This window comes from Gymnoscopelus braueri (genome assembly GCF_963280865.1).
Source record: "Gymnoscopelus braueri genome assembly, chromosome: 5".
Taxonomy (NCBI): domain Eukaryota; kingdom Metazoa; phylum Chordata; class Actinopteri; order Myctophiformes; family Myctophidae; genus Gymnoscopelus; species Gymnoscopelus braueri.
The window spans coordinates 40,232,299-40,291,813 of record NC_137606.1 but is presented as its reverse complement, the minus strand read 5'-3'; the positions used below and the strand labels follow the sequence as shown (position 1 = coordinate 40,291,813).

Below are 59,515 nucleotides of genomic sequence, written 5' to 3'. Positions count from 1 at the left end.
TCTATTCCGTTTCCATGTCTCTCTCTCTCTCTCTCTCTCTCTCTCTCTCTCTCTTTTGAGGGGCGGCCATAGCTGAGTTGTTAGTGAGCCAGCCTAGGGAGCCAGAGGCCCTAGTTGCCCCAGGTACGATTCCAGGCCAGGTCAGCAAATGAAATTGGTCCCTGAGCAAGACTCTTAACCCCTAATTGCTCACAGGCCCTCATTGGAAACAAGACCGCAAGGACTTTCATGAACGGACCTGTTAAAGGAATTATCCTTATCTATTCCGTTTCCATGTCTCTCTCTCTCTCTCTCCGATCTACAATCTCACAACTTTTCAGATAGCAACGTGTTTCTGAGCTTGTAGGTCGGCTGCTTTCACTGGTTCACTTTTATCTTCAACAGACAACCTCAATCTGTACAAAGCTATAGCACTATAGGTAGTGTTGCAGCCTGTTAATCCAAAGGTTGAGGGTTCGATTCCTGTTAATGGCAATAGGTTGAGATGTCCATTCAATCCGTTCTGCTTCCATCTCTCTCTCTCTTCAGTCTATTATGTTTCCATGTCTCTCTCTCTCTCTTCAATCTATTCCGTTTCCATCTCTCTCTCTCTCTCTCTCTCTTCAATCTATTCCGTTTCCATGTCTCTCTCTCTCTCTCTCTCTCTTCAATCTATTCCTTTTCCAAGTCTCTCTCTCTCTCTTTCTCTTCAATCTATTCAGTTTCTCTCTCTCTCTCTTTCTCTTCAATCTATTCCGTTTCTCTCTCTCTCTCTCTCTCTCTCTCTCTCTCTCTCTCTCTCTCTCTTCAATCTATTCCGATTCTCTCTCTCTCTCTCTCTCTCTCTTTCTCTTCAATCTATTCCGTTTCTCTCGCTCTCTTTCTCTTCAATCTATTCCGTTTCTCTCTCTCTCTCTTTCTCTTCAATCTATTCCGTCTCTCTCTATCTCTCTCTCTCTCTCTTCAATCTATTCCGATTCTCTCTCTCTCTCTCTCTCTCTTTCTCTTCAATCTATTCCGTTTCTCTCTCTCTCTCTTTCTCTTCAATCTATTCCGTCTCTCTCTCTCTCTCTCTCTCTCTCTCTCTCTCTCTCTCTCTCTCTCTCTCTCTCTCTCTCTCTCTCTCTCTCTCTCTCTCTCTCTCTCTCTCTCTCTCTCTCTCTCTCTCTCTCTATATATATATATATCTCTTCCCCCCATAAATGTATACTTCTAATCAGTGTTTCCAGATTGGAAAAAAATACATTTCGTGCTGCCATTATCGAAACACATATCTTCACTATAAATCAGCCAATATTGCACCTATAACTGAATATATAAGGTGTCTAGAATTATGTTTTGAGGGTCAAGGATCACAATGAAATTATACTTATAGTGATCACATGTACCTGTGGCATGCTGGTGTGGAAGTGAGTGCTGCCATTACAGTATAATCACATTTTTACCAATTATTATTATGCCAACTCTTTTAGCCATCTGCAAAATAATTGCTCACCAATAGCTTTCTTCACTAATGTGTTCATAAAGGTGTCTTCTAACACCTCTCAATTACTTCCGAAAAATTTGGGTTGGAAGTCATTCTGAACTTTGATTGGCTCCAACAAAGTTTCCCAGAGGAGTTCGGTTGGAAGTAATTGAGAGGTGTTAGAAAACACCTTTATGAAAACATTGGTGGAGAAAACTATTATTTTGGCAGATCGATAAAAAAGTTGGCATAATAATGATTGGTAAAAATGTGATTGTATTGTAAAGGTGTCACTCATTTGCACACTAGCATGCCACAGGTACAAGTGATCACTTTAAGAATAGTTTCATTGTGATCCTTGACTCTCAAAACATAGTTCTTATTTGTGCAAAATAAGTGTAATATTGGCTGATTTATAGTGAAAATTCCAATTTCCTGCCTCTCCAAATCCCTCTGCATGCACGTCCCTGCTCAGACATAACCAAAATGCCAAAACTTTCATTCATATGAACATGTACCCCTGCCCGACCACTTCGGTCTGCCGCCTCGAGGCGACTGGTTGCCCCGTCGCTCAGAGGTCCTTCTAGACCGGTGGGATTTCTGAAATATGTGATTGTTAGAGGCATTTGGGGGTAAAAGTTGGGAACAAGGCCATTTTACATATTTCAAGGGTGCTGAATCAGAAAAACACTGTTCCCAAGCAAAATTCGTAGTGCTTAACCTCCTAATTTGCATATCAAAATGGCTGCCGATTTTGAAGTATTTCTTAAACAACTCTATAACAAAGCAAGCAAATCTGACAAATAAAGTGTATATATTTATGTTCTGAGGGTCATACAATGTGTGGAAGGTATTTGTAATGTAATAAATGTAAATAAATGTAAATAATATAAATAAATATGCAAATTAGAGGCCACCATTACATAAAATAATTTACCGTAGTACTCAAACATGTCCATGTGCATCCCATGTGCATCCCCCTTATTTTGTTTCTACTTATCTGTATTTTTGCCATCCTTAGGACATCTAAAATACATACTTTTTCCCCATGCTAAATGTTTAGTTTTTGACCTTCTAATCTGCATATCTGAATGGCTGCCAAATTGGCAAATTCGCACCTTTATCTTCAATAACTCTGTGGCCAGGCAAGCAAAATTGACAAATGAAGTGTCTATATACATTTTCTACAATGTGAGTAAAGAATTTGTAAGTAATATAATATGATAATATAATATAATATAATAATCAGCCTACTCCGAAATATGCAAAATAGCGGCCCCCATAACAGATAACGGTTTAGTACTCTAAAGATACTGTATAGAGCGTCGCAGTTCCCGCCCACTTCCTGTTTTTTTTGGTGCCGGAAGAAAAAACTCAATGCATTTTTCCATTGACATTTCCAAAAATATTTATATCTATTAATTTAAGCCTCGAATCAAGCCATCACGAGATGACATGAATCATGACCATAAAACGTTTTTTTCTGTGATTTTTTTTTTTTTATATTTAATTATATGATATACTATATTTAATAAATACCCTTTGTTTTGCCGTTTTCAACAAAAAAAAAATCACAGAATCAAACGTTTATGGTCATGATTCATGTCATGTCATGATGGCTTGATTCGAGGCTTAAATTAATAGATATAAATATTTTTGGAAATGTCAATGGAAAAATGCATTGAGTTTTTTCTTCCGGCACCAAAAAAAAACAGGAAGTGGGCGGGAACTGCGACGCTCTATTGGCCATTGTTGAACGAAAGTCTAGACACTAGACCACATTCATACAAGGAGGTTGATCATCACTCCGTTGCTGACATGCACACATGGCTGTGCATCGTAACCCAGATTTCCGGCATTTGCAACGACGTGTTGTGCATTGCTTAAGGCATGCACATGAAATCATTTCCAGGCAACTTTCTGGGATTGGACTCAATGACATCAGAATGGGCTGTAGTCCTGAATCACCACGTTTCCATCCCATGTCCACAGGTGCAGGAAGCTCAGGTATGGCACAGTGAGCATTTCTCCAAACCATTGCTTGATAGTGTACTCGCATCAAATGGAAGCGGAGAGCATCACTTGTCGGCGACATTGCTTCCGGTTTACCAGTCTTGGAGAACAATATACTGTATGCCTTGCTGCATCAACAGAGTCTGTTCTGTGCACACCATATTCTGCAGACAAATGATTCAGATGATTGAATAGTCTGCTCTGTGAGTTCACCAACTCCTAAGTTCAAGAGTAATTTATGGTGCTCTTTGAATACTTTCCATGATGACCTTTTGGTGTGATTTGCGATATAGGATGTGGTGTCACATCCGGTTAATGCATGAACAGGTATTAGACTTGCTGATGAATCTCCAGGGGCCTGTTCCTCAAAAGGTGAATTAGAGCTAAAGCCTGGCTTTTCCACCTATCCTGGCTTAATTTAGCCAGGATTAGAGCTGAGTCGGTTCCTCAAAAGGTGAATTATCTTGAAGATTAGTTTAGCCAGTTCACCCTGGCTAAGTTTAGCCTTATCCGATTCCTCAAAAGAGAATTGAAGCAAGCCTAGCTTAGTTACCATGGCAATTTAGCTGTGAAGTTAGCCTGGTCAGGAGCAGGCTAACAGCCAAGCTTACTTAATCTAGTGCCTTGTTCTTCAAGTTTTTCCACAGTTAATTCAAAACATGTGTTTGTATATGGACTCATTTTAATGACCCTGCATTCAAATAAAATGAAATAAATACAATAAGATATAATCAAATTAATTACTGAAATAGTGTGTGACCATGAATCATAATCATAATTGTTTCACAATGACTCATGTGATATGTATCTGTTATAGTTAACACTATAGTTCATCTTGTTGTTAGATGTTTGATAATATATTACATTTTAATATTATAAAAAACATATACCCGTAACTAATCATATATATATATATATATATATATATATATATATATATATATATATATATATATATATATATATATATATATATATATATATATATATATATATATATATATAAATTATTTAGTTATGGGTTTAAAGGAGCCTCTTTGTAAGTCAATGAGGAGCATATTTATATCAATTTCTAGTCATTGGAGAAATTATTTTTTATTTCTTGTCCACCTTTGGAGTTACATCATGATGGCAAGGTAACTACACAACCCAAACCTCTACCAAAGTGGTCTTGCAAATGTGGGGTTATTTATTGTGTGTCTCGTCCCGTCCCGTCCCCCCACTCATCCCGTCACGGCCCCCTGTCGCGGTCAACCCCGTCCCCCGTCCCGTCCCGTCCTGTCCCGTTGTGGCCCCCGTCGCAGTACACCCCCCCCCCCCGTCCCGTTCCCGTTCCCGTTCGTCCCGTTGCCCGTCCGTCTCAAACACACACACACACACACACACACACACACACACACACACACACACACACACACACACACACACACACACACACACACACACACACACACACACACACACACACACACACACACATATACACACATATACACACACACACACACTGTGTGTGCTTGCAATACCATGCTTTCTCCCTGGATCTATTTATTGCGGTCGCGTTTCCTTTCTTGCTTAAATACATTTTACTTCCTTGTATGATTTCATGAGCTGCTGCAGTGCTGCTATTCAGCCACAGAGAAGAACGCTGCTCTGGTTTTGGACTCCGTGATTGGTCAAGTTCAAGGAATCTGCGCTCGAGTTCATGGTCTTTTATAGAAATACGTCGCCGGCGAATCGCCGCCCATTCAGCCTGGCTTCATTATCCTGGCTGGACACAGCCTGGCTTGACATAGCCTAGCTCGACAAAGTTGCTCCTTTTCAGCCTGGCTTGGCGTCTGAGGAACGGAATAAACGAGGCTTTTCGGACCCGACTTTGTCAAGCCTGGATTTGGCTTAAGGCCAGGCTTTTTTAATTCACCTTTTGAGGAACAGGCCCCTGGTAGGTTGTTGAAAACAGCATCAATAGGTATATATCGCCGTTTCTTGGTGGTACCAGACATCATCCAGAGGTGTTCACATTGTGCACGTTGGTAGTGGGAAACCAAAATCACAAGAACATCAGTGTCTCTTGATGACACAACAACTGTATTATACTGGCTGTGCACAGCATGTAACACCAACCGAGTGTCAGCTTCTTCATGTGTTGCTCTCAGGTGAGTCAAATCGGTGGTTGTCTTTGATGATCTAACCTCAAGTTCGTCTCTGAATCCACCAGCAACTACAATCTCCTTATCATCAGGTGCCTGAGAGCACAGTTCCTCAGACAGTAAATTTGCTAAATCAATTTTATTCTCTGGGAGTGACAGAAAATGTGTCCAGTTTTTTGGAAGAGGTACATCACGACCTTCAACAACTCGTCTGATTGGTTGAGCTGCTTTTGTGCGTCGTGTCCTGGTAGCACCCTTGATTGTCTCTTCTCTATATCTGTCAAACGCAATGTCTATCCGTTGATAGTTAGAACCTGCCTTCAGTACTGCTCTTACATATGTGTCAGCCAAATCCCCAAAGGTCACTGCATTGTCAGGCTTTCCCAAAGCAACAACCAGTCAGGACAGACTAGTCTTCAGTTAGCTTATCCGTCAGCACAGACTTGTTTCCAGTGCGGAGTGTACCATTAATTTCAGCAAGTGATATAGGATCTGGCGGAAGCTCGTGCTTCAGGACAGCTGGCATGTCAACCGGACGACCCGCCTCATAGGCAGTAACAAGGCGTTGGAGGATGTTTCTGTCTGCCTTTAGGATAGTTCTCTTTTCTTTGTCTTTAGTGTCTTTGACGACTTCATACAAAGATGCAAATGTTTTGGCATTACTCCTGTGTAGCGTTGCATGGATTGGGACATCTGGCTTGTCTCCTTGCCCAGACACAATCATCCTCTTTTCAGCAAATGTACTCACTTCTTCTTGTCCAAGTACTTTGGCACAAAGCAGTGATTGCCTCTGTTGCTAGGTCTTTTGTGACAAGATTTTGCAATGACCCTGGTGAAACGGAATGAAACACCTTGAAACCTTGGAAGGCCAGGAGCAATGCCATTTCATCTTTGTTGTCCCTCTTTTGACGTGATTTGGTAGCTTCATTGTTAACACATTTTCTGTCAGGACAGTTGTTGTACATTGCATGTGTTGCAAGTGCAATGTGAGTCCTCAAGTTATAGGAAAGGGTCCATCTACAAAGCGCTGATGCTGTCTTTGTGATGCCAACAATTCCGCCAGCTTTCTTTCCTGTAGCATTTATCCACTCCATAGCTTGGTCTGGATCTACTTGGTTGAACTTTTGACAGGAACGCTTTACAACAAAGTTGCCCTTTTGAAACTCAGATAGTATGGGTTCTGGAAGTTGGTGCATCTCAGCTATATACACTGGACCCCATCTTGCATAGTTTAGGTGGTCATACCTCATAAAATATGGCAACATCTGGCTGAAGTAGTGGAGATGAAGGTCCCAGAGTCCATCACGCTGAGCTTGAGTGAATTGCAACAGTATTGAGACCATGTCCATATAGTCCCACCAGAGGACGAAGTTCACATCCTCTGATTTACTTGCAATGAAATCTTTCAGAAGGTTGCGAAACCGTTCCTGTTTCAGACATGTTATCAACTCGGGAATTCTTTCAAGGTTGTCATCAGCAACCATTGCAGAAATTTCATCATGGTATTCCATGTCCGATTCTGCCACAAACGAGAGCAATATAGGTACCAAAATGCAGGTGGTCACACTGGGAGCAATCTGGGAACCCATCGCCAACTGAAAATGAAAAACAGCGCCCTCTGCTGTTTGTTCTATGTCTGTTGGCTCTGGGCGGACGATAACGTAACACCAGAGCACAAGGAAACCGGTGTTTGTGATGCGCCTTCAGCGCATCACTTCCGGTTGGTGCGACTATGTTTTCATTCCCACTAACAATATTTCTACACGGAACACTAACACCACTTCTCCCAGAGAACATGGATCGTTTTGGTTATAAGCCCACTTGTTTCTATGATGAAAGAGTAAGTTAAAATGTGAATATCTTTCCGTGGTTTTGTCTGCTCCGCGGACGCTATTGTTAAATTAGTTTCGGTTTGTTTCGAGGGGGAAAGATCGACGGACATGTGAATCCCGCCCACTACATGTGATTGGGTAAAGCGCGGCCTACTTCCTGATCTGAATGCGCACTCGTTATGACGAACCTCCCCGACAGATTCCAACGCAGTGCAGAAGCTGTTCTTGAGAGATTACACTGGGAGGAACCAGATCCAGACACACCCTCACCCACTGAATGTCAGTGTGGATACACTACACTTTCCTGATGAACAACAGGTGTGTATAGCCATCCCCATCCCACACTATATAGTTGTGTTGAAAGTAGTTTGTGTTCAGTTATCAGTACCAGTTCTGTGGCTCTAACTCATTCTGGGGGTGAGTTATACAAGGCAGAAATCCCCATGATAGCGTATTTATGGAATGTCACATTTATTTTTTGGTCATCAGGGGCCAAATGTACCAGGATTTTTACATCATCTAAATATTTATTTTAGATGTCCTAAGGATGGTAAAAAATACAGATAAGTAGAAATAAAATAAAATAAGGGGGATGCGTTTTCTGTAATAGTGGCCTCTAATTTGAATATTTATTTTCATTATTTACATTTATTTACATCTATTACATTATAAATACCTTCCACACATTGTCTGACCCTCAGAATATAAATATATACACTTTATTTGTCAGATTTGATTGCTTTGTTATAGAGTTATTTAAGAAATACTTCAAAATCGGCAGCCATTTTGATATGCAAATTAGGAGGTTAAGCACTAAGAATTTTGCTTGGGAACAGTGTTTTTCTGATTCAGCACCCTTGAATTATGTAAAATGGCCTTGTTCAAGTTGTTCCCAACTTTTACCCCCAAATGCCTCTAACCTCCTTATAGAAGGCCTTTTTTCTGAAATCCCACCGGTCTATTCTGGCCGATCTACACGGTCACAGCTTTTCTCTGTTCTGGCCCAACAGTGGTGGAATGAATTCCCCACTGATGTCAGGACAGCAGAGTCACTGCCCATATTTCGCCGCAGGCTGAAAACCCACCTCTTCAGGAAACACTACCCTGGCCCTTCCTCTTAGCCTTGCCTACTTGGTGTCAATTATTTGTATTGGATCTTGTTATTTGATACACTTATTTGTTTTTGCTCTTGCTCATTTGATTTTCCTATTTTTCTCATCTGTTTAAGAAAGTAAGTAGCTGATATATTGCACTTTTACCTTAGCGCTAGGTATGCTCTTAGCTGCTTGTTTTAGAAGAGAATGCACTTAAGACTTCTGGTGATTAGTAGTTTTCTTGCTTACCTATGTTGAATGCACTTATTGTAAGTCGCTTTGGATAAAAGCGTCTGCTAAATGTAATGTAATGTAATGTAAACGCTTCACCTTGCCAGTCTGCCTCCAATACTTTCCTCACAAAGATGCTTCCATGCCAGGGAGTCGTGCATAGAACATCCTGAAATATCTACTTCCTATTTTCTTAATATCAATATCAAAGCCTGTGAACTATAAAGGACTGGCACAGACAATATCCTATCAAACATCAAAATGCATGAATGCATTATGAAGCAGGCCCTATCCACCTGTTTCCGCGGGAATTTACTGGAGCAAAAATCCTGTGTGGGAAACATCCTGCGGGGGGACCGGAAGTAGGAAATAGCGGCTCAGTGTGTTTACATTTGCCAGCAGAACGTAGCTCGTTCGCAGCTGAACGGGCCTTTTGCATGTAGTTGAAGCGCAAGGGGGCGGGGGGGGCGGTGCATGGGGAGAGAGTCAGCGCACTGAAGTCAAGGCACACTACAGACTACTGTGTTGTTGACAGACAACGGATGCACACTTATTATGAGAAACAACACAAATAAAACATGGCAAAACAGTTGCGTGCATTAGTGCAAGATGAGGGTAAAGGAAACATTCAGTCTAAATGTCCAGTAATTCGCACGCGAAAAGGAAACATTAATGTCCAGTTTGCTAATCCACAACTACTGTGCCAGATAATCACCAAGAGAGTTAAAAAAGAAAAAACGTTTCAGTCATTCAGTCCGACTTCACTGTAGCCTATAGTAGCCTTTTCATAAATTATATTTGTATTAGGCTGTCCTAAGAGTTTATAATATTTAGAGAAATGTAAGGTTTCAAATACAAAAGTATTGGTAGTAGTTGCTGGACATTTAGACTGAATGTTTCATTTATCCTCATCTTGCGCTAATGCGCGCAACTGTTTTGCCAGGTTTTATTTGTGTTGTTTCTCATAAGCGTGCATCCGTTGTCCGTCAACAACACAGTAGTCTGTGCCTTGACTTCAGTGCGCTGACTCTCTCCCCCCCCGCCCCCCGCCCCCTTGCGCTTCAACTACATGCAAAAGGCCCGTTCGCAGTACAGCTACGTTCTGCTGGCAAATGTAAACACACTGAGCCGCTATTTCCTACTTCCGGTCCCCCCGCAGGATGTTTCCCACACAGGATTTTTGCTCCAGTAAATTCCCGCGGAAACAGGTGGATAAGTTACCATAATGGATATGTATAGCACACACATTTTTTGTTGTTACTGTCTTGTGGCCCTTGACTTGAAGTATTTTTTTTTTTACAATTGTGGATCCCTGTCTAATCTAGTTGAATACCCCTGCTCTACACCATCCCTGCTAGACACCCAGTATACATGGTAGGTTCTGACATCTCTACAGTGAACTCCACACCCTCTCCAGGCCCATAAGGGGCCATGTCTCTCCACTGTATCCACACTGAGGAGCCCATCTTCCCCACACACCTGATGGCCCTGCTCGGTCCCCAAGTCTGGAGCTTTTCAAATCCGTAGAGGGGAGAAGGGGACAGCCCAGGACTTCCTGGACTTCCAACCCCCCTCTTACCTCCACAGCCACACCTACCCAGACCCGCTCTACCCACCTGAGGGCCACCCCAGCCCTGCTACTCTCCCGCACCGACTTTTACTGACCTCCACACCAGCACCCACTCCTCACCGCTGAGGTACCAGGCCCCTAGGTGACTTTGACTCCTGAGGCATTTGACATTGTGAAGCAGTATCTCGTAGTATTTGAGAAAAATAAAATTAAAAAAATAAAGCTAGGTTTTAATTTACATGCACTCAGCAATATAACGTATATACATTCACACAATAAATGGGTTTGTGACGAGAGGGAAAAGTGGGTGTGGATATTTTTCAGAATTCAGAATTACAATCTTTTGTGTGTGTGTTACTAGACACATTTACAAACACATTATTGAAGAAATGTATTGGTAAGGAATTTGTTTTTTGCAATAACCCTGACTATAAACGAAACTTCTCACCATATATGTATATGAGTTTCCTCACATTTGATCTCAAATCAGAATATGGCAAAACCAAAAGAAGCGAATTCTATCAAATATCTACCTTGTTTTGTCACAAAGAAATATATTTCAGCATAGTGGTGGCCACCATATATAAATTGTTGATTCTGAGGCATAGGCCTAGCACTCATTTTTTAGCTGATTGAACAGATTAGGATTCAGCACCCCTTAAAACCCCTAGTAAGCGTGTATGTCATAAATTATGTCATAAATGAACTTGCCTTCAGCACTTTAATAAAGCACATTTTATGAAATTCTGCCTAGTCTACTATGACCTATCAGCGTTTTCGTAAAACACTCTGAAACATGGAGAAGTGTCACTTTATGCCTGGACTCAAATAGCTGGACTGAATATTGTGTATGCACTGTGTATTGCCTCCTTGTCCTAGACCTAGAGTGCCTCTAATGGTACCTTTATTAGAGTTCTTCATCACCTTTATTATTGTACAGTGTACTATTTGTGCTCCTCTAGATTGCTAAGCCTCAAGCACTGTAGTACAAAAACATTTGAAAATTCATAACAATTTTAAAACTTTATATTTGTATATTTGTTAAATGCAAAAAATGTCTTAATATGTTTTTATACTTGTATGTCATGTGGTGGGATACCCACAATAGTAATTATTCACAGATTGGTGTTAAAAGTAACCTACTTCTGCCCTATAAGTCACCGTGGTCACATGTTGTGACCAACAACTATAACAGGTGACATCACAAATTATATCACCTGATGAGTGTGTGTGTGTGTGTGCATGCACGTGTGTGTGTGTGTGTGTGTGTGTGTGTGTGTGTGTGTGTGTGTGTGTGTGTGTGTGTGTGTGTGTGTGTGTGTGTTTATTATAATAGGCTATATGACTACCGGTATATTCTTTTTTTAATCTCCCAATCCAATCCAACTATATTTATAGAGCACGTTCTTTCAACAGAGTTGACCAAAGGGCACAACAACAAAAACATATTGCAATACAAAAGAACACACAACACAATTAAACTTTAATACAAATATCAATCAGGGTTTAAAAGCCAAGGAATAAAAATTAGTTCAAAGATGGGTTTTAAAAACCGGTGAGGTTGCTGGTTCCACAGTTTAGGAGCTACAACTGAAAAGGCTCGCCGCCGCCCTCAAGCAGCAATTGGTCAGCTGACCTCAGTGATCTCGATGGAACATATAATTTAAGAAGATCAGAGACATAAACTGGTGCTAATCCATTTAAGGATTTCAAAACAAACAATAAAATCTTTAAATGGATCCTAAAACGTACTGGGAGCCAGAATGGGGGTGATGTGTTCACGTTTCCGGGTTCCTGTTAAAAGGCGTGCGGCGGCGTTTGGAACTAGCTGCAGACGAGAGAGGGAGGCTTGGGTGATGCCGGCATAGAGGGCATTGCAGTAATCGAGGCGAGTCGTAATAAAAGCATCACCCTTTCAAAGTTACTAACTGGCTAATATATGGCTGAGTATTGCCAGACTTCATGCCCTGCAATTATGTTTTTTGTCTGATTGCTTTAATGGTGTTTCTGGACTTTAGCCTATAGTACTCAGCAGGTCTCTCGCCTGCATCGCTGGCTAAGTGCTTAATTTGTTCTCTAGTGAGCAATTTCACCTACTGTGGTACACATTACTTAAGTCTAAAATGTTGTATGGAACAGTAGGATACAATCTGAATCATCTAGCCGTCTAAAACTGTGTGTGTGTGTGTGTGTGTGTGTGTGTGTGTGTGTGTGTGTGCGCGTGCGCGCGTGTGTGTGCGTCAGAAGCGTAGCTAGGCAAGTCCGTGTCCCTTTGTAGGCGTAGTTCATTTGCTTTTTCTGAGATGGAGGGAAAGATGAGAGAGAAGGTGTAGGACAGTAATATTCAACTGGCGGACCGTGGGCCAAATTCGGCCCGTGGTTAGTTTTCTTGTGGCCATGGAACACATTCCATGTTCCGAAAAAAATATAATATTTGATGGTTGGTTGCACAGGATGACCATTTTGAAAGTTTTTCATATAATATTTCCAAAGATTTTGATCATCATGAACAATCCAGCTTTCTCAGGTCACAAGCTTGCCAGACTTCATGCTCTGCAATTATGCTTTTTGTCTGATTTAATTGTGTTTCTGGACTTTGAATAGCCTATAGTTTACTCAGCAGGTCTCTCGCCTCCATCGCTCGCTATAAAAGTGCTTAATATGTTCTGTAGAGAGCAATTTCACCTACTGTGGTACACACGTGTGTATGTGTGTGTGTGTGTGTGCGTGCGTGCGTGCGTGCGTGCGTGCGTGCGTGTGCGTGTGTGTGTGTGTGTGTGTGCGTCAGAAGCGTAGCTAGGCAAGTCCATGTCCCTGGACAAACTGCACTCAAAACTCATGTTGTGCTATTCCCTGTTGATGTGCCACTGAAAATGGAGGGATGTATACCCATTTACATGGTGAAACAAGTAGCTGAACTACTTGAAAGCTACATCATTCTGAAAGTAGTGAATCTAGTCACAAGCTACTTGGAAATGTAAGCTAGACACACTGATGTGTGAGATCATTCACCTGAAAGAATGGTACTGGGACAAATTATCCTATCTTTATTGCTTTAATATTTTCACATTTCTGCTGTTTTGTTTCTTTGTACTATGAAAAATCTGATATTTGCACTTTTACTTTAGATTATTGTACTTTTTCTTTTGATACTGAACTACATTTTAACACCAGATAATTTTCTTAAGTACATTTAGTGTGAACTAATTTAACACTTTGACCCAAGTGATTTTCTTAAGGGTGAATTTTACTTTTACTGAAGTAAAAATATATTTAAAGTAAGATATCTGTACTCTTACTCAAGTATGTTTTAAGCTTCAAGTACTTTATAAACCACAGTTTATTTACCTATATGTATAACTCTGCGAGGCAGAATTGGGCAGCATGTCATGGAGCAGTTGCAACTTTGTTACATGGCGGCTGGACGGCTTCCTCCAGGTGTCACTTTAGGGTGGGGGGAAGTACCGGATTTAGCCTTTCGTTAAGCACATGAAATTTAGAATCTTTTAAAATGTCTGTCCACAAGTTTCCTAGGGAACTGCCCGGGGGAAAGGGTGTGTGTGAATTATGGGCATCGTTTCCTGTTGTCGTTCATTCCAGGGGTCATCACCATGCTGTCTTGTGGTGGACATTTGGTCAAAAAAAAAGTTTTTGCCACAGACATACAAAATGAGTGGACAACAATATTAAAAGAGCTAGCCCTGAATGACCATATAACTCTGATAAAAATTTTGCCACAGACACATTTGTCCGTGTACGGACATATTGATGACCCCTGATATTTCATTTGAGTGATCCGTGTCAGTCATCATTGGACCGAGTCTCGGCCTCCCCTCCACCAAAGTCACAATCACTTCAACCCTCCTATAATCTCTCAAGAACAGATCCATAGCTGCGCTTGGATCTGTCGGGAGCCGTTTTGACAACCCATGCACATTGGCTACAAGTGGGCGTGCCTTCAGATCAGGAAGCAGGCCGCGCTTTACCCAATCAAATGTAGTGGGCGGGATTTACATGTGTGCGGCTCGCTTCCTACTGGAAACAAACCGAAACTCATTTAACAATAGCGTCCTCGGAGCCGACAAAACCACAGAAAGTTAGTAACATTTTAACTTGCTCTTTCATCATAGAAACAAGTGGGCTTATAACCAAAACGATCCATGTTCTTTGGGAGAAATGGTGATAGTGTTCCATGGAGAAATATTGTTAGTGGGAATTAAAACATAGGCGCACCACCGGAAGTGGAGGGCTGAGGGCAGACCAAAACCCAGCTTTCCCGTGAGCATGGGTCCTCCGTACAGCTCCGCCCAGAGTCAAATGGAAAAGTGAAAAACAGCAGAGGGCGCTGTTTTACCTTTTTATTTGACGATGGGTTCCCAGATTGACCCTCCTATGACAATGGAGTGACATGGGTGTTTTCTTTTTAGTTTTTTTTGCTTGGCCGGGCCTGAGCGCATGCACTTAAGGGGAAGGCTGCAGCCATATAATCAGAATCAGCTTTATTGTCACATCACAGGTTTACAGAAGTAAAAAAGTGGGTGAAATTTGTGCATATAGTTCCCATCGTATTGTTATATCCATAGAAAAAGAAGGGGGGGGGGGGGGGGCAAGGAGGAAAGGAGCTCAATCTATTATATATCTATATCTATTATAGCCTACAAGACCACAAGTGCCACGGATGAGACATGTTGTGAGCTTGTAGATCGGCTCTGAAGCAATGCACTGTGGTAAGACGAAGCACAAATCAGTAGAGGTGTAACGATATAGTAACTGCATCGAAAAATCTTTTTGAATTTTCAACGATCTACTATATCGATATGCAAACAGCAAAATATAGTATCGTTTGACTTTGTATCGTATCGAATCGTTTTGCAATGCAAATAATCCTATCGAATCGTTCTGCAATGCAAATAATCGATTTTATCGATACTGAGTACTTGTGTGTTGTATTTAGCAATTTTAAGAAGAAAAATGAGAAAGAGGAGTTTAATTACTTTTCCATTCCATATCACTACACTTGGTTTATCGATAAATGTGTGTATTCGCTGTGTTCATGTCAAGGTGTGGGTTTGTCCATTTGTGTTCAAATACAATGTCCATATATTTGCCAGAGAATCACTTTGTTTACTAATTTATATCCATAATAATTCATTTTCCACTCATTCAGTGCCAAAAATATTTCTGGCTATGTCACCCCTGTGCCAAGGCGAAAAATACATTGTAAAAAAAAAGTGCTTAGGAGCCGAGATACAGCCTTTTTCAGTAAGAAGTTAAACAAGAAGTGAATGGAGCAGCAAATCTTCAAATCATCATATCTTGGGTTCTGAACCTTTAAAAAAAAGAAAAAAAAGAAGAAAAAAAAGAAATTCATTTTTTTTTCCATTACGTCGGAGACGTCATTGGCACTCTGGGCTTATGAAAAACGTGACGTCGGCGACGTCATTGGCACTGAATGAGTTATATAACCTGCACTATCCACACGTTTCACACAGATTTTTTTTTTTGCTGAATAGTTACTGTATCGATTTTAAATCATTGAATCGTATCGCTATGAATGAACCAATATCGTCCATGTACCGTATCGTCAACCATGTATCGTGATGCATATCGTATTTCTGTTAAAATGTATCGTTACACCCCTACGAATCAGGCAACAGGCCCGCGCGCGCGCGGGCGTGTGTGTGTCCTGTAGAATCCTGTAGTGTGTGATGCCCTTAAGATTATCTGAAAAAAGAAACAGAGCAATTACCTTTAAACACTTTTGAAAAACAGCTGCTATTTGTGCACTACCTTGCAAAAGATTATCCCAAGCTAACCTTTCCTATGTGGATATGTAGGCTAACTATTTCTGACAGCAAATGCACAATTCTTATGGTTTTGTAAGTTAGATTTAATCTAAATCTGCAAAGTAACTAGTATCTAATGTTTTCAAATAATTGTAGTGGAGTAAAAGTACAACATTTGCCTTTGAGATGTAGTGGAGTAGAAGTAAAAGTACTGACATTTTTAAATACTCCAGTATAGTACTTGAGTAAATGTACTTAGTTACTTTCCATTATAGTATTTGCTGTTGGGCAGAAACCGAATCTCTATATTTTATTTGTTTGTGTTTTTTTTAGTAAATTAACGCCCAACTTGATCATACAACAGCGTCACACAAAAGTACCAAAAGTCGGAGATATTTTTTAAATCCTGAAAAGTAACACTTTTGAACATATTATGAGACCATATGCTACCGTTGTGGTGAGAGGTCAATTGCCTTCATCTCACTGTGACCAATTTGCCTTAAAATGAAAATTGACACGATTTGAACACATATTCCTTTTGATCTGGAGTCAGACGCACTACCATTGCGCCACACGGTTTCATAAGTTGTATATTCTGAGTAGGGCTGTCACGATTACAAATTTAAGTTGACGATCAATTGTCACTCAAATAATTGCGATTAACGATTTAACCGTGTGTTTGGCATTGAACATTGGAACATATGAATACAAAATACAATTCTGTGTGCCTTTTAGGCTTCGTAATAAAAAAATGCATAGGGCAGATATGACAAATAGCTTAAATTTTTGCCATTTAATAATTTTATGAATGTAAAAATCGTATAAATAGCTGATCTACAAGCATACAACACGCGTTGCATACGCGTATTGCATTGTAATGTATTGTATTTATTCATATTTATTCATTCTGAGACAGAATTCAAATGTAGCCCTGAAATAGGAGCAGGTGTGAGAAATATTGTAAACTGTAACATAGTATACAATGAAATCCCAAAGCATTAGTTGCGGTAAGATTATTAGAGGCAGGCTGGCAAGGTGAAGTGTTTACATGTTCGTATGTGTAGTGTTCTCATGCAGTGTAGGGAACTGTCACTAAACACCAAGATAAACAGCAGCCAATGAAGACAGAGTCGAAACAAGATTTGACCATTTACTGTTGCTCTTGCTTCCTCATTAACATGACGGTGAAAACGGCAAAATAATAAACAATACAAACATTCAGTGTCTGTGTACTTAATTGATGGCATTGCAACTATTTAAAAAAATAAACAGAAATATTTAACATTTGCCTTAAGGCAACACAGTATGAATGAAAGGTTTTTGTTTTGAGCACCCGGCTGATAAGAGCACAAGCTCTTGATGTGCTTGAAATCCAGGTGAATTATTTCTTTGGTGTAAATGGACAACATCCACTCAAGACCCAGAAATTGTTACAAAGGGATGGTTTATGAAGGATGAACCTCACTCAGAACTTATCTGTTCTGCTCTTTTTTGTTGATGTCACAGGGCAATTTAGAAAGAGCAAAGGCGAGGAAGAAAGGAGACAAAAGTAGGCTACTAAGTAATAATTTGGGTGTTTTTATGGACATTCTTTGAAGCATTTGTCTGTCTCTGGTTTTCCTGAAAAGTTCAGAGCCATTAGGGGGCAATTGAGAACTAGACGCGTCGCAATTCAGGGCAATTGCAAAGTGTGGTTGCGCCGAAGCGGGTCGCGGGTCGCTGCCACCGGGACTCGAGGAATACGCTGGGAGGAATACCGTCGGAGGCTGCGCCAATTACATTGTCACGTCACTCCTGAGATCACTTGCGTTTCATTTTGAGAGGATTGATCCCCCCAAAATAAGGTTTTTGCATCAAACGGTTACCTTTTGAGCATTTGTGGCGCCCCCTATGGATCAAAGTGAAAATTCTTTTGGAGATTCGTTTAGTAAACCACCCTTGACATGTGATTCAAATTTGGGATTGACCGGACGTTTCGTTCGTGATTTCTGACCTTTTTTGTAAAACAGGCACCTCCCGCTAACTTTGGAAGCCATTTACGGACGAACGGTATGGACTATCAAGATTCCGCTTTGAGATGTTTATCGCATGGGTCCAGAGATTATGTGTACCGATTTTTGTGAAATGTTGAAAAAATATGTGAGAGGAGGAGCTAAAAGTGTGTTTTAAAGAAAATTCAAAATGGCGGAAAATCTATCCTGATGCAAATGGACGTGGCCTATATGGGGAGTTGCGTCTTGACCCAAGGAATGTAGGAGGAAAAGATTTTTATTCTACGACCTACGGTTCAAGAGTTATAGGCCAAAATGTGAAGTGGGCTTTTATAGCGCCACCATGTGGCCGAATGATATAATTATTTTTTTAATAATTTCACACTAAATTATGAACCTCCCCTCCAAGTCTTGTAACTCTAGCCCTTATGGTTTCTGAGAAAAAAGTACTTGAATTTGAGTTTTTTCATTTGCCCTTTAAAGTGGTTGGGGTAATTTAATGCACTAATAAATCAATATCAATTAAACTATACAACCTATCTCTTAGCAAAGTACAAGCCCTGAAGGCCCGATGAAGCCAATCATTTTGACATATGCCACAAAATTGGGGGGAAAAAACTGTGGGAGGAGTAGCACGCCAAAATAAAGTTTATCTAGAATAAAGAATAAAGTCGGTAGAGTACTATAGTCTGGTTGCCCATTCGGGCAACCACACTAATGAGGAAAGATGGTAGAAAGATGACAAAAAGTTAATGGTGGCCTTGGAGATAATAAAACAAATTTACAGGGTTACAAGTGCTACTGCTATATCCCTCTCAGCTCATAATTGGGGGATAACTTTTTTTGTTTAACTATCAGGTGGCGGCCAGTGTTGGAAAAGTTACTCAAAAACTAAACAAAAATATATTATATTATATTACTCGTTACTTATTACTTTACTTTACTTTTTATTCCTCACCCCCAGTAATTGCATCCTTTCTCCCCAAAAGTCTTAATTTGCATTTTCAACATTAGCAGTTGTTTTATTTCCCTTTCTGCAGCCTACATTGTAAAATCCTCATTGTTGATTTAACTCCAAAAAGTGTACTGTACACATGACATGATGGGTCCATTTGAACTAAGACTTTTACTGTGTATGAATTCATAACTTACAGACTAAATGAAAACCACACCTGGGCTCAAACTGATAATGAGACACAATCTTTGAACAACTTCTGTTGTTTATTAAAGCAGTTAAGCTCCAAACAAAGTGCTAGGCCATATGAGGTCAACATGTGCCAGTGCATTTCAATGCAATGCAAAAAATATGCACATTAACAAGTTTGTCACAGTCAGTCACAATTTCACAAATAGCCCTACAATATTAACCCAAGTGACAGTAATGAGTTTAACAAAAACTATGTGTTAACTTATATATTATAGGCAAAAACATTCTGTATGGCTGGATATTTAGTGCATCATTAAATCTGGTGTCCTATAACTTGCCTAACAAAACCTGGGTCAAGCTTGACACAAATAATCCACTGAGCATTACACATAACAAGCCAACAAGATGTGTAGTTTTTATAAAGTGCTTCAGTTCAACTACAATAATTCTGGAAAAAGGCTCCCTCAGCAACACATGGTTTCTGACAGAATATGGGAACCAAACATTTTTGTCTATAGCAAAATGACATTTCAAATAGCCTATTAATATTGTTCAAAACAGTATACTGTATTTGACATTTATATCCATTTGACCATTATATCAACAGACTAGATCACGGAATGAAAATAAACAAAGTCTAGACACTCAAGCCCACAAAAGGCCACCAAGGCTCGTGAAAATAGTAACTCGTTACTTTTGGAAAATAGTAACTGTAATATTTATTACTCCAAACATGAAAGTAATTAGTTATATTACTAGTAACTGGAAAAGGGTAATAAAATTACTTTTTTCGTTAGGTTACTTTAGTTTCTTTCCATTCCAACACTGGTGGCGGCTGTTGGATTTTACCCCAGGTAGTGCTACACCAAAAATTTGCTGAGACATTGTTTCGTGCAGGAACTAACTGCACAGAACACAGTAGAACTCACTCATAGACAGTAGAACAAACTAATACAGTACAACTCACACTAACAGACAGTAGAACTCAACTCACCAATAAACGGTAGAACTCACACTAACAGTCAGTAGAACGTTTGGCGTTGAATTTCAGTCAGACTAAAGACTTATGTCAGATTGCTGTTAAATTAAATTGTGTGAAAGACTTTAATCTTAATGTTCTGAGAGGTATCACATAACACCTGTAGAGCTATCAGGTGTAGTTCTAAGTTCCAGCACTAGAGGGACCCTATGTCCTCCTTGCTGATGGACAGTAGAAGAGTTTTACACTAACAGACAGTAGAATTAACTCATATACAGTAGAACTCACTAACAGACATCAGAACTCACTCAAAGACCAGTGGTTCTCAACCTTTTCAGGCCGCGACCCCCCAAAATGATCATATTTGAACTGGGGACCCCCCACCCTGACAAGCACTGGGAATTGTAGGAGTTGAGGCATTCAATTTACTTTGACTGGTTCCACAGATAAATATTGTGAAAATAGCAGATCTAAAAGCTCACAACACCTGTAAAGATACCAGATGTAGTTCTAGGTTTCACCACTAGAGGGACCCCATGTCAAACTGTTGATAAAGTATTAAATCAATCAATCAATCAATCCAAAGGGCTCATGTATTAATAGTTGCTTCTTTTGGGCCTGTTTTCATAAACCTGGTTCCTTATTTCTCTCACAAAACCTGGCAACACTGAAGAGGAGAGAGAGACAGAGAGGGGGGCATAGTGTTTCTGCAACAACTGCGTCGACTCACTCACACACAGCCGCCTCACGCACGGTTCCTAGTATGTGCGCGGTCCCCCTCCATCTTGAGTTGGGATACCTCCTCGCCCGTCCTCCTCCTCAACTCCTCCTCCTAGTTCTCCTCCGTGGATGAATCCACCCCTTTGTCGCTGGTGGAGAGAGAGGGCTACGATGGGTTCTCCCCCCTAGCGACGGCTACCGCAGCCATGGTTACTGTCCAATAAATAACATCACACACTTTTTGAGTGGCGCTAGCCACTCCAAGGACTGACTTTGTGTGTATGTCTGTCCGTCCGTCCGTATGTTTGCGGACGGCTTCAACATGTTTGTGTCTGGTCTCAACAACAGCTGCGGCTGATTGCAACACAAAGATGCAACCAGTTACACTAATTATACACACACAGGAGTGCAACACACACACACACACACACACACACACACACACACACACACACACACACACACACACACACACACACACACACACACACACACACACACACACACACTCAAAAGTGTGTGTGTACTCAAAAGTAAAAGTACTTAAAATGAGTAAAAATACTTTAAAGTCATCAAAGTCTGTAACAAGTAACTAATTTAAGTCAAAGCACTTGAAAGTTACTAAATTGAGTACAAATACTTGCGCACGCACATTCACGTGCCCCCCCCCCACCACACACACACACACACTAAAACAACCGATCTACAATTTCAGTAACATACTTTATATCCCTCTATATCCCTCTATATCCCTCTCAGCTCATAATTGGGGGATTTCTTTTTTCAGTGGCGGCCAGTGTTGGAAAAGTTACTCAAAAGCAAAAAAAAAAAAAATACCTATTATTTGTTACTTATTACTTTCCTTTCCTTTTTCTCTCTCACCCCCAGTACTTGCATCCTTTCTCCCCAAAAGTCTTAATTTCCTTATGTAGAATGTCCTGTTTCCGTTTCACAAGTTATTATATGTTTAAAATCAATTTGACTCTCTTTGAAAATAGCCAGCGTTTAAATAGGGCTGAATTGGTTAATGCAGGGGTCTTCAACGTTTTCAGGCCACGGACCCCAAAACTGATGGGGAGATGGAGCAGGGACCCCCTACCTCAGGGATATTCAACTAGATTAGGCAGGGGGCCACAATTGTAAAGTGACTTGAAGTCAGGGGCCACAAGACCGTGATAACAAAACCGTTTGTTGTGTGCTATAGGTCCGATAGGACAAAATAATGGACACACTATGTCCATTATGGTAACTTATTAGGGCCTGCTTCATACTGCATTCATGCATTTTGATGTTTGATAGGAACATTTCTGTGTCAGTTCTTGGTGCACAGGCTAAGATATTGATATTAAGAAAATAGGAAGTAGATATTTCAGTGTGCCTGGTGCCACGGGTCCCTGGCATAGAAGCCTCTCGTATTAATGAAAGTTTTTTTCATTCGTTTTGAGTACCCAGGTGATAAGAGCACACGCTCTTATGATGTGTTTGAAGTGGATGAAGATGGAGAAGCAAAGAAATGATTCTCCTTATGCATCCATTAGCGTGTATGCGTTTTGTGTGGACTTTGTCCAGCTTCCATCTTCTCCATCTTCATCCACTTCAAACACATCATATGAGCTTGTGCTCTTATTACCCAGGTGCTCAAAAGTAATGAAAAAACCTTTCATTCATACGAGACGCTTCTATGTTCTATGACAACCAAAATTCAAAATGTTCATCCTGTACAACCAACCATCTAGTAAAAATTCTTTGCATTTAATTTTACATTGGAACATGGAATATGTTCCAGGGACCACAAGAAAGCTCCGCTGGGGCCGGATTTGGCCCGCGGGCCACCAGTTGATTAACACTGCCCTACCTCGTAGGGTGGGGGGGGGGCTACAACATATAATATTGTATAATTATGTATAAAATTGTGTTTCATATGTATAAACAGACCATGTTATTGTGCATTCAATACTAAGCTATTAAAATAATACAGATTAATACATTCATGCTTTAAAAAAAAAACATGTACAAGGTACAGTGAGTAGGGTGTCAGTACCAATGCCATTTATAAAAAATACCTTATTAACTAATGTCAATACTATCAACAATCTGTCAATTGCACAATAATCATGTATAGAAGCTATTCAAAATGGACAGAATCATGATTTATTTTAAACATAAATATTTAAAGACAAATGGACATTTTTGAAAAAATAAAAGATATATATATATTTTTTTATAATTATTATTTTTTTATCTAATCTAACAACAATTTCACAGACCCCCTGCAGTACCTCCACGGACCCCCTAGGGGTCGCGGACCCCCTGTTGAATACCTCTGGGTTAATGTATGTTTTGTAATAATCAAAATCTACAAAGTAACGTTGAGTACCATACCTGCATGGTCCCTCCTCATGATCAACCTCACCCTTCTGGTGTCATACTTCTGGTCTCCAATGCCCCGCTCCTGCCACTGGCCTATAGGACTTTATCATAGCGGTACAACTTGGCCTGGTGGCAGAACACCACCTGTTCATTTTCCTCCCAGGTGAGTACAGTCCTATGCGGTGTCAGACTCCTCCTGCTGTGTGCATTCTGACACCGCACTTACGATTGCGCCAGGGGAGAGCTCTGTGGATTCGCCTATAGTAAGGGGACTGCAGCTTTAAAGGACTGTCCCTGACATTGACCAGCAGACCGGTAGGCAGCGGTTCCGGTAGGAGACACAACGGAGACTCGTTGTGTCTCCTACCGGAACCGCTGCCGGTCATCAAATTATTGTCTTAGGAATGAGACAAAAAACTAAAAAAATATCCATGAATTCAAGTCTCCATGGGTTGACTAATCCATTGAAACAAAGTGTTTTTTTGGGTGAAGTGTCCCTTTAACCTGAGTGACATCCTTCTTCATCATCAGTGCCCACAGAGGCTCTGGTCTGGTTCAGCTGACTAGATGGACTGATGATGGGTTGGAAACTGAAGCATGAAGCAGTGGTAACCAACCTTTTCAAGCCCATGAGCACTTTTTATTCCAATGTGTAAGCCAAGACCTACCACTACAATATGTTCCAAAAAACCACAAGTAAGACATTATCATCTTTACTTTTGCAATTTCTGACAGGCCCAATGCATACTGTGTATACATCCACACAAAGGCTTGTTGTCTAAATAAGAATAAACACTGATGATTTGATTACACAGCAATTACACACAATTTATAAAAATGCCAAAATATCAGGAAAATGTTGAATAAAGTATTTATTTTATTGTATAAAACAAATAAAAACTCACAGGAACATGAAATAAATCGCTATTACAGATATCTTCTCTTCATTGCACACTATTTGAGTTTCCTAGTTCTACGAATATTCACATGTAGGTATTCTGTTTAGTTGATTGATTGATTGTCTGTTTCTATTGACAAAAAACATACACATGACTGTATATTTGTACACATCTTACTTTTGACAGATGTTTACAAGCTAAAGGATTGTGTTAAAGGCATACCTTTGACAGATATGATGCAGGTCTATCCTTGGATTTTATTATTTTCATTTGTGAAAGTAATCGGTTACTGGGCGGATTTAGATTTTCCTGTTTTTGGCTACTTTATTTCGGTTTTAGGGTTAGGGTTATGTTATTGTCTCCGCCAGGCCGAAGGCATGGAGGAGAGTATGTTTTACCCTCCGTCCGTCCGTGTGTGTGTGTGTGTCCGTCTGTCACCAGCTGTGATTGGCTAGTGAGACACATGATGACATGATGACATCACTCATATCATACCTACCTGACCTGGCGGAGACCTGTGCTCCTCGAGCACAGGTCCTCTGAGAGAGATGGGGGGGTGACACACAGCAAAGGTCGTTTTTTCACCATTTCCTGTCAGCCTACTTTCCTCTCAAAAAGAAGGCAGAAAAGCCCCCAAAAATATCTTTAAAAACTAGAAAATGTGCTCCTCGGAGCACAGGTCTCCGCGGCGAGTACTGTTCCTGATTAATCCTGTCTTACCTATTTATATTACATATTGTCTGTCCCTCCGTCCGTCCGTGTGTGTGTGTGTCCGTCTGTCACCAGCTGTGATTGGCTAGCGAGACACATGATGACATGATGACATCACTCATATCATACTTACCTGACCTGGCGGAGACCTAGTTTAATTCTTATTTTTTAAATAATTGAAATATATATATATATTTTTTCCCCCCGACTTTTTTTTTCGCCTCTCCAAACTGCCGCTCTAGGCGGCCGCCTATGTCGCCTGTATGGACACGCCAGCCCTGGGCATGTAGCTTAAGTGCATAAGACACAACAAATCAGTGGATACGAGTGACCAAAAGTGAATTTCAACTATCTCCATGTCAACACCCGTAGGTAATGTAAACACCTCCTGCATTTTAACTGACAGCTGTTCTATGTCAATACTGAGGAAATGGTTTGATACAAAACCAACTTTGACTCATGTTTGTCTTGTGTCCTCTGTGAAATTCCTTCCACTTCCATACACAAATCAGTTTGTGTATTGGGATCGAATGTGACACCTTTGAAGAGCGATGTGTCGATCGTGGTCGACCTGTTACCACTGCACGTAGTGGGGTTCACCGAAATGGAAAGATGTTACTACTAATGGGGAGCTTCTGCTGATGGGAAAGGAGGCAGAGAAATGTTTCAGCAGTATCATCTTCGTCTTTCCTCTCTGAGGTCATAGTTATCTCACTCCAAGGCAGTGGTGGAAAGTAACTAAGTACATGTACTCAAGTACTGTACTTAAGTATAACCTTTAGGTATTTCTACTTTACTGGAGTATCTAAAATGTTCAATACTTATTACTTCTACTCCTCTACATCATAAAGGCAAATATTGTACTTTTTACTCCACTACAATTATTTGAAAACTTTAGTTACTAGTTACTTTGTATTTTTTTTTAAAAACACTTCAGCCCTATATTTTGGCTATCTGAAAATAGCCGATCTAAAAGCTCACGGCGCGTTGTGAGCTTATAGATCTGCTATTTTCAAAAGTTTTGTTTTTTTGGGCGGTGAAACCGCCCCTATAAGTGAGATTTGGAAAAATGTACAAATATCTTGGGCAGTGAAACCGGCCCTAAAAGTGAGGTTTGGAAATGTGTACAATTATCCTGCGCTGTGATTGGCCAATCACAATCTATTCAGGACTGTGATTGGCCAGTGTCACATGACACATGTGCATAGCCCTATATAAGCAACCATAACTTGAAAAAATCCATAAATTTGCTTTTTTCAAGTTATGGTTTCGTCCATCATAAAGAGTGTTTCAATAAATGTATTTATCTTTTGTACATGATTGGTTGACTCCATTCAGTATTGTGATTAGCTAGCAAGACACCGCCCACTTCACACAGGGTGTGATTTTTTTATACATTTGAAACCTGTGAAATGGAACATTCTGCATAATGAGTACTTTTACTTTTGGTACTTTATGTATATTTTGAAGCCAATACTTTTATACTTTTACTCAAGTACATTTTTAATACCAGACTTTTACTCGTAACAGTATTTCCACATTGCAGTATTGATACTGTTACTCAAGTAACAAATGTGAGTACTTCTTCCACCACTGCTCACTCCAAGGTGGGGCTGGCACTATCAGCATGGGGCTTGATGATGAGCCCCAAAACATTGGTGGCAGTCAAGATATCAGTCTGGCCTTCCATATCCTTGATCTTTGTTTCGCCTTCGAATGTCAGGTCTGTAGAGACTGGACTGCTCATCTCCTCTGCTCATCTCCTCTGCTTTCTGAATGGGCTTGTCCAAAAGAAGCTTCTCATCATCATCATCATACTACCTACAAAGCCCTCAACAACCAGGCCCCCCACTACATCTCTGGACTCAAACGCCACGCCCCCTCCCGCTCCCTCAGGTCGGGTGATGCCAACCTCCATGACACTCTCGGGACAAATAAACGAACCTGGGGTGACAGGGCCTTCTCGGCGGCTGCCCCCACACTGTGGAACTCACTCCCAGCTCACCTTTTCAGACTCGCATTCCCTACATAAGCCAACCCCTGCCCCTCCCTTTTTGTTTTGTTTAACTTTAACTTTCTTTTATAGTTTTAACCTTTTTAACTAGTCTGTTCTAATAAAGTTGTTTTTATCTGATCTGTAAAGCGACTTTGAGTACCTCGAAAAGCGCTATCTAAATCGTATGTATTATTATTATTATCATCATCATCAGGTCCCTTGCTCGGCGTAGAGCCAATTAGATTCACCAATATTATTCCATTTGGGTCGGTCCAGTGTTAGGGGCTCGGCTTCAGCCAGCGACAGGCCTGTTTGGTGTAGGTCCCTGGTGATGACATCGATCCACTGAGTGTGGGGGGCACCACCGGGGCGTTTCCAGCCGGCGGCTTTCTTTTTTCCTCTCCAGGAACCATTTCCTTATCGTGGTGGAGAGATTTTGAGAGATTTGTCCCTATGACCCTGAGAGCTATGTTGTCCGGAGCCTTGTGCTCCCGGTAGGGTCTCGGGGCCTAACGAAGAACGGTTCAGGGTCAGATAGCCCCCTGCTGGCTATCTGGCTGTGGGCTAACAACCTCCTCCAGAGAACGTCTCCCTGTTACGAAAAGAAGCTTCTGACACTCCTCAAACGTTTTCTTAAAGTCTTTAGCCAGTTCTGGGGTTCTGAACGTTGCACGTAGTTGTTCCAGTTTGCCGTCTCCAACAGAGAAGTCATTGGCAAGCCACATCCATGCCTTATTAGAACACCGCAAGGGTTTCAGTTTCATGGTGGTCGTGATCAAGTGGTTGGCGCAAACCTTCAGGACCTTCTCTCTTCTCATCAGAACTCTCAGTTTGCCGGTTGTATTCTTTAGGATCTTGAGGTTCCCCACGCCCCGCTCTTTCCACTGACTGGTGGCAGGGTCAAATCTGAACAACTTGACGTGCTGGGAGTAGAGAACCTCTTCGTCTTCCTCTCTGAACAACTTGACGTGCTGGGAGTAGAGAACATCTTCGTCTTCCTCCCCAGTCACCAGATCTACTTTGTCGGGCATCTGAACCACAGGCTGAAATTGAAGTAAATCAAAATTGAAGTAAATGTCCTCTTCGCCCTGGTCAGCTGAGGTAGCTGTCTTGTTGGGGGTCAATGGAGCACTAAGAAAGCCATTGAAATTTGGGTTTTTCTGTGCAAACTCGAAGACTCCTTCCATAGTCTTAGCCAAGTCTGCAAAAGGATTTAGATCTTGGTCTGTTTCATCCACAGCTGGTGTGGAGATACCACTCTCCTTTTCTTTTTCTCTGCGCTGACTAGCAATGTTCTTCGTAAACATGGAATCAAACACAAACGCTGGTGCAGGTGTTGGATTGTCGGTTGCAGAAGGTTGAGTGGATGGATTTCCACTTCCAGAGCTAAAGGTTAATGCAGAACTGTAAGAAGTTGTTGTTGTAGCTGAGGGATTAGGGCTTTGACAGGCGACACAATTATTGACAGAAGCTGCATTTAGTACATAGCACGTGTCACAGGCCCACTGCCCAGATGCTCCACCACACAGGTTGGTGAAGGTTTTGTTTTTTCTAAACAGACTGGTACTGTTTACGCTGGTGCCACCAAACGCAGAAACAGTACCGGCAGGACTGCTCACTGTCTGGTTGAACACATGAAGGTCCTTTCTGGTCTGACGTTCTGGTGGAAGTAAAACATTGACTGCAGACACTCTCTCTGATATCTCTGGCCAAGTTGTCTTCACACTATTGCTGAGTTTGTCTCGCAGGTCAGAGACATCTTCACTCTCATCCGTGATGGAATGCAGAGGATGAACAATACTGGGTAAGACCGGAGATCCACTGGAACAGGAGAGAGACTGGAAACTGTGAATGAAATGGATGTCATCACTGTTGAATATTTGCTCCAGCTCAGCATGTCTCCTCTCCAGCTCAGCTATCTCTTCCTCAAGCCGCCCCAGGAGTCCCTCAGCCTGAGCCACTGAAGTATTCAACTGGTCCCAGATCAGTTCTTTAACCTCTCTGCGCCTTCTCTCGACAGAGACTATCAGATCAGAGAAGATCTTGTCACTGGCCTCCACAGCTGCTTCTGCAGAAGTCTTCAGGGTCTTTAAGGTATGTCTGAGGTCTTCCACTTCCTTCTGTCTCTGCTGGACTTTTTGCTGACTTGTTACCAGCTGTTTCTGTTTGTCAGTCCTCTCTTCTGCAACCGACACAGTGTCATGGCCCTTATGTTCCTCCATGATGCACAGGTAGCAGATACACTGCTGGTCTGTGCGACAGTACACCTCCATCAGCTTGTCATGACTGGGGCACATCTTCTCCTGCAATCGGGCCGTGGCTGGGACAAGCTTGTGCTTCTTCAATGCAGGAACATTGTAGTGAGGCTGGAGGTGAGTCTCGCAGCAAGAAACCAGACATACCAGACAAGACATATGGGCCTTGTAGCATCTTGTCCCAGTACAAAAATCACAGACCACATCTGCTGGGCTAGCATAGACTGGGTATGTGTAGGGACCTCCTGAACTATTCCTCAGCTTCTCCTCAATCTCAGGCCACATGTTGTTCTTGCTCAGAACAGGCCTTGGACCGAAGCTCTCTCTGCACTGGGGACAGCTGTAGACTCCTCTCTGGTCCCAGCAGCCCTCTATACAGTTTCTACAGTAACTGTGTCGACAAGGTAGAGCCACTGGTTCCATTAAAATGTCAAGGCAGATAGAACAAGAGAACCGATCCAGGTCGATGACAAACGCCTGCTGCTGTTGCGTCATTTCACTGACGACTCACAATAACAGAACTGAAGTACCTTATGAACGGTTTCATTGTTGCTTCATTACGTCAACGTTTGCCTGACAACCAACTAGCCAATTACGGTGTGCCGTCCATTTGGGCTATGGGATGTATACTTTACAGTGAGACATTAGGTCTGATTCACTAAGCTGGTTGTAAATAACGTGTAAATAAAGTGACTAAAGGAGGGTGTTTTTTCTATAAGCACAAACTGCGGTGCGATTCACGAACGTGTGTGTAGATCCCTGATATGTGTGTATCGCAGCTGCTCCTCATTTTTGTCTGACAGTCAAAGGAGAATCATTTTCATTGTTCCACGCCCCATTTAAGACCATAAAATGCAACCGGAAATGTCCTATGACGTCACCACGCCTCAAAATGGACAGATCTCCAAGCTAACAACGCGGCAACTCTCACGTGTAAGTTTAACCTCACGACAAAAGGCTAATACAACTTTGAATGGATATTATATAAGCCCTTTCTACTGAACAATTGCTCACTAAAAGATTATGCTGGAATCCACCAATATAATTTTTATCAGAGCTTTATTGATTACTGAGGGGAATCTGTCCTTCGGACGAACCCTCCACTGTCCGACTCCTACATCGGAAATGGAGTAATGGACACACAGATATATTTCATCCGTACTGTATCCTTATCAAGATAAGACTGCGTTCATGTGATGGGCAATATTATAAATTAATAGCGTGACATTGAAGTTGGTATGATAGCACGATCTACAAGCTCACAGCGCGTCCAGTAGGAATCAGACTACTAACGTGGGAAGTCGCGTAAATTCCTTTACGTTAAAAATATGGGCGTTAACTGCTTAGTGAATCGGGCCCATTGTCACTTGCTCTTCTTGGCTTCATAACTTTGGCAGTATTGTGCTGCTAAAACCAGCTACTGCTGGTGTACGCCTGGTGATGTCTTGTACATACTGCCTGGCCTAAGCCAATTGTAATGTATAATGTGAAAACAATGTAGGGAGTTACTTCCTTAGCCCACCGGCAGCATGCACAATTGGCTAAAGCTAATTTTTATGTAGGATAATGTGAAAACAATGTGGGGAGTTACTTCCTTAGCCCAACGGCAGCATGCACAATACATCACCAGCCGTACACCAGCAGCACCCTGGTTTTAGCAGCACAATGCTGCCAGAGTTTTGAAGCCTTAAGGGAGGACTGGCCGGCCGGCCGGCCCTCTGATGTCACTCATGACTCAGCCATAACCATATACAGAGTTCCCAATGCAACTACCCAAATATGGGTACACCTATTTCTATATTTCTTCAACCATAATATGCTAATGGCGTGGCGTGTCTTGGCTTTCAGGTAGCAATCAAACCTAGACTGATAAAATCCACACACACCATGACACACAGTACTGTGATGAGATTTCAGTGTCAGGCCTTTTTCAATAAGACTGGACTTCCATCTCTGCTTGTCTTTAAAGCAAACATTAAAAAAATGCTCATATCCAAAAAGCAGTAGATAAATAGGTCTATGTACATGTATGTGTGCATTTGATAATGTGGGTGTGTAGGTTTGTAGGCGGGTGTGTAGGTGGTTCTTATGTATGCAGTATATATGCATGTATGTACTGTGTGTATGTACAGTATGTATGTATTTACACATATCTCTATTACTGGCATTTTTGAAATAATTTGTATGCATTTTCTTTTATATGTTTGATGTTTGTTTTGATTATACAAAATAGGTGGTTACTATGGTTTTTTTTCTTCTGTTTTTAACTCTCTATGTGCTAATAAATACAACAAAAAAAACGGAAACTAAAAAGACCGGAAGCGTTCAGTTGAAACTAAAATTGTATTCATATTTTGGCAACTCTGCTTGTTGTGTGTCATGATATATGATACAAACATGATACCGACCATAATACTGACCATGATACTGACCATGATACTGACCATGATACTAACATGATTGGACCCCTAATAATCTGAACCAGGGATGTATTATAGACCGGGACTGGGTCCTCTGACCTCCAGATATTTGGAGGGGTCCTCCAAACCAAATAGGGGAGATTTGTGGTAGCGGAGGGGGTCTCCATGCTCGCTGTGCCCAGGGGACTAATCCCCCTGATCTGAACATCAATAATAGTCTTCCCAGCATCTATGGTGCTTTGACCCCTAATAAATCAAGGAAGGAAGACAGTAGTTTGGGGGCATTTATAACTTTGTGCACAGCTTTTGATATTTATTTTTATGATTGCAAAAATCATGGATAAAACCAGATGAGTGTGTCCCAGCCAGGATATTTCTTCATTCACCAAATTAATCTTAACTAGTAGGGGTGGATGTTTTCTTTATACATAATTATATCCATGATTGTTACTACAATGAGAATGATAATAAGAAAACAGGTGAAAAACAATACAGCAAACTTCAAAACTGATGAAAAACTAGATAAAGTGCTCCTCGGAGCACAGGTCTCCGCCAGGTCAGGTACTTTATTGTGGTGTCCTGGTGGCGCTATAACAGGCCCATGTGAAAAATGTGGGGCAGAGGTTCTGAATTGGCATCCAGGGAGTGTGTGTGCATAGTTTCGCAGCGACCAGGCCAACAGTGCCGGAGATTAGTTGCTAACGGACATACAGGACACACGGACAGACGGACGGACACACGGACGGACGGACAGGGTGCAAAACATACTCTCTCGCCAGGCTGAAAGGCCTGGCAAAGACAACAATACAAAAATGTAAAACTGACTAAAGCTGGCTCCAGACCAGACCGATTTTGGGCCGACTTGGCGTCGGGAAGCGTCGTATATAGTCGTCCAGTCGGTTAGGGGTCCGTCGGGGGGTCCGTCGGGACCTTTTCGGCCGACCCAGAGCCGACCAAACATGTTCAGCTTTTTGGCCGACTGGTAGAGCCATGGGTGGTGAAGACGTGACAACAAAGGGCTGTCGGTGTTGCCAGGTTATGTGAGAGAAACAAGCGACCATGTCTATGAAAACCTACATTCACTGTTTCTCGTTGTCGCTCCCAGAGAGAGGGATTGATTGATTTGACCTACTTTTGCGCTGTGGTGATGACGTAATTTATTAGGAGAAGGTGTGTAAGTTGGTATAAACATTTTAATTGGCTTTCATATACTCTTAATATATTTTTTTCAAATTAGATTTGGCCTTATCGATCGAAATGTGCTCAGTTTTGGCTATTTTCTGGGTGTTAATTTCAATAAATTAATAAATGTATTTATTTTTGATTATTCGAATAACCGTTTTCAAAAATGTTGTGTACATGTCAGCAGTGGTGGAAAAAGTACTCAAATGTTTTACTTGAGTAAAAGTATCAATGCAATAGATGTACTCTGAGTCTGTTACAAGTAAAAGTCCGGAATTCAACATTTACTTGAGTAAAAGTACTAAAGTATTGGTATAAAAATGTACTTAAAGTACCAAAAGTAAAAGTACTAAAATGTTTGAAAATAGCAGATCTACAAGCTCAGAACGTGTGCATCGCAACACGTTGTGAGCTTGTAGATCTGCTATTTTCAAATAGCTTATAAAATAGGGCTTAAGTGGTTAATGTATGTTTTATAATGATTTATATCTGCAAAGTAACTAGTAACTAAACATTTCAAATAATTGTTGTGGAGTAAAAGTATAGACAATTGGAGATACTCCAGTAAAGTAAAAGTAACTCAAAATTGTACTTAAGTACAATACTTGAGTAAATGTACTAGTTACTTTACACCACTGCACGTCAGTGAAGAAAAAAAGAAAAAACGCTGGGAACATCAGGGAAACAACACCAAAGTCGCTTATAATAAGCAGACCTGGCAACGCACAGCAGAGGGCGCTGTTTTTCCTTTTCTTTTGGCCTTTGGTTCCCAGATTAGCATCTCAATGGGGCAAGTCGGCTGACAGACTAAATGCCCACTTTTGCCAACCAAATACCAGTCTGTTGCAGTCTGAAGTAGTCTGAAATAGTCTGAACGAGTCTGTTTGGTCTGGAGCCAGCTTTAGAAGACACCTTTATGAACACATTAGTGAAGAAAGCTATTGGTGAGCAATTCTTTTGCAGATGGCTAAAAGAGTTGGCATCATAATAATTGGTAAAAATGTGATTATACTGTAATGGCAGCACTCACTTCCACACCAGCATGCCACAGGTACATGTGATCACTATAAGTATAATTTCATTGTGATCCTTGACCCTCAAAACATATTCCAATCTGGAAACACTGATTAGAAGTATACATTTATGGGGGGAAGAGATGTTTTCCTCCACAAAAGGCTTTTGAATCTGACTGACATATTGTTTTATGATTTTATATAGTGTAATAATTGACACCTGCTGTGTCTCGCCTCCACTAATGGCAAACATTGAGTGGCCTTAATTGAGCAATTTGACCTGCTGTGGTACACGGACGTCTAAAATGTGTGTGTGTGTGTGTGTGTGTGTGTGTGTGTGTGTGTGTGTGTGTGTGTGTGTGTGTGTGTGTGTGTGTGTGTGTGTGCGTGTGTGCGTGCGTGCGTGCGTGCGCGCGCGCGGGAGCACTATGTCACACCAGTTTACAGTGAGTGCTGGTCTGAAAACCACATTTTGGAAAAAGAAATCCATATTAAGTCAGTATACAATGTTTATTGTCATTGTATTCAGAATACAACAAACATTTGGTTTAGTGCAAATAGCAGCAGCATCATTACACAAATACAAATACAGCAGCATTATGCAATAGACTAGTCCAGGGGTCTTCAACGTTTTCAGGCCAGGGACCCCCAAACTGATGGGGAGATGGAACAGGGACCCCCTACCTCAGGGATATTCAACTAGATTAGGCAGGGGGCCACAATTGTAAAATGACTTGAAGTCAGGGGCCACAAGACCGTGACAACAAAACCGTTTGTTGTGTGCTATAGGTCCGATAGGACACAATAATGGACACATTATGTCCATTATGGTAACTTATTAAGGCCTGCTTCATACTGCATTCATGCATTTAGATGTTTGATGGGAACATTTCTGTGTCAGTCCTTACTCCTTGGTGATTTGAGTCGTAGATATGTCAGTGTGTTCTGTGTACGGGTCCCTGGCATAAAAGTGTCTCGTATTAATGAAAGTTGTTTTCATTCGTTTTGAGCACCCAGGAGATAAGAGCCCAAGCTCATATGATGTGTTTGAAGTGGATGAAGATGGAGAAGATCAAACAGACAAAATCCACACAAAACTAAAAAGAGCACATAAAAGGAGAGTCCACACAAAACTAAGACATACACGCTAATAGATGCATTAGGAGAAGATGGAAGATAAACAAACACATCATATGAGCTTGTCCTCTTATTACCCAGGTGCTGAAAACGAATGAAAAAAACGTTCATTCATACGAGTTGCTTCCATGACAACCAAAATTCAAAATGTTCATGCTGTACAACCAAGAAAAAGAAGGAGGAAGTCCGCACACTGTTCTCAAGCTCCAAGAAACTCACTTTTTTTATTTATGCAACGTTTCGACCTTCTAGGTCTTCATCAGGCAAAAAAAAAATAAAAATGCTCCACAACCAACCATCTAGTAAAACATCTTTGCATTTAATTTTACATTGGAACATGGAATATGTTCCAGGGACCACAAGAAAGCTCCGCGGGCCACCAGTTGAATAACACTGCCCTACCTCGTAGGGTGGGGGGGCTACAACATATATTGTATAATTATGTATAAAATTGTGTTTCATATGTATAAACAGACCATGTTATTGTGCATTCAATACTAAGCTATTAAAATAATACAGATTAATGTATTCATGCTTTTATTTTAAACTTATACAGTGAGTAGGGTGTCCGTACCAATGCCATTTATAAACATACCTTATTAACTGAGAACCAATGTCAATACTATCAACAATCTGTCAATTGCACAATAATGCACAAAAAGTGTAGAAGCTATTCGAAATGGACAGAATCATGATTTATTTTAAACATAAACATTTAAAGACAAATGGACGTACCTCCACGGACCCCCTAGGGGTCGCGGACCCCCTGTTGAAGACCTCTGGACTAGTCATAACATTCATAAGCGAGCGCGTGTGCATGCATGCGTGCGTGTGTCAGGGTTCCTACACAAGTATGGAATTAGATTTTAATAATGTACAGGTCTGGATAAGTATGGAAATAAGAAAAAAAGAGTATAGAAAAATAATTAAGTTTCCAGACTGTTGACTTACAGTATGAACGTTATCAAATCCACACACCCCCACCAAATTAGTTTAAAGAAAATGTGGCAATATCTCTATAATATATATATATATATAATGTATAATTGCATATATATACGTAGCAAATAACATTGTGACAAATGATGCCATGATGTAGTTATTATAAAAAGTAAACTATCTTTTCTGCATATGGAAACCATAATTTTATGGCTGCATTCATCGTCATGTCCATGGACATAATAAATGAGTGAATAAATGAGGCTTCACAGGCGGCGCGACTCATTTTCGGTTCTTATTTAGAAAATAGATTCATGGGGAGATCATTTACGGTTCTCATTCAGAAAACCCTGATTTTTATGGCTAAGATTCAATAACATTAATCACACAAAAAACATGATTTATGGTGGAGCGGTATTGTGCAGAGATACAGCAGATATGATAGGAAAGGAAAGGCAAGGCAAGTTAATTTGTATAGCACATTGCAACAACATTGCTGTCAGGCAGAAACCTTGTATCTCCATATTTCAACTTTTGATGTTTTGCTAAATTAATGCACTACATCATCATACAAGAGTGTCGCACAAAAGTTGTGAAAATAGCAGATCTACAAGGTCACAATGCCTCGCAATACAAGGCGTTGTGAGCTTGGAGATGGAGTTATTTTCAATATTTTAAATTGCTTTTTTAAATAATAAAAAAGGAAGGGTTTTAGATTGCAACGCAATTCAATGTGCTTTACACAAAACCGCAAGCAAATAAAACACACTATAAAATGACATTAGGATATAATTAAGAACAAACCTCTTAAGACAGGTAGGCTATATATCTTTAGCAACAGCGTTCAGAACAGTGGGTTGCACACATCCAGTTCAGTTCGTCGCTGGTGCTGAACAAACAGTTAAAAAGACCTGATTGTGGCCTTCATCAATGTTGCACCACCTGTACTATTTTCTAAAAAAAACACACTTTTAGGAGCAATGTTGTTATTCTTTTAATCTTTAGCAACAGCCTCAGATGTGCAAAGAAGCAGAAGGCACACATACAGTACAACACAATCACTGTGTCTATTCACTGGTCAATGTACATTGTGCAAATATTATTTTGAACAGCTCAGGATTCTTACAGTTGTTCTGTTTTTCCATTCATGTCCTTATTCATGGCTCATGGCACGTGAACACATAGACATCAAAAGGGGCTTGGCCCCTGGCCTTTACCTGTAAAAACAAGTGCCCTCTCCAGACAACCCTATCGCCAGAGATGACACCGTTTCTGGACGACAAAAACGTTACATTTTTAGGTACGTTGCATTTCAACGTTTAGGTTTATGGTTAGGTTTAGGGGTTAACATTGTGGACTACGTTCACATGCAATGTTTTTGGGATAGTTTTTTTTTATCACTGTACGTTTCTGCAAAGCGTACAGTGATAACGTTTTCTCTGGCAACCAGGCTGCTCCAGACCATGAAAAAAAAATGCAAATGCCCCCTTTCAATATTAGAGTGGTTTGGGAGTGGTTAAAGGGGTTATTGAATACAATTTGGTAAAATCACCAAATTGCTCAGGGCTGGCTCTGGGCAGCATTGAAGAGAATTGCCGGTACTTGAAAGAGGCATGAAATTATGTTGAAAGAAAAGCTCCCTGTATCCATGCCGTACGCCGCATCTCCAGTAAAGGCTTGATTATACTTAGTTGAGTGCGGTGTCACGCACCAAAAATCGTCACAACGTGTCGCTCTACGACGCGTAGATCGGCTATTTTTGCTATTTTCATGCCCTTTCAGAAATTTCATCCCCTGCCCCTCTAACATTTTCTGCATGTCCCTGCAGGGCTCTGACAGCCGCAGGGAATTACAAATTAAGCTCCCAAGGTTTTGCAGTTTAAAAATTGTCTAGACAATATATAAAATACAATACAAATATATAACATGCCATATCAGAATGAATGTCATGCACTTCTATATTTTCTTCACCACCATTATGAAAATATTGAGTTCATAATCTACATTGTACCACCCTTCAACCCAGGATATCTTTGTTGTCCGGACTCCTGGACCAACTGCTCATGTAAATCACAAAAACGTCAGGGCTATTTATACCTGGATGAATGCAATCATTATTATTTATATATTTTTTGGCAAAAGCAAATATCTCCACATTAGAACACTCTTAAAAAAATATATATATCTTACAGTTGTTTTTCCCCTCATTTGGTCATGTCCTCATTCAGTGCTCTGAAAGCTGCAGGGAAATGCAAAAACAAATTCTGTACAAGCTCCTGAGATTTTAGTTTAAAAACAATCATAACATAAGTTACTCTGAGTGTGTGTGTGTGTGTGTGTGTGTGTGTGTGTGTGTGTGTGTGTGTGTGCGTGCGTGCGTGCGTGTGTGTGTGTGTGTGTAATATAAGTGCCCACAAACCTGCACAGATAATATAATATATAAAATAAAAACACATAAGGCATAACACGAACAATAACAAAAACTCTAGTAGTAATAATAATAGCTATTATCCGTGTTACTGCACTCTATTCTCTCTCTATTCTCATTCGCCGTCCTCGTCTCACTAGCCCTCATCTAAATATCCTCTGGACCCCTAACCTTATGAGTGCAGAGAGAGCGCAACTCTTTCTTAAACTCTTTGTTTCGATAGATCACGGCGGCTGCGTTAGCCGATGAAGTGACAATCATCAGAATTAATATCAGGAGTTGGCTTTGAGGGGTCAGCTCTGGGTAAATTTTATACAGTAAACGCATGATAATAGAGTAGGGCAGCGGCAACATCTGCACCAAGAACATGACAAGGTAGCAGCCCACGTTACGTGCAGTTCTACGGTTGCTCTGGCGTAGTTCCAGCGACACCTTGTACGCTGCTCGAAGGATCAGCAAATTGCAGGTGAAGATGCTAATGACGGCCAAAATAAGGATGCAACCAGGCGGAACACGAAGAAGCCACATGTCTTTAGAAGTCAGCTCTGTGAGTTTCTCCAACGTCAACGGGTCACACATCAATGTGTCCAAGGGCTTGTCAACAAAGTCAAACTTGCAGTAGATGAGCAATTGATGATAAGTATTCAAAATCAAAACTATGGTCCAGATCACACCCACAGCCCAGCGAATGTGACGAGTCGTGACGATCCTGAGGTAGTGGATTCCATGGCAGATGAAAATGTAACGTTCAGCTGCCAGTAACGTCCAAATCAGCTGGCATGCTATCATAAAATCTCCAAATATAGTTACAAAACCTATGCACCATTTGCTTAATATTACAGTTTTTCCCTGCAGCACACTGGGTAGCAGCTGTATGCATGGAGTAATGGCAATAAATATATCACATACCGCTAGATTTGCCAGAATGATGTACTGAGGTTGAGTGGTATTTCTGCGTCTTAACGCCAAATACAGGAGGTAGCAATTTATTACAACCGAGAACACAAACAAAACCAAAAAAATTACGAGGAACCCTGTTAGACGTACAAAGCTTGAGAAGACTTCCCAAAAATCACATTCACGCTCATCTTCATCGCTTCTTGTGTCATTGCACGGCATGTTGGAGCTTCAAAATCAAAAGGACTCAAAGTTCACGCTGTTGAACAGAGAATATTCCCAGAATCCCACAATAACGAGTGTCAAAGTCAGAGTGGTCTTCTGTAAATGTGATGGGTCAAGGGCTATATATTTAAACTCCTTTTTTCAGAGGAGGAGTTATATGGCTTGCCCACCAATGGTAAAGCAGCTGTTTTAGGGGTTGGACATGAGCGCCACAACCTCTCGCCTTCGCCCCCCCCCATTCCAGTCTCCACAACATGCCATATCAGAATGTCATGCAATTCTACATTTCATGACAATTCTACATCGCCATATTAAACATTTAGTTCAAAATCAACATTGTACCACCCTTCAGCCATGTCTTTGTCGTCCTGACTCCTGGACAATATAACCTCAGGGCTATTTATATCTTTATTATTATTATTATTATTATTATTATTATTATTATTATTATTACACTTATTAATCACAATTACTTAAGTATTTATTTTTGGAAAGCAGATGAGTCCAAAGTTTATGTCCATGCAAGACAGTGTGTGTGCGTGTGCGTGTGCGTGTGCGTGTGCGTGCGTGCCTGCGTGCCTGCGTGCCTGCGTGCGTGCGTGCGCGTCTGGTACCCCTCCCCTCTCTTCCCCCTCCTCTCCTCCCCCTCTTCTCCTCCCCCTCCTCTTCTCCTCACCCCTCCCTTCTCTTCCCCCTCCTCTCCTCACTCCTCCCCTCTCCTCTCCTCACTCCTCTCCTCTCCTCTCCTCTCCTCTATTCCCCCTCTTCTCCTCACCCCTCCCCTCTCTCCTCTCCCTTCTCCCCTCCCCTCTCCACCCCCCTCCTCTACTCCTTTCCTCCCTCTCCTCCCCCTCCTCTTCTATCCTCCTCTTTTTTTGGTGCTGTGGCTAAAATGTAGTAAGAGATGTAGTTTTAACTGTACAATAGCTCTGCACACACGTCATGCGAGGTGCATAAACGTTATGCGAAGCCCTGCCAATAAATCAGTCAAGCTGAGGGTCTGATTGGCCTATCAGGGAATCAGTCAAGCTGAGAGTCTGATCACTGATCAAGGTGGGGAAAGAAGCCTATAGGTATTAGCCAGAGCACTGATCAATAGTCTGTGGCAAGTTTGGAGGCAAGTGGAGATTGTGTGCTGACCATAAATGCTACTCCTCCCACACTGCTTTTTTTTTACCCTGGTGGCCATGGCGGCCATTTTACTTTCCGCAATTACCAAATAATGTATTTTGCATCATAACTCCTGAACCAAACATAATAATACACAATAGGTGATGTCTAGTGCTCTACACCCATGTTTTGATGGTTAAGGATTACAGTGATACCATAAAACAGAGATTCTCAAACTGTGGGTTAGGACCCCAAATGGAGTCACCGGAAGGTGGCAGTGGCTACACTAACTGAACAAATTAAAATGTGAATCCTTCCAAATAAGTTTGTTTTGTTTTTGAAAAGCATAACATTATTATAATGACTCTGGCAACAGATATAGGCTATATACTATATTACTATGCTTCCATTTACAAATATGTACATATTTGTATCATTATCACCGCAATGCTGTTGATTTAATGATAATGAATTTATTTGTATAGCGCTTTTCCAAATCAGGTTACAAAGTGCTTTAAAGAGTAAGATAATAAAAAATCAGCATGATAATCATTTGAGATAAAACAATATAAAATCACTACATAAAATAATTTATAAACGCTGAAATTACAATGGAATAACACCAACATTTATAAATTGTGATATTTAAGTTCGCAATGCATCTTGATGTGACCCGTGAGCTTGCAGATCGTCTATTTTCACTACAATGACAATTTCTTTGAATCTTTTTATACCTGGTGTTTCATCAGGATGGGGAACAATTATTTTAGCACTTAGTGACTGCACCTTTCAACAGAATAGATTAGAACATAATAAACATCTATTTAAGCACTAAGCACACAAAACAAGTATTATTTTATTATATTCATTATTATTTGGTAGTGATGTGTTGAAAACCGGGACATTTTAGTGTTTTACAGATATTTGTCATGGACTTGGGACACCCAGCTTAAACCTGGGGCCAGTAAGCAAATTGGTGATGACAATGATGGCTGCCTTGAAACATAAGGGACCAGTTGTGTCTTTCCTTACCCCTTATGCCTAAACTATTAGCCATATTTTACTATTTTGAAAAACATTTTAAAATAGTTCAACTAGCCAATCTACATTGACATGTTGTGAGCTTGTAGATCGGCTATTTGAACTACCGGTATTGAAAAATATTTTTCAAAATAGTAAAAAATGCAAAACAAAGTTTAGGGATAAGAGGTAAGGCGGCAAGATAGGGCCGATATGTTCCCTATGTTTCCAAAGTTCTATGTTTCCTGGGTCCTATGCCCAGCTCTATATACAGTAGCACATGAGAAATATGTTATCGAGTTCTCATATGTCATGGGCTATTGTGATAACTTGTTAAATGTTTTTTCTCAATGTCTCCACATTCCACATCAATGGAGAGAAAGATTCTCAGAAATTGCCCTCCATTCATTCCAAAAGGGAGAACCTCTAGTTACAGTATGCTAATGTAATATACTGACGACACCCAGTTGTATCTCAGCACTTCACCAACCACTCTGCTACCTCCACAATCCATTGTCAACTGCCTCCATGAAATAAAGACCTGGATGACCACCAACCTACTCAAACTCAACAGCAAGAAAACAGAGCTCATGTCATGGGTCCCAAGGCGCAGCTTCAGAGGATTGGTGATTTCCTCCTCCACGTGGATGACGGCTCCATCTCTCCATCCCCTGAGGTTCGCAACCTGGGTGCTATCTTGGACTCTACCCTCTCCTATCAATCCCACATCAAATCTGTCACCAAATCCGCCTTCTTCCACCTCAAAAACATTTCCAGACTCCGGCCGTCACTCTCAGACTCTGTTGCTGAGACCCTCATCCACGCTTTCATCTCCTCCTGCCTGGATTACTGTAATGGTGTCCTGTTCGGGCTCCCCAATAAAACCCTGGACAGATTGCAGTATGTGCAATATTCAGCTGCCAGAGTGGAGCAGCACATCACCCCCACCCTCAAACACCTCCACTGGCTTCCGGTTAAGTTCCCTATCACCTACAAACTACTCCTCCTCACCTATAAAGCTCTCCATGCCCTAGCCCCAGGATACCTCTCGGACCTCCTCGATGAGTACACCCCAGAGCGGAACCTGAGGTCTTCTGACTTGGGGCTCCTCACCACCCCTCACAGCAACAAGCGGACCCTTGGTGATAGAGCTTTCAGTGTGGCAGCCCCTGACCTCTGGAACTCTCTCCCAATGGAGATTCGCCAAACGCCAACACTGGACTCTTTCAAGTCCGCACTGAAGAGACACTTATTTACTCAGGCTTTTGGCAATAAATTTGTTTATTTTGTGTACTGTAAAGCGTCCTTGGGTTTCAGAAAGGCGCTATATAAATTCAAGTTATTATTATTATTAATGTGGGTGCATGTGTGCACGTGTGTGTGAGCTTCAATTACATATTAATCAGACAAAAAACATGATTTCTGGTGGAGCGGTATTGTGCATAGATATTGTGCAGTGATACAGCAGATATGATAGGCAAGGCAATTTAATTTGTATAGCACATTGCAACAACGTTGCTGTCAGGCAGAAACCTTGTATCTCCATATTTCCATATTCCATATTTCTTTTGACGTTTTGTTAAATGAATGCACTACTTCATCATACAAGGGTGTCGCACAAAAGTAGTGAAAATAGCAGATTTACAAGCTCACAACGCCTCGCAATACGAGGCGTTGTGAGCTTGTACATCAGCTATTTTCACTATTTTAAATAGTTTTTAAAATAATAAAAAAGGAAGGGTTTTAGACATACAAGGTTTCCACCCGACAGCAACGCTATTCAATGTGCTTTACACAAAACATCAAGCAAATGAAACACATTATAAAATGACATTAGGATACAATACAAACCTCTTAACACATTAACTGCCAAAAACGTTTAAAAACGTCTTTGAGAATTCAGCTGTTGCCTGGCAAAAAGACGTTTATAAACGTCTTTTAAAAAAATACATTTTTTTTTTATTCGAAAAGAAATCTCTATTTTTTTGTTTTGATTTTTTTTCGATATTCAAAACGAATAAGGATATAACAATTTCCAAAGATTTGCTGCTCCATTCACTTCAATGTTAAAATTCAAACGGACAAACAATTCACATTGTTTTTTGGTTTAAAACTACTGGTTTTTGAGCTATTTTCAAACATCAAACAACACATGTCAACGAGGTCACAATGACCTCGTTGACATTTGTGAAACCACACCTGAATCTCCTCAGTGATTAGCAACCATCAGGGGATCAATCATACTGGAGGAAAAAATTCTGTGGCTACCTGAACAGGTAACACAATCGTTCAGGGACGTGCTGGCCACTGGGAAATTTGGGACAATTCCAGAAAGGCCTCTCCATTCCAGGCCGACCAGGCCGGCCGTTTTTAAAAAAACGGCCGAAATCATACCGGCCGACCGGCCGTTTAAACACGTCCCTGATAAGACCATCTACTAAATCAGTGGTTCTCAACCTGTGGGTCGGGACACCCAGGTCCCCAGATGATAATGAAGTGACAATTTAAGACCTTTTTAATACCCGAAGAAAGAAAAGAAAAAGACCATTACTGCATCAAAAGTAATATAAGCAATAAACTATACTATATAAAAACTGGTCAAACATTGGCCAAATTGTCAAATAATATAAGAAAGAGGCAAATTGGAAATTTGTCATGGGGGAAAACTTATAATTTTTCTTTAAGTTACTTGGCATGCTGATTTTTTAGCATGTTTTTTGCTGTTCAATAGTTAATCTGGGAAAGCATCTTTGTCATTTTAGATTTTAGCTATAGCAACACACGTTTTCCAGACAACTGTTAGGATTTAGAAGGATATTTTAAAATCTGCCTCAGCCTCAGTTCTAAATGGGTTTAATGTATATTTTTGTTTGGCAAAGGGCATTTGTGTGGCAGAGAGAGAGAGAGAGAGAGAGAGAGAGAGAGAGAGAGAGAGAGAGAGGACCGTAGGCCACTGACACTTGGGCTTGACATCAGTAATGGGTTCTTACATGGGCTTTTTTCACACAATGGAATGTGGATCTGAATGAATGAATATTGTGCCAAATCACAACACGTTTTCTCAAGCCACTTTACAAGTAAAGACCATACTCCTCAGAGAACCTACTTTCCCCCCATGATAAAGCGCTTGGAAATGGCAGACCAGCAGGCCCAATCGTCCAATCTGTCTCAGGACGCCGATCAGCAGAGAGATACAGAGAGAGAGAGAGAGAGAGAGAGCTCTGATTCCCATTTCACCTCTACACTCATTTTGGAAGGCTTTCCTTACTTCCTTGAGGGTTTTTTGACGTGCCATCCCCAAGTCCTCAATCCTTGAATTGATCATTCCATATGCTTTCACAGGTCTAGCGTTAGTAGTAGTCTGGGTTTCGTTCCAAGAGAGGTGCACTGCTGAGAAGAAAGGAAGCAAGCCAGTGATGTGTTCTACCGTGGTACGCTGTATACGTAGTATGGCCTGCAGATTTTTTTCGTCACACCGTATACATTCAAAAACAGTTCGAAACGGCGTATCTGATACGTTGATACGCATCTGATACGCTGCACCCATGAGTGGCTGGCTGGGGGGGGCGCAGCAATACAAACAGCAAGAATGTGGTCTGACCGTCTGACTAGTCTAACTCTAAGGTGAAGGCTTATCATGTGTTTGGCAATTGTTCTTGAGGTGATAATTAATGGCTACTGGCAAAGGAATTCACACATTTCAACGACCTGCCATTCACTTCATTGAACGTAGGTCACTGAATTGAGTAGGCCACTTCATTAGTATTCAAATTGCGCGTCATAGCACAGCAAAATCTTGAATCTTCAATACAGTTTGTGTCTTCAATGCCAAGTTAATACTATTCTGTAATAGATACAGGAATGCTTGCTGTTAGCACTGCTATTATATCTGATAATCCTAACCAGCATTTATTTATAACAATCCTTGCACTTCTATGGTAATAAAAATAAAAAAGAATAGCATCCAAGGCTAAAAGCAGCTCCGAAGTGGTTGAGTTACAGGGTGATTAACATTAGAAACAGTAGAAAATCAGTACAAAGCATATTGTAAGTGGAGCCTACTCAGTGTGTTACTGTGAATCTGGGCCTGAGTGGGCCTGGCCGAGTTTGTGCGGGGCAGAAACTCTGCGCGCGCATTTTTGTTTTACATTAATTAATTATACGCGCGTGCATGCGGTGCGTGTGGGAGGAACTAGGGGGGGAATTGTTATAGTATACCCTCCAAAAAAATCTAGAACACACCACTGAAGCAAGCGTACGGTATTATTAAAAGGGGATATATGGGCTTTAAAGGTTTTGTTCCAAAAGTATGACGTCACTGTGTTGATCAGAGGACGTTCTGATTACCCCCCGTTTTTTTAAACAAAAGCACTTTGATCCTGTGTTCTGCCAAATACATTAATGTGCAGCCAGAAACATAAGTTTAGACAGTGAATAAGCAATGTGAAAATACATTTAAAAGAACAGAGACTTACTGAATCAATCTCAAGTTTCGGTTTTCCTTTATTTTAGCTTTCAGAACAGTTTTTAACACCCAGTGACTGTAGTGTACCAGTGACTGTAGTGTGTTGCTTCACCAATCAGAATTCCAAAGTGCCTGAGTACGTGTTAAGGTGGCTCCAGACCAAACAGACTCGTTCAGACTATTTCAGACTACTTCAGACTGCAACAGTCTGGTATTTGGTTGGCAAAAGTGGGCATTTAGTCTGTCAGCCGACTTGCCCCATTGAGATGCTAATCTGGGAACCAAAGGCCAAAAAAAAAGGAAAAACAGCGCCCTCTGCTGTGCGTTGCCAGGTCTGCTTATTATAAGCGACTTTGGGCTTGTTTCCCTGATGTTCCCAGCGTTTTTTCTTTTTTTCTTCACTAACGTGCAGTGGTGTAAAGTAACTAGTACATTTACTCAAGTACTGTACTTAAGTACAATTTTGAGTTACTTTTACTTTACTGGAGTATTTCCAATTGTCTATACTTTTACTCCACAACAATTATTTGAAATGTTTAGTTACTAGTTACTTTGCAGATATAAATCATTATAAAACATACATTAAACACATTTTTATACCAATACTTTAGTACTTTTACTCAAGTAAATGTTGAATTCCGCATTTTTACTTGTAACAGACTCAGAGTACATCTATTGCATTGATACTTTTACTCAAGTAAAACATTTGAGTACTTTTTCCACCACTGCTGACATGTACACAACATTTTTTTAAACGGTTATTCGAATAATCAAAAATAAATACATTAATTAATTTATTGAAATGAACACCCAGAAAATAGCCAAAACTGAGCATATTTCGATCTATAAGGCCAAATCTAATTTGAAAAAAATATATTAAGAGTATATGAAAGCCAATTAAAATGTTTATACTAATGGAATCTTACACACCTGCTCCCAATAAGTCATCACCACAGCGCAAAAGTAGGTCAAATCAATCAATCTCTCTCTCTGGGAGCGACAACGAGAAACAGTGAATGTAGGTTTTCATAGACATGGTCGCTTGTTTCTCTCACATAATCTGGCAACACCGACAGCCCTTTGTTGTCACGTCTTCACCACCCCATGGCTCTACTAGTCGGCCAAAAAGCTGAACATGTTCGGTCGGCTCTGGGTTGGCCGAAAAGGTCCCGACGGACCCCCCGACGGACCCCTAACCGACTGGACGACTATATACGACGCTTCCCGACGCCAAGTCGGCCCAAAATCGGTCTGGTCTGGAGCCAGCTTTAAAGTGTCTGCCCAGCTCCAAACATTCTCCTAGGACTTGGCCTAATTGACCATTATTCACAGGACAGCCATTGTGCTCTTACCAGTCTGTTGCAGTCTGAAGTAGTCTGAAATAGTCTGAACGAGTCTGTTTGGTCTGGAGCCAGCTTAAACAACAACAAAACAGCAGCAATATCTGCGTGCAATTACCAAGAGGAGAGTCGTTAACAACAACCAACCAGAGGCTTGTTTTCAGGTAAATAAAACGCATCCTTTTCCTAAATACCATCATGTCAGTATTTATTGCTCTATAATGTATGTTATTTGGCTTTTCGTGTTGTTTCGCTGCAGGCTGCATTAAATGTCTCGTTAAGATGGAGATGATGCTGAGATTGAGAGAAAAGGAGATATAATCACATCGTATGGTGTTTTCCCCCCTGGATTACATGATTATAGTATAATAATAACGTGTATGAATGCAGTCATCGTTGGCTACGATCATTTAAGGAGATATAATATATATATAGGCCTATATATAATGTAATATAATTTAAGGAGACATAATCACATCGTATGGTGTTTTAGGGTTCATTTTTAAAGATTTAAAGATTAAAGATGTTGACTGTGCTTGCCTCCCTGATTTCTTAAGGTCATTACACACCGGCGGTGTGTAATGACCTTTTAGCAGAAGTGTGACTGAGTGGCCCTGTAGTTAGCAGAGACTGTGTGAAAGTTCAGACAGTGCATCATACATGAGTCCAAAGGCCACTATCAATCACCTCAAGACAATAGCCACACATACTGTAGTAGGCCTTCACCTCGGAGTCGGACGCTACATTATCACATGAAAAAGGCTATTTGAAGTTTACATTCCCAGCCCCTCCTCCTGCGCATCAGATACGCTTCCTCGGATGGTTACTGGAGGGTATATGTTTTTTTTTTCCAAATTTTCTTGAAACAAACGCCTCTCATTTGAGGTTGAATCGTTCTTGGGTGGGTAAGCCAATCAGAGAGTAGAATTGACATCTCACATTGTGTTTTATTTATTTATTCCACATGCAGTATAAACCTGTGTAAATGTTTAAAATGTGTCAATTGAAGAATAAAATTACATAATAACATATGTATTTTATGTATATAAAATACAGAAAATACAAGATTTGAAAGTATCTTGATACAAATTAGATCAATTTCTTTCCACACCAGTCAATACAAATGTATTTGAAATACGTATTTCAAATACTAGTATATTTAAAATACTGACCATCTCTGCACATACTGCTATATACACACAGGTACACACACATATTGTACGTACACATGCACAGTCACACACACGTCAGTCAGACACACATAATAAAAAGTTTGTAAGAAAGGGGTGGAGTCAGAGACTTGATTAATTTCTTTATTGGACAATTAGGCAGGTGCCACACACACACACACACACACACACACACACACACACACACACACACACACACACACACACATACACGCTTCATGCTGATTGGTAGCTTGGCCAGGTACAGGTCATCGTCTGTAATTGGTTGATTGGTCTTGGCATGGCCGTGGGCGGGGTCTCAACTAGGAGCAAAAGAACAAGTCAGGGTCAGAAACAGGAAGTCATTAACCACTTAAAGGACAACTTTGTTTTTTTTACAACCAAGGTTTATATTTTAGCTTGTAATTACTCTTTCAGTGCCAAGAGTATTTTCATAAAGTACTCCCCCAGTGCCAGCAATTTGCGTTCTTTTTTTTTTTTTAATTTTGTAATTTTTCATTCAAATAAATGATCTGATTGGGTTTTTAAACCCATAATACAGTTCTACCAGTAGAGAGCAACAAATCGACACATTGATGACCTCGCTGGCTCACTCACCCCCTCCCAAACAGGCTCACGTCATATCCGGTCATAACCGGATGTTGACATTTTCGACAATCGTTGATTGGGCTAAATTACGATGCGATACACGACTACGATGACTGATCGTCACCCAGACCAAAGAGAGTAGACGTGGACCTCTCCGTTCGCTTTTTATACCGTGTGAAAAACCGTGACTTTCCCTATTCTGGCCGAAAATCACCGGAGAAAAACAACGTGACCCGGAAATGATTTTTTTTTTTTTACATCCGGCTCCGGGTCAGTCTGAAGGAGTCAGGAAGCGAAAGTGATCATGAAAAATAAACAGAATAGCGCGACCACAGTCAAAAGTAAAAACTCGGGATTTCTCGTGCTGGCACTGAGGGTACTCGGGAAAAATCGGGATATCTCGGGGCGTGGCACTGAGAGAGTTAAAGTAAATAAAAGATGAGTGTTATTTTTTTTTTCATTTACTGCTTTCTATAGTTTTTCGCGATCTTTTTTACAGTGGGCGGGGGCATTCTGTCCGGTGGCTAAATATGCCTTTTTTACACAATAAAAAAGGTCCTGTGGTCTTTGATGGCCAGATGTGAGTAATTGGGGGCTAGAAGAGCTACTGTAAATAATAATAAAGAAAACGCAGTGTTATTGTGTAAAAAAAGACATATTTAGCCACTGGACAGAATGCCCCCCGCCCACTGTAAAAAAATAAAATGTTTTAACACTCATCTTTTATTTACTTTAATTACAATCTAAAACATAAACCTTGGTTGTAAAAAAAACTGTTGTCCTTTAAACCCCATAATTGTTGGCTCTATAATAGTGTATTTTCTGTTTTCGCTCTACTTTAAATATCTTCCCTGAAAATAGCCGATCTACAAGCTTACAATGCGTCGCAACATAACTCGTTATAAGCTTGTAGATCTGCTATGTAAACATATTAGTAATGACAATCATAATCATCATCATCATTATTAACTACTGTACAGCTGTGTTTCCCAACAGTGTTCTTTGGCACCCCCTTGTGGGGCACCAAAAACACAGGGGGTGCGTGAGGCCATGTCTTGGTCATCATAAGATACGTTTTTATGTATTTATTTTTTGTAAAGGTGATCTTTACATTGAGGTACAACAATATAGTACAACATACTTTCAGATGGGGGTCCGCTGTCAAATATATATACATTTGGGGGTCCCTGACATGAAAATGTTTGAGAGCCACAGACTTAGTAAATAGTAAGTGAAAGTAAATAGTACACCATTACCAATAGTATACCATTAACAGGAGGTGAATCCTTTCCAGTAGAAGTTTTTACATCCAGCCTTCCTCTCTCGGGGCGGGAGGCTGTTGGGGGCGTCGACCGAGCGCACCAAGTCCTCTTTAGCCACGCCTCCCTCCTCGTCCGTCACCATGGCGACCGTCTCCCCCTCCTCCGTTGCCATGGAAACCACCTCCGCCTCACGCTGAGTGGCATCGCCCCCTGGCAACGAGAGCTGAGACAGCAGGTCTTCTACTGCACGCTTCTTCCAGTCCTGGATGTGCACACACACACACGCACACGCACACACACACACACACACACACACACACACACACACACACACACACACACACACACACACGTTTGTATTACTATAATTATGAGGACATCAACATTTCAGAACGGCAATTTTACGAATGTCCTTTGAATTATTTTGTGCCATTTTAATAACCCTGAAGCTGAAAATACAGCTGACATCTACAGCGTGACGCATTGTGAGATTGTAGCTCGGCTCTTTTCGGTTCTAAGTATAAATCAAGCATAACTCCAATCCTAACCGTTAAACCTAACCTCTAAAATGCCTCATCCTAACCCTAACTCCAGCCTGAAACTTTTTGTAATTGAAGCTTAACCATAAAAACAACCATTTCTCTTGTGAGGACCAGGACAATGTTCCTCACAATGTCTATTTCTCAAATTCTACTATACTTGTGGGGTTATAAGTATATATATATACTTATAGTATATGTGTGTGTGTATTATAGTATGATACAAGTACACACACACACACACACACACACACACACACACACACACACACACACACACACACACACACACACACACACACACACACACACACACACACACACACACGGAAAGATGTGTTTTCAAGGCTGGAGTTTAATAAACTGAGGTCTGTATCTGAGAATCAGTTGAACGGGACACATTATTATTATGGATCCTTACGGGTCTGTTGTGTTCCATTCATACGCTCTTCGGAATTAAGTCGACACTAAGGATTTGTCTGTGTAGGGATTATCATGACACGCTGGGTTAGGAGATTGAAGTCAGACTACTGCTATAATGTTTCAGTACAACTGTGTGTGTGTGTGTGTGTGTGTGTGTGTGTGTGTGTGTGTGTGTGTGTGTCGGTACACTTCTGTCAGAAGAGGAACGTTATTCTGCAGTTTTCACCACTTTCAATTTCACTTTCAAGATTAGTAAACAAAAAGAAAAAGAAAAAACAAATAGAGTAATTAGCAGATCAGTCAGAGCAGATATGGCTCTGTTGCGGCTATTTCCACTACTTTTGCACGACTCTCTTGTACGACTGTTTTTATTATTGGTGCCCCCCTCCCCCCCAAGGCTGGTGCCCTGTGCGTCACTAATAAAAGTAAGGATAGATAGTGTGGTGTAAGGATACCCTAGGTGGGGTTGGTGAAAGGGCCTACTCAGTGTGGAGTTTGCATGCTCTCCCCGTGTCTCCTAGGGTAGGTAATACCCGGCCTCACAAAAACATGTAGTAATCCTGGTCGCTATACCGCCTCCCCCATGACAGCCTGATGGAGGGGAAAGGAACTGGTTGGAATAACGTGTTCCTTCCACGTGCTACGTCCTACCGGGGAAACTCTCCCCTATCTGCTCTGGGCTCCCTAAGGCTGGCGGGGGGAGTGTAGCGCCCAGGATCACGTAGATAATTGGCACCGGGTGAAAAAAGGTTACAAAATCGTGGGATATTTTTTTAAATAAAAAAGATAGTGTGGTGTGTCACTAATAACAGTAAGGATAGACAGTGTAGTGTGTCACTAATAACAGTAAGGATATATAGGTAGATAGTGTGGTGTGTCACTATAATAACAGTAAGATATAGATAGGTAGATAGCATGGTGTCGGTGTGTCACCTGGGGAAGCAGGGTGGCGGAGCGTGTTCTCTGCAGCAGCGGTTGGTGGTGCAGAGGTTGGAGTTGTCGTGGCAATGGGTGGAGAGGTTGAGAAGAGGCGGGGCTTGATATCACCATGAAGAGAGCAAAGAGCATCACCACCCTGGGAGTCTGAACTGACTGCATGTCTGCAGGGAGAGGACATCAGGACAGTTACCCACTGTCAGTGGTGGAAAAAGTACTCAATGTTTTACTTAAGTAAAATATCAATACTGCAATGTTGACATACTCTGTTACAAGTAAAAGTCCGGAATTCAAAATGCACTTGAGTAAAAGTATAAAAGTATTTGCATCAAAATTTGCTTAAAGTACCAAGAGTAAAAGTACTCATTAGACAAAATGTCCCATTTCAAATGTATACAAATCTTTTGAAAATTGCCGATCTACAAGCTCACAATGCGGCGCATCGTGACGCATTGTGAGCTTGTAGATCGGCTATTTGCAAATGACCGATATAGGGCTGAAGTGGTTACTGTTTTGTAATAATAATCTAAATCTACTAGTAAGTAACTACTAGTAACTAAAGTTTTCAAATAATTGTAGTGGAGTAAAAGTACAATATTTGCCTCTAAGATGTAGTGGAGTAGAGGTAAAAGTATTAGAAATTGGAAATACTCGTACAGCACTTGAGTACATGTACTTAGTTACTTTCCACCACTGCCCACTGTCAATAGTTCTAATCTACTGATATTACTACTACTCCTACTACACCTACAACTGATATTACAACTATGTATTATGCTACATAATATATTGGTTGATTGACTACTACTTTATTAACAGATTTTTCAACAGTACAGGTAGTAAAGTCAAAGGTTATGCCAAAAGGATAAACACTGTACTCGTCCATGTCGGGTGGAAACCTTGTATGTCCAAAACCGTTCCTTTGTATTATTGTAAAAAATAGTGAAAATATACGATCTACAAGCTCACAATGCTTTTGTGCGACACTCTTATGAAGTCAGGCATTCATTTACAAAAAAAAACATAAAAAGTAGAATTTTGGAGATGAGAGGTTTCTGCCCGACACCAACCTTTTTATTTAGCCTGTCATGGCCAGACTAATATCACTGCGTAGATATTAGTCTGGAATCTCTGTGTGGAACCTGCATTTCCACGGGGCTGATTAAAACCCACCGCACATATGCATGCTGGGCCCTGATTGGTGCCCCACAACTTAGGGCGCAGTGAAATCCAATCACAACCGAGCGGGGCCAGACCAAATCTGCCGAGGGCATTTTTTGTGTTGTTGTCCCATCTGTGTTCGCAATGTCATACGGGTACCACTTGTACAAAAATGTGACATGTTACGCCATCGCCCACTCGCGTTTCAATGTTAACAGGTGTGAATTGTCCCAAAACTTTCGTCACAAGTGGAACATTTTAATGTTACCGGGTGCAAAAAAAAGACTGTCACACCACGTTCGTGGTTCGTATCAACGGGTGAAAAAATGACACAAATGGGACATTCTAATGTTAATGGCTGCAAAAAGAATCCTCCCAGGAAACGTAATATTAACGGGTACAAAACTGTCACAAATCGGACATATTACATGACGTGTTATGTCATAGACATAACAAAAACATGCCCATATATGGAGACCACTTAACAGGATTTTCAGGCCGCAAAGATCTGAAACAGGCCTGATAATCAAATAAAAAGAGACAGACAGACAGAGAGAGATAGAGAGCGATGGAAAGAGGGAGAGGGAGGGGAGAGGAGGGGGGGGGGTATTGTACTTACTTCTGTGTTGAGTTTGATCTCAGAGGAGTTTTGCAGGTCTGGTCTGGATCAGAGTTCTCTGGGTTCTGCTGATGTGGTCTGATGTAGTCGGGGTGCTGATGGTTGTGTCTGGGTTGTGTTGTGTATGAGCCAATGCCAGGCGTCTTCTTTTAAGCACCTTCCACAGGTCACATGACTTCCTGTTTGACAGCAGGAGGGCTCAGTGGTGACGATGGAATGTCTGAGTGTTTTCATTATTTGTTGTGTGTGTGTGTGTGTGTGTGTGTGTGTGTGTGTGTGTGTGTGTGTGTGTGTGTGTGTGTGTGTGTGTGTGTGTGTGTGTGTGTGTGTGTGTGTGTGTGTGTGTGTGTGTGTGTGTGTGTGTGTGTGTGTGTGTGTGTGTGTGTGTGTGTGTGTGTGTGTTTGAGTGTGGTTAACGTTTGTATGTGTTTTGTGTGGGTGTGTTTAATGAGAGCATGTTTATGTGTGTGTGTGTGTGTGTGTGTGCGTGCGTGCGTGCGTGCAGACGTGTGTGTGTGCGTGTGTTTAATGTCTGTGTTTGACTGTGTGTTTTGTCTAATTAACTCTGATGGACTTTAAATGGGAGTTCCATTAAGCAGGCCATTTACTCATTGTTGCTGAACACACAGAGACAGAAGCATTTAGTGCAACATGCCTTCTGAGTCACGTTGACTAACATAATAGTTTAACGCTCACATTTAACAATCACATCTTTTAGAACACGTAGACAAACTGTTAACCATTCATCATCCTCACATCAAATGCATCATCATGTCACAGTTCACAGAAATTGTAAGCCCACATTCAATATGAATATAGAGTATTATAATATCCAAAGACAAATGAAGAAGGCTGGAGCATCTAACATGCATCTAACATGCACATGAACCCTAGCGTCCCAATTCTGGGGGGCGAACATTCTTGTGAAAGTAGCCGATCTGCGACGAAGATTGGCTACATTCGGTGAAGATATTTGGTGTAGAGGGGAAGAAGGAGCAGACCTACCTGTAGTATAGAGCCCTTGGTTCTCCGGACAATTAAGTGTAAAGGGCCTTAAGTGATTAAGAAGTGAATGAAGGTGCTCTTCGGAAAAGCAGAGGAAAAGTGAAGTCCAAGACACTGCTCATCAAATACAATGTTTTTTAAGGGCTTGTTCGTGTAGTAGAAGAGTAGGAACAGTCCAACGTGTTCCAGCACAGCACATTCACCAGAGGGATAATTATCTGCCGGATGAAAGTGTTGTGCTGGGACATGTTGGAGCGTTCTTATTGGAAACGTTTTCTCTAGGGCACTGTTTCCCAAACAAGGGTCGGGACCTGTTTTTGGGAATCATTTTTACGGGTCGCGACTCACAAGTATACATTTTTATTTTATATTTTTAGTCTTATTTCAAAATAAAAAATATTGAACAAATCCAAAATGAATTTTAAGAAAGTGAAAATTGATGATCTACAAGCTTGTCTATTTTCACCATTAAATACGGCTTAATGAATAAATATTTAATTCATTTTTGTAAGTACGTTTGGGTACTGGGGAAATTGAAAATGAACTCATAGTAAACACACGTTCCTTCTTCTCATAACTTCTGATGAATGTGTCGACCATCATTTTTTGTTATTTCATTTTTAATGTCCAATGTTATAGTAACATAAACAGGCAGCCAACATATACAGTATATGTCTGCATAGTGAACTAGCATCTAACCAAAAAAAAAGTGACTAGAAGGTATATAAAGTAAGAAGAGTGCTAGCGGTTGAGGTGGAGTCAAAGGTGGAGGAAAATTGGGAGTGTGTCTGCAGTTCTGACTGCAAGGAGGAGCTTGTTCCACAGTTTGGGAGCCAGGAGGGAGAAGAGTCTAGGAGGACAAGTGGTGCATTGTCCAGGGTGTTTTAGGGAAGGCTCGAAACAGCCTTCTGGCAGGGGAGTCATTTGGGGTCCCAGGATATGACAATTGTCAACCCTTAGCGTTTGTATTTAATGTCAAATTGTTTCAAAAAGCTTTATACCCTGTATACTGTTTATAACATGTATATAACGACGCAATGTGACATAGCTCTGTTTAACACAAAGCTGTACCCTCTCCAACTGTATATACTTTCCCCATTTTCTTAAACTGTTTTTATTATATTTTGACACTTGCTTTGGCAATGTAAACGTATGTTTTCTCATGCCAATAAAGCTCCTTTGAATTGAATTGAATTGAGTGCATCTCAATTCACGCCCGTCCATCTACATGTGACACACATGTTAGACTTGTGTTTTCTTGACTATACAACCATTCAGTCATTCGCCACTTTCAACCTTGTGTATTGGGTTATGTCATCACAGGGGAAACCACCACACAGCATAATTTATATGTCTTCAAGTATTTTCAAAACACTGATCAGTATTTTAGGTTGTATCAGCCAAAGGCAAAACATTGTGGTATAGACATAGTCATGGAAAAGGTAATTCTCAAGGCTCAATAGTTGGCTTATAATGGCTATATGGCTGGGGGGGGGGGGGGGATCTACACCAATAATTAAAAAAATAACACTAATATTTAATATCATATTGTTTATGTCCCTCAAACGTTTTTCAAAAGGTTTGAGCCTAAATCAAGCCTCAGATATACTCATTCCAACTAACTTCTTTCTGGCTTATAAAGCACTTTCACCTGCAATACCACATTGTCCTGATTTGCACGTGGCGCTATAGACGAATCCACAGACGCGCTGCCTGTAGCTGCCTGTAGGCGGCCATTGCTGCGGTGTCGCGTCCGCGGAGCGTTGACACCGCAGCAATGGCTGCGTGCAGGGCAGCGCTCCGTGGATTCGTGTATTGAGCCAGTTTGTATGCATGTTATCTCCTGGTTCTGAGTGGAAAAAGTAAAAAAACAAAAAAAAAACTTTTTTTTTAAAAGTTGGAACTGAAAAACCGGAGGGATTGTACCGCTAGTGACGTCACTTTTGGGGCCAAATCAGTTTGGCCACTTTTGAGACCAATTTACATAAAACCCCAGAACCCCAGATATGCTGTGAAAGCCTGAGTGCTCAAACTGGGGTATTTTTGGAGATAGAAGAAAGGTAAGGGAGACCAAAAACACACAAAAATGAAGGAAAAGTTCAAATTCATGGTGTAGTCCCTTTAAAATGTAAGTTTTTCATTCTGGATTAAACTTTTACCAAAGTTTACAAAGGAAATGTTTTAATTGCATGCCTTTACTTCATTAAATCCATTAGGTGGTTTAATGGTGTAATTATTAATACATTCAGAAGAACAACTAACACACGTCCTCCGTTCCTTGGTGCTGAGCCAAACTGTAAGAACAGTAACATAAAAACAAAGAGGGGCTCACAACTCACTTTTTTAATGCTCCAAAGGTTATTTATTTATAACAAACAGCAGATAATATACAACGTTTCGACCCTTCCGGTCTTTTTCAAGTCATTATTATTACATCCATTAAACCACCATTACATGTCATGTTTCTTCTCGTGCACCCCCATAGAGGTAGCTCAAGCACCCCACTTTGGGAATCCCTAATCTAAAGGACTATAAAGTCTGCATAGATTGGCAGAATGTATGGAATAATTCTTTTAACTTCCCATAATTACAACAATCAATTAAACCATTATAAACTAATACAAAGATTGTATTTATTACCCAGGAAACTCTGCCAGATTAGAATTTTACCTTTATGTTCCTTATGTCCGCAAAAAGCCATGGGAACATGATTGTGTACATATGACGTGGGAATGTTCAGGGGTACTTGCTTTTTGGGCCATGGTTGCATTATTTCTGTCTGACATAACTGATATAAATATACCTTGTTTACCACATATTCTATTATTAAATGATGATTCATGATTCAAGAAACGTCAGGCAGACCCTAGGCTCTCTGCCTCGACCGTGTCGGGGGAAAAGAAGAGAGAGGAGGGAGGAGAGACAGAGAGAGATACAAGTAATAGAAATAACAATAATATCAAATATAGTAGTGTAAGATAGTATATGATAATTAAATATAGTACAACAATAATGTTTATACAGTATATAATGGTATAATATAAGAATGTTAAGATAATATGCAGTATAGTGGTATAGTGCAATGTAGTAGAAATCAGGTTGAACACCTCTAAATTGAAGTTTAGTTTTCTGTTGAGTTTTTTCTCCTTTTTTCTTTTTTTAATAAGCAGGTTCAGAGGGCATCCAGTTACATAATTATGATTTGTTTAAGTCTTCATTTTATTATATTGTTTACATTTATTTTGTATACAGTATATGTCACAGGTAGATTGGCATTCCAGGTAGGTTGGAAGTGGAGCGCTTGTTTTTAGGCTCGGGGCGGGGCTGCGATGCGAGAACGACAACATGAATATACATACATACCGGCCTCAGTGGCGCACTTCGATAATCATTGGACTCCCCATCCACTATCAATGGGAGTCTGGGTTTGACTCCCGCTTGGGACATTACTTTTTCAAACAACCGCGGACTATTTTTTTTCGCCGATAAAGTATAGTTTTGGACCATGACGGAGGCGCGCCGACTCAGGAGACCTTGAGGCCAAGGAGTCGCGCCCGAGCGCCTCCAGGCGCGAGTGCCCGCGACGACCGGCCGATGGTCTCCTAGTCGACTAAGCGCCGTCCGAGTTATGTACCGATAGGCACAGAATCGTAAATGATGTTGTGGGGACTGCGTTTGCCCCGCTATGGTTTGCCCCAACTGCCACTCACTGCACTAACATAGCCCGCCAGCCCCGCCTCCTCAGGCTCGCCCATGGAATAAGGCTGTTCGCGGGTGTGTGTGTGCACGCGCGTGCATGTGCGCGTATGCGTGTGTGCGTGCTCGTTTGTGCGCGTGTGCATGCGTGCGTGTGTGGTGTGGGACTCATGTCTGGCTTGCATTGCCCTCTGGCGTTGGTTCTACAGAATTGCCTGGGGGGCGGACGGGCGGTGAAAACAAGCGCTTCTTTTCCAATCTACCTGGAATGCCAATCTACCTGTAACATATACATACAGTACATACATACGTCATGGTTTTCTATTCTGAGGGTAATTGAATAATGTCTGTGAGAACCCTGGGATCTGGTGAGGGGGTTAAGAAGCGGCCTGGGTTGTTTTGCAACCTCAGGACTGCCAGGTCAGAGGAAGAGACTGATACTATTGCTAGCAGGCAAACTATAGATTACATTGAGTACATTAATGACCACTGACGGAAAATGTACTGAAAAGACACTTCTATAAGTTGTTGTGGGACTATGTGTGAACTGTTTGTCTATGTATACATGATGTGAATACAATGTCTCTTTCCCTTGAAGAGCTTTAATAAAATAAAATAAAATAAAATAAAAAGTTGGTCACAAATATTTTTTTCTGAAAAGCAAAAATCGTTAGAGATTATGAAATTTGTTTGAGTTGAAATTCATTTTTATTTTCTGAAAACTTTAGAAAT

General features: G+C 41.0%; 1 protein-coding gene across 4 annotated transcripts; it reads right to left on the bottom strand.

The window, feature by feature from the left end:
- Positions 1 to 48,688: 48,688 nt before the first annotated feature.
- LOC308084929 (somatostatin-2-like) lies at positions 48,689 to 55,282 on the bottom strand. Of its 4 annotated transcripts, XR_013933127.1 has the most exons (6): positions 55,088 to 55,282; positions 54,083 to 54,261; positions 52,300 to 52,466; positions 50,410 to 50,666; positions 48,768 to 48,856; positions 48,689 to 48,715 (listed from the first exon to the last, which is right to left on the bottom strand). XR_013933127.1 is itself a non-coding variant. In XM_080427917.1 (5 exons), exons 3-4 carry the CDS (start codon positions 52,462 to 52,464, stop codon positions 50,412 to 50,414), a joined length of 420 nt encoding a protein of 139 aa, XP_080284043.1. In that variant the 5' UTR covers positions 52,465 to 52,466; positions 54,083 to 54,261; positions 55,088 to 55,282; the 3' UTR covers positions 48,735 to 48,856; positions 50,399 to 50,411. The 4 variants fall into 4 exon arrangements, 3 of the variants coding, with proteins under 3 accessions (XP_080284043.1, XP_080284042.1, XP_080284044.1); XM_080427917.1 differs by lacking the exon at positions 48,689 to 48,715 and having other exon boundaries at positions 48,735 to 48,856; positions 50,399 to 50,666; XM_080427916.1 differs by lacking the exon at positions 48,689 to 48,715 and having other exon boundaries at positions 48,735 to 48,856.
- Between the last annotated feature and the right edge of the window lie 4,233 nt (positions 55,283 to 59,515).

What these genes read in the sequence shown, in the direction of transcription:
- LOC308084929 (XM_080427917.1), bottom strand. Translation starts at nt 52,464, where the DNA reads ATGCAGTCAGTTCAGACTCCCAGGGTGGTGATGCTCTTTGCTCTCTTC. An exon ending in CCGCCACCCTGCTTCCCCAG is followed by an intron (nt 50,667 to 52,299) that starts GTGACACACCGA and finishes GTGCACATCCAG; the next exon opens with GACTGGAAGAAGCGTGCAGT.